This window comes from Oncorhynchus tshawytscha, unplaced genomic scaffold (assembly GCF_018296145.1).
Source record: "Oncorhynchus tshawytscha isolate Ot180627B unplaced genomic scaffold, Otsh_v2.0 Un_scaffold_1364_pilon_pilon, whole genome shotgun sequence".
Lineage (NCBI taxonomy): Eukaryota > Metazoa > Chordata > Actinopteri > Salmoniformes > Salmonidae > Oncorhynchus > Oncorhynchus tshawytscha.
In genome coordinates, this window is record NW_024609645.1 from 48,425 (window position 1) to 119,121 (window position 70,697).

Below are 70,697 nucleotides of genomic sequence, written 5' to 3' on the forward strand. Positions count from 1 at the left end.
CCCACGATAAACCACTAAAGAAATGTAATTTGTATTTTTGTGATCAGTGAAACACCCGTGATGACCATAACAACAGAAGCAGGACCTCGGTTGAAACATAGAGAAAGGTCCCAGTACAAAGCATCAATATACGATGCGGTTTCTAAATATGTATAGAACCCAAATACCGCCCGCAACTGCGCTGAAAGATCAAGTGATGAAGTCTAATGGACAACTATTATCTGTTTGATTACCCGGCCTGTAGAGTGAAACTACCGTAGCCGAAGAATATACAGACCAGACTTTAAGAGTGGACTACTGGCAGGTTTGTCGCAAGGTGGTGTGTCCCGAACTGAGAGTTATCACAAAGGGGTATAGCTTGTTCACGGGACTCCTCAGGAAGAATGTTTCACAGGGTGAAAATACAAAGAAAGAATGGACTTCCATGTGGCTGCGTGGAGTTCTATATCAGCAACGATGAAATCCGCAACCAAAACATTCGTGATGGTGGCCTGACTGGGGATTTTAGGTTGCGCATGTTTATTCCTTTTAAAAGTTGGGACCTAATGGAATTGAAAAATGTTAGTTGGTGGATGCTCTTTTTGTACAGAGCCAACAATGGCAGAGAATTGTTCGGCTAAGGAAGTGCATAATATATACGAATCCTGAGGATTATGATTCAAAGGAACCCCAAGAAGTGTCATCCTCAGAAGGGTCAGCCCCCGAAGAAAACTAAGTACGCGGCTGCTACGTTAACCACGCCCCGATACCAAAGGACTGTTTCAACAATAAAACGAGTGCCCAGAAAGCCTCCGGTACTTCATTTCATCATATACCATGGATATTCATATACCATACCAGGACTCCGATACGCCATGGGTACCAGACCCTAAGGACTGTATGCCTCACAGCCCTCCATTCTACTCCCCCCAGGCAAGACCCCCGACACCCCCACCACCTGAGGATGTGTTTGATGGGGTGGTCAGTCCTATTTCTGTGGACACCATCAAGACCTCTGTAGCCTTTTAGACATGGTGATTGGAGAGTATATACACACACGACAAAAATGCATCGGTTGTGAGATCAATCACCCCAGCCAACGACGACATCCGTGTTTATACCCCCAAGATACTACTTCTTCAACCATTTTGAGGAGCTGGTGAAAAGACTGTGGTCCTGCCGGTTGTTTGTACCTTTGATGGTCAGAGCCCTGGAGTCTATGGGTCTTGTGCCGTCTATTCCCAGAGTTTACGGGGTAACTGAGGCTTTCCTACCTGAACTGAAGGAGGAAATCTACATCCACGAGAAACTCAAAGAAATCCGGCACACCCTGGTGGACGACAACAAATACAAGGAAGCTTTGGTGGCTGATGTGGTGACTTTCTGGCTCAATAAACTGCAAGAGACCGAGTAACAATACACATTTTCTATTTAGATGTAAAGCATACGATGTTAGAGAGAATAAATGCATTTTTTCTTTTGAGAGGACTTTCTAATGTTATGCAACAAATTATTGAAAATAAAGTGAACAATGTATCCTTCTACACAACCCACAATACCGGGTTTAATGCAGAGAGTGTGCTAAAAATGGAGCAAATCATGAGTCATGTACGACATGCGGGCGAGAGTCTACAATGGACACAACTGGTATCCCGTCTTGTGGATGATTCTGAAGAACTAGAAACAACCTTGTCTAAGATTTTACTTTATTTGTTGTTTATATACATATATAACGGATGTGTGTGTGTTTTAAAAATTCAGCGACACAAGCCTGTAAATGTAAACCAAAAATACAGGGTGTTGCATGCTGGGATCACTGAGAAAACAAGGACTAGTATCCTGCTACGAATCCTGAATTGTCTGTATATGTAATAATTGATGTTTGCAAAAATAAAAATGAAATGTTGTCGTTATTTGAAAGGGGGTCATTAACGTTGTTGTACATCAGAGAGGCAAGAAGGATGGTGGAGCAGATGTTGAAAAACATGTATTATACCCCCTCTAACCCAGGGTCTTATGGGGGGAAGGAGAGGTTCCAGAGAGCTATAGCAGGTAGCAGGTTAGGCGCTGCTCAAGTGAATGATTGGCTAGCAGAGCAGGATGCTTAGACTCTGCATAAACCTGTGCAAAAACAATTTCCACAAAATAGAGTTTTTCCTACCCATCCCTTGTCCCAGTTTCAGGCAGATCTATGTGACATGCAGGCCCTTGCAGATAAAAATGATGGAAATCGCTACATGCTAACGGTTATAGATATTTTCTCTAAAATAGCATTTGTAAGGGTCTTAAAAAATAAGAGTGGGGCAGAGGTGTCCCGGGCCTTTGACTCGATCTTGAAGGAAGGAGGAGCCCCCAAGAAAGTGCAGACTGAGGGCAGAAGAAGCACAATATCGTACATTTTGCTACAGGTTCGGGTTTGAAAGCTTTAGCTGTTGAACACTTTAACAGAACTTTGAAGGAGAGTATGTGGAAATATTTTACAGGCACAACACACATGGATATATCGATATAGTTCAAGATTCAGTAAAGTGGTACAACAACAGCTACCATAAGAGTATACGGATGAAGCCCTCCAAGGTCTCTTCTGAAAACTCTTTTCAAGTCTTTAAAAATCTGTATTCTTCGTCGTAAGAAAGAAATTGATTTTAAATTCACGGTGGGGGACTTGATACGTATATCCAAGTTGAGGGGTGTTTTTGACAAAAAATATGAGCAAGGTTACAGCGATGAGTTGTTCACAGTTACTGAATTTCTACCATGTATACCCCATGTCTGTATACTTCCGGCCCTTCTTTGGACACTGTGTTAACAACCCTCCAGGCAAGCTTCAATGCCATACAACTCTCCTTCCGTGGCCTCCAATTGCTCTTAAATACAAGTAAAACTAAATGCATGCTCTTCAACCGATCGCTACCTGCACCTACCAGCCTGTCCAACATCACTACTCTGGACGGCTCTGACTTAGAATACGTGGACAACTACAAATACTTAGGTGTCTGGTTAGACTGTAAACTCTCCTTCCAGACCCATATCAAACATCTCCAATCCAAAGTTAAATCTAGAATTGGCTTCCTATTTCGCAACAAAGCATCCTTCACTCATGCTGCCAAACATACCCTTGTAAAACTGACCATCCTACCAGTCCTCGACTTTGGCGATGTCATTTACAAAATAGCCTCCAATACCCTACTCAACAAATTGGATGCAGTCTATCACAGTGCAATCCGTTTTATCACCAAAGCCCCATATACTACCCACCATTGCGACCTGTACGCTCTCGTTGGCTGGCCCTCGCTTCATACTCGTCGCCAAACCCACTGGCTCCATGTCATCTACAAGACCCTGCTAGGTAAAGTCCCCCTTATCTCAGCTCGCTGGTCACCATAGCATCTCCCACCTGTAGCACACGCTCCAGCAGGTATATCTCTCTAGTCACCCCCAAAACCAATTCTTTCTTTGGCCGCCTCTCCTTCCAGTTCTCTGCTGCCAATGACTGGAACGAACTACAAAAATCTCTGAAACTGGAAACACTTATCTCCCTCACTAGCTTTAAGCACCAACTGTCAGAGCAGCTCACAGATTACTGCACCTGTACATAGCCCACCTATAATTTAGCCCAAACAACTACCTCTTTCCCAACTGTATTTAATTTTAATTTATTTATTTATTTTGCTCCTTTGCACCCCATTATTTTTATTTCTACTTTGCACATTCTTCCATTGCAAAACTACCATTCCAGTGTTTTACTTGCTATATTGTATTTACTTTGCCACCATGGCCTTTTTTGCCTTTACCTCCCTTCTCACCTCATTTGCTCACATTGTATATAGACTTGTTTATACTGTATTATTGACTGTATGTTTGTTTTACTCCATGTGTAACTCTGTGTCGTTGTATCTGTCGAACTGCTTTGCTTCATCTTGGCCAGGTCGCAATTGTAAATGAGAACTTGTTCTCAACTTGCCTACCTGGTTAAATAAAGGTAAAATAAAAAAATAAAATAAATGTCTACAAGTTAAAAGATTATGACGGGAAGCTTATAGAGGGTTCCTTTAATGAGAAGGAACTACAGAAGGTACAGATGGGCAAAGACAAAGTCTTTCACATGGAGGAGATTCTGGATCAAAAGAGAGAAAAGGGTAAAAAATGGGTGTTGGTCCTTTTGAAAAACTGGCCCCAAAAGTTCAACAGTGGGGTATTAGAGCAGGATGTGGTGGAGGCATCGGGGGTTAATTTAAACCCTCATGCATGATAAATACACCATCATTCGCGTGTACACAGGAGTGCATCATGGAACACAGCGGCTTCTACCTGACTCTCCCCACTAAATGCGTCTGCACATATATATTGTAATAACCAAAGTTTGAATTATACAACCAATTTTCCAAAGCCTATAGAGTTATCAGAGGCCTGGGAAGTAGGTCTCAGCGAGATTACATACCTCCATAGTTGGTATAATATCAAGGTTAAGGACCATGATTTTTATTGCAAAAGGATATTGGAACCTCTAAAACTTATAAAGGGGTTCTATTGAACCATCGACAGGATCGTCTCCGAGTTGAATGAACTCCTAACACTGAACAATATGGAAATACTCTTGATCTACAACCCTATACATATATACTATACAGGTGCTGCTGCTGGGGTTATAAAGACCATCGGTAATTTAGCCTACATGTTGGGGACGAGTTCAAATAAATGGATGTATCTGAGAGATAAATTATTCCCATTCCCTGCGGATATACATGCAGGGTTTTACAACATATTTGTGTATACAGACATCATATCCTATCAAAGGGTAGGAGACAGTTATGCGCCTCTCCTGAGAACAGTTCATATAGATGGAAAGGACGGTGATGTAGTCACTGTTAACTATGACAAGCCACACTATGTACTTGTAAGCAAGAAATATATTGAAAACATTCTGGTTGAGCTTAAAACGGATCAGAACGAAAACATTGAATTTACTTATGGTAAAACGATTGTAAAGCTCCACTTTAGACCCACCAAAACCTCTCTACATATCTAATATATTATTAGTATTTTATATATATATATAATTTTTTCTAAACATAATACAAATAAATTAAAATGGTTATGGTACACAACCACCATCTCGACCCTAACCAATATGTCTCATACTATGTTGATCAAGTGGGTAATGGATTACCAGGCTATCATGGATCCCCTACCATGTACAGTTTGGGGATAGGCGGTATATTTCGTAACCTCTTTAGGATGGTTTTACCATTTATGAAGAGAGGCCTTAGCATAGCCAAACCACATTTAAAATCAGCGGCTAAAAATACTGTAAGTGAAGTTGTAGGTTGTCTATGACCAGAAGGGGGTCATCAGATGCCGAGCATCAAGAAGGCTCGGGGCTTATGCTGTTGTCTCGAAGACCAAAAAAGAGACCTCCGGGTATAAGGCACAGGCCAGCCCCAAAAAAAGCGGAGGTTAACCGTTTAAAGAAACTCAAAGACGTGGTAAAGTGAGGAGGTCTGGACCAAAAACAGCAAAAAGAAAACTCTGAAATATAAAATTTTTTAAAACAAGCAACATGGCTCTTTTACAGCGCATGTCCTCTGAAGCTATAAAGATAGAGCTCAGTCTTTTCACGGCCCCCTTAACCCAACATTCAATAGATAGGTCCTGTTATGTGGAGATAGCCCCACTCTCTGCCATTACAGACAACGGTCCTATAGAATTTTTCATACCAGGTGTCATGACGTTGCCCTCTTTGGGTACAGCAAGCCCCATCCCCCTCTCCCTGTCTACTACACCCAGGCTGCTGTGGTCAGAGAGGTCGTAAATTCCTGGAGGAGAAGATCTCCTCATCAAATCAAATCAAATGTATTTATATAGCCCTTTGTACATCAGCTGATATCTCAAAGTGCTGTACAGAAACCCGCCTAAAACCCCAAACAACAAGCTATGCAGGTGTAGAAGCACGGTGGCTAGGAAAAACTCCCTAGAAAGGCCAAAACCTAGGAAGAAACCTAGTGAGGAACCAGGCTATGTGGGGTGGCCAGTCCTCTTCTGGCTGTGCCGGGTGGAGATTATAACAGAACATGGCCAAGATGTTCAAATGTTCATAAATGACCATCATGGTCAAATAATAATAAGGCAGAACAGTTGAAACTGGAGCAGCAGCACGGCCAGGTGGACTGGGGACAGCAAGGAGTCATCATGTCAGGTAGTCCTGAGGCATGGTCCTAGGGCTCAGGTCCTCAGAGAGAGGGAAAAAAAGAGAGAAAGAGAGAATTAGAGAGAGGATACTTAAATTCACACAGGACACCGAACAGGACAGGAGAAGTACTCCAGATATAACAAACTGACCCTAGCCCCCCGACACATGAACTACTTAAGCATAAATACTGAAGGCTGAGACAGGAGGGGTCAGGAGACACTGTGGCCCTATCCGAGGACACCCCCGGACAGGGCCAAACAGGAAGGATATAATAACCCCACCCACTTTGCCAAAGCACAGCTCCCACACCACTAGAGGGATATCTTCAACCACCAACTTACCATCCTGAGACAAGGCCGAGTATAGCCCACAAAGATCTCCGCCACGGCACAACCCAAGGGGGGGCGCCAACCCAGACATGGTCACAGTATAGAGAGAAAGTAAAGTTTCATACTTGCATTCTTACTTGCCCCTACAGTCCATACCTTTTTCGCTTCACAGAGAGTTTAGTTGTAGCAGGGTGTTGCGTTCCCTCTTCATAGAGGCGTGCGTAACACATAGAGAGAAGAAAGGAATTTCTTCCACCTCAAGGAACTTGAGGTCCGAAAAACATTTATGTTCTGGTGAAGAATCCAGCTACCAACTGGTCCGTTTGGTACAATTTTGTGAAACTCATGGAAGACAATACAGCCACATTACCATAACGCTGTTTATATAATAGCCTCAGATATGAGGTTTACATCTAATTGTTGTATAAGATGAATGAGTGAGGATGATACTGTTTGTAAAATAGTGTAATGTGATTTTGGCCTGTTTAACACTTCTTGACGCTACCCATTCCTTTAGCGGGACAATTGTCATCAACAACCGCTGAATTGCATAGCGCCACATTCAAATAATATTACAAAAAATATTTATATTCATGAAATCACAAGTGCAATATAACAAAACACAGTTTAGCCTTTTGATAATCCACCTGTCATGTCAGATTTTGAAAATATGCTTTACAGCGAAAGCAATCCAAGCATTTGTGTAAGTTTATCGATCGCTCGAAAAAACATTATGAACACCTAGCATCGAGTAGCTTGGTCACGAAAATCAGAAAAGCAATCAAATTAATCATTTACCTTTGATGATCTTTGGATGTTTTCACTCAAGAGACTCCCAGTTACACAATAAATGTTCCTTTTGTTACAAAGATTATTTTATTTCCAAAAAACCTCTGTTTGTTTGGCGCGTTATGTTCAGAAGTCCACAGGAAAGAGCGGTCACGACAACGCAGAAAAATTCCAAATAGTATCCGAAATGTACACAGTGAGAGAGTGTGTGTGTGTGTGTGTGTGTGTGTAAGTGAGAGAGTGTGTGTAAGTGAGAGAGAGAGTGTGTGTGTGCGTGTAAGTGAGAGAGTGTGTGTGTGCGTGTAAGTAAGAGAGAGTGTGTGTGCGTGCGTGCAAGTGAGAGAGTGTGTGCGTGCAAGTGAGAGAGTGTGTGTGTGCGTGCGTGCAAGTGAGAGAGTGTGTGTGTGCGTGCGTGCAAGTGAGAGAGTGTGTGTGCGTGCAAGTGAGTGTGTGTGTGCGTGCAAGTGAGAGAGTGTGTGTGTGCGTGCGTGCAAGTGAGAGAGTGTGTGTGTGTGTAAGTGAGAGAGTGTGTGTGTGCGTGCGTGCAAGTGTGAGAGTGTGTGTGTGCGTGTAAGTGAGTGTGTGTGTGTGTGCGTGTAAGTGAGAGAGTGTGTGTGTGCGTGTAAGTGAGAGAGTGTGTGTGTGCGTGTAAGTAAGAGAGTGTGTGTGTGCGTGTAAGTGAGAGAGTGTGTGTGTGTGTGTAAGTGAGAGAGTGTGCGTGTGTGTGTAAGTGAGAGAGTGTGTGTGTGTGTGTGCAAGTGAGAGAGTGTGTGTGTGTGTGTGCAAGTGAGAGAGTGTGTGTGTAAGTGAGAGAGTGTGTGTGTGTGTGTGTAAGTGAGAGAGTGTGTGTGTGTGTGTGTAAGTGAGAGAGTGTGTGTGTGTGTGTGCAAGTGAGAGAGTGTGTGTGTGCGTGCGTGCAAGTGTGAGAGTGTGTGTGTGCGTGCCTGCAAGTGTGAGAGTGTGTGTGTGCGTGCGTGCAAGTGTGAGAGTGTGTGTGTGCGTGCGTGCAAGTGTGAGAGTGTGTGTGTGTGTGCGCGTGTAAGTGAGAGTGTGTGTGTGTGTGTAAGTGAGAGTGTGTGTGTGCGTGCCTGCAAGTGTGAGAGTGTGTGTGCGTGCGTGCAAGTGTGACAGTGTGTGTGTGCGTGCGTGCAAGTGTGAGAGTGGGTGTGTGCGTGCATGTAAGTGAGAGTGTGTGTGTGCGCGCGTGTAAGTGAGAGAGTGTGTGTGTGCGTGCGTGCAAGTGTGAGAGTGTGTGTGTGCGTGCATGTAAGTGAGAGTGTGTGTGTGTGCGCGCGTGTAAGTGAGAGAGTGTGTGTGTGCGTGCGTGCAAGTGTGTGAGTGTGTGTGTGCGTGCAAGTGTGAGTGTGTGTGTGCGTGCGTGCAAGTGTAGAGTGTGTGTGTGTGCGTGCGTGCAAGTGTGAAGTGGGGGTGTGCGCGCGTGTAAGTGAGAGTGTGTGTGTGTGCGCGCGTGTAAGTGAGAAGTGTGTGTGCGTGCAAGTGAGAGAGTGTGTGTGTGCGTGCGTGCAAGTGTGAGAGTGTGTGTGTGCGTGCGTGCAAGTGTGAGAATGTGTGTGTGCGCGCGTGTAAGTGAGAGAGTGTGTGTGTGCATGTGTAAGTGAGAGAGAGTGTGTGTGTGCGTGTGTAAGTGAGAGAGTGTGTGTGCGTGTGCAAGTGAGAGAGTGTGTGTGTGTGTGCGTGCGTGCAAGTGAGAGAGTGTGTGTGTATGTGTGTGTGCGTGCAAGTGAGAGAGTGTGTGTGTGTGTGTGTGTGTGTGTGCAAGTGAGAGAGTGTGTGTGTGCGTGTGTGCAAGTGAGAGTGTGTGTGTGCGTGTAAGTGACAGAGTGTGTGTGTGCGTGTAAGTGAGAAGTGTGTGTGTGTGCGTGCGTGCAAGTGAGAGTGTGTGTGTGCATGCAAGTGAGAGAGTGCGTGCGTGCGTGCAAGTGAGAAAGTGCGTGCGTGCAAGTGAGAAGTGCGTGCGTGCAAGTGAGAGAGTGCGTGCGTGCGTGCAAGTGAGAGAGTGCGTGCGTGCAAGTGAGAGAGTGCGTGTGTGTGTGTGCGTGCAAGTGAGAGAGTGCGTGTGTGTGCGTGTAAGTGAGAAGTGTGTGTGTGTGTGTGTAAGTGAGAAGAGTGTGTGTGTGTGTGTATAAGTGAGAGAGTGTGTGTGTGTGTGTGTGTAAAGTGAGAGTGTGTGTGTGTGTGTGTGTGTGTAAGTGAGAGAGTGTGTGTGTGTGTTTAAGTAAAGTGTGTGTGTGTGTTTAAGTGAGAGAGTGTGTGTGTTTAAGTGAGAGAGTGTGTGTGTGCGTGTAAGTGAGAGAGTGTGTGTGTGCGTGTAAGTGAGAGAGTGTGTGTGTGCGTGTAAGTGAGAGTGTGTGTGTGTGTGCGTGTAAGTGAGAGTGTGTGTGTGTGTGTAAGTGAAGTGTGTGTAATAATGTGTAAAGTGTGTGTGTGTGTGTGTGTGTGTGTGTGTGTGTGTGTGTGTGTGTGTGTGTGTGTGTGTGCGTGTAAGTGAGAGAGTGTGTGTGTGCGTGTAAGTGAGAGAGTGTGTGTGTGCGTGTAAGTGAGAGAGTGTGTGTGTGCGTGCAAGTGTGAGAGTGTGTGTGTGCGTGCCTGCAAGTGTGAGAGTGTGTGTGTGCGTGCGTGCAAGTGTGAGTGTGTGTGTGCGTGCATGTAAGTGAGAGTGTGTGTGTGTGCGCGCGTGTAAGTGAGAGAGTGTGTGTGTGTGTGTGTGCAAGTGAGAGAGTGTGTGTGTGTGTGTGCAAGTGAGAGAGTGTGTGTGTTTGTGTAAGTGAGAGTGTGTGTGTGTGTGTGCAAGTGAGAAGCAGTGTGTGTGTGTGCGTGCGTGCAAGTGTGAGTGTGTGTGTGCGTGCCTGCAAGTGTGAGTGTGTGTGTGCGTGCGTGCAAGTGTGAGAGTGTGTGTGTGCGTGCGTGCAAGTGTGAGAGTGGGTGTGTGCGTGCATGTAAGTGAAGTGTGTGTGTGTGCACGCGTGTAAGTGAAGAGTGTGTGTGTGTGCAAGTGAGAGAGTGTGTGTGTGCGTGCGTGCAAGTGTGAGAAGTGTGTGTGCGTGCGTGCAAGTGTGAAGTGTGTGTGTGCGTGCGTGCAAGTGTGAGAGTGTGTGTGTGTGCGTGCATGTAAGTGAGAGTGTGTGTGTGTGCGTGCATGTAAGTGAGAGTGTGTGTGTGTGCGCGCGTGTAAGTGAAGAAGTGTGTGTGTGCATGTAAGTGAGAGAGTGTGTGTGTGCGTGTACAAAAGTGAGAAGTGTGTGTGCGTGTGCAAGTGAGAGAGTGTGTGTGTGTGTGCTTTCGTGCAAGTGAGAGAGTGTGTGTGTATGTGTGTGTGCGTGCAAGTGAGAGAGTGTGTGTGTGTGTGTGCAAGTGAGAGAGTGTGTGTGCGTGTGTGCAAGTGAAGCAGTGTGTGTGTGTGTAAGTGAGAAGTGTGTGTGTGTGCGTGTAAGTGAGAGAGTGTGTGTGTGTGTGTGTGTGTGCATGCAAGTGAGAGAGTGCGTGCGTGCAAGTGAGAGAGTGCGTGCGTGCGTGCAAGTGAGAGATGTGCGTGCGTGCGTGCAAGTGAGAGAGTGCGTGTGTGTGTGTGCGTGCAAGTGAGAGAAGTGCGTGTGTGTGCGTGTAAGTGAGAGAGTGTGTGTGTGTGTGTGCGTGTAAGTGAGAGAGTGTGTGTGTGCGTGCGTGTAAGTGAGAGAGTGTGTGTGTGTGTGCGTGCGTGTAAGTGAGAGAGTGTGTGTGTGTGTGCGTGCGTGTAAGTGAGAGAGTGTGTGTGTGTGTGTGCGTGCGTGTAAGTCAGTGCGTGCGTGCGTGCAAGTGAGAGAGTGCGTGCCAGCGTGCAAGTGAGAGTGCGTGCGTGTGCAAGTGAGAAGAGTGCGTGTGTGTGCGTGCAAGTGAGAGAGTGTGTGTGTGCGTGCGTGTAAGTGAGAGAGTGTGTGTGTGCGTGTGCGTGTAAGTGAGAGAGTGTGTGTGTGTGTGCGTGTAAGTGTAAAGAAGTGTGCTGAAGAGTGGTGTGTGTGTACGTGTAAGTGAGAGAGTGTGTGTGTGTGTGTGTGCAAGTGAGAGAGTGTGTGTGTGCGTGCGTGCAAGTGAGAAGTGTGTGTGTGCGTGCGTGCAAGTGTGAGAGTGTGTGTGTGCGTGCCTGCAAGTGTGAAGTGTGTGTGTGCGTGCCTGCAAGTGAGAGTGTGTGTGTGCGTGCTGCAAGTGTGAGTGTGTGTGTGCGTGCGTGCAAGTGAGAGTGTGTGTGTGCGTGCATGCAAGTGTGAGTGTGTGTGTGCGTGCGTGTAAGTGTGAGAAGTGTGTGTGTGCGTGCATGTAAGTGAGAGTGTGTGTGTGCGCGTGTAAGTGAGAAGTGTGTGTGTGCGTGTGTAAGTGAGAGAGTGTGTGTGTGCGTGTGCAAGTGAGAGAGTGTGTGTGTGTGCGTGCGTGCAAGTGAGAGTGTGTGTGTGTGTGTGTGTGCGTGCAAGTGAGAGATCAATGTGTGTATGTGTGTGTGTGCAAGTGAGAGAGTGTGTGTGTGTGTGTGTGCAAGTGAGAGAGTGTGTGTGTGCGTGTGTGCAAGTGAGAGAGTGTGTGTGGCGTGTAAGTGAGAGAGTGTGTGTGTGCGTGTAAGTGAGAGTGTGTGTGTGTGCGTGCAAGTGAGAGAGTGTGTGTGTGTGTGCATGCAAGTGAGAGAGTGCGTGCGTGCAAGTGAGAGAGTGCGTGCGTGCAAGTGAGAGAGTGCGTGCGTGCAAGTTAGAGAGTGTGTGTGTGTGTGTGTGTAAGTGAGAGTGTGTGTGTGTGTAAGTGAGAGTGTGTGTGTGTGTGTGTAAGTGAGTGTGTGTGTGTGTGTGTGTGTGTGTGTGTGTGTGTGTGTGTGTGTGTGTGTGTGTGTAGTGAGAGAGTGTGTGTGTGTGTGTGTGTGTAAGTGAGAGTGTGTGTGTGTGTGTAAGTGTGTGTGTGTAAGTGTGTAAGTGAGAGAGTGTGTGTGTGTCTAAGTGTGTGTGTGTGTCTAAGTGTGTGTGTGTGTGTGTAAGTGAGAGTGTGTGTGTGCGTGCAAGTGAGAGAGTGCGTGCGTGCAAGTGAGAGAGTGTGTGTGTCTAAGTGTGTGTGTGTGTCTAAGTGTGTGTGTGTGTGTGTGTAAGTGAGAGAGTGTGTGTGTGTGTGCGTGCGTGTAAGTGAGAGAGTGTGTGTGTGTGTGTGCGTGCGTGTAAAGTGAAGAGAGTGCGTGCGTGCGTGCAAGTGAGAGAAGTGCGTGCGGCGTGCAAGTGAGAAGTGCGTGCGTGCAAGTGAGAAGTGCGTGTGTGTGTGCGTGCAAGTGAGAGTGTGTGTGTGCGTGCGTGTAAGTGAGAAAGTGTGTGTGTGCGTGTGCGTGTAAGTGAGAAAAGTGTGTGTGTGTGTGCGTGTAAGTGAGAGAGTGTGTGTGTGTGCGTGCGTGCAAGTGAGAGAGTGTGTGTGTGCGTGTAAGTGAGAGAGTGTGTGTGTGTGTGTGCAAGTGAGAGTGTGTGTGTGCGTGCGTGCAAGTGTGAAGTGTGTGTGTGCGTGCCTGCAAGTGTGAGAGTGTGTGTGTGCGTGCGTGCAAGTGTGAAGTGTGTGTGTGCGTGCGTGCAAGTGTGAAGTGGGTGTGTGCGTGCATGTAAGTGAGAGTGTGTGTGTGTGCGCGCGTGTAAGTGAGAGTGTGTGTGTGTGTGTGCAAGTGAGAGTGTGTGTGTGTGTGTGCAAGTAAAGAGTGTGTGTGTGTGTGTAAGTGAGAAGTGTGTGTGTGTGCGTGTGTGCAAGTGAGAGAGTGTGTGTGTGCGTGCGTACAAGTGAGAGAGTGTGTGTGTGCGTGCGTGCAAGTGTGAGAGTGTGTGTGTGCGTGCCTGCAAGTGTGAGAGTGTGTGTGTGCGTGCGTGCAAGTGTGAGTGTGTGTGTGCGTGCGTGCAAGTGTGAGAGTGTGTGTGTGTGCGTGCATGTAAGTGAGTGTGTGTGTGTGCTGTGCGTGTAAGTGAGAGTGTGTGTGTGCGTGTGTAAGTGAGAGAGTGTGTGTGCGTGTGCAAGTGAGAGTGTGTGTGCGTGTGCAAGTGAGAGAGTGTGTGTGTGTGTGCGTGCGTGCAAGTGAGAGAGTGTGTGTGTATGTGTGTGTGCGTGCAAGTGAGAGAGTGTGTGTGTGTGTGTGTGCAAGTGAGAGAGTGTGTGTGTGCGTGTGTGCAAGTGAGAGAGTGTGTGTGGGCGTGTAAGTGAGAGAGTGTGTGTGCGTGTAAGTGAGAGTGTGTGTGTGTGCGTGCAAGTGAGAGAGTGTGTGTGTGTGTGCATGCAAGTGAGAGAGTGCGTGCGTGCAAGTGAGAGAGTGCGTGCGTGCAAGTGAGAGAGTGCGTGCGTGCAAGTTAGAAGTGTGTGTGTGTGTGTGTAAGTGAGAGTGTGTGTGTGTGTGTAAGTGAGAGTGTGTGTGTGTGTGTGTGAGTGAGAGTGTGTGTGTGTGTGTGTGTGTGTGTGTGTGTGTGTGTGTGTGTAAGTGAGAGAGTGTGTGTGTGTGTGTGTGTGTAAGTGAGAGAGTGTGTGTGTGTGTGTAAGTGTGTGTGTGTAAGTGTGTAAGTGAGAGAGTGTGTGTGTGTCTAGTGTGTGTGTGTGTCTAAGTGTGTGTGTGTGTGTGTGTGTAAGTGAGAGAGTGTGTGTGTGCGTGCAAGTGAGAGAGTGCGTGCGTGCAAGTGAGAGAGTGTGTGTGTGTCTAAGTGTGTGTGTGTGTCTAAGTGTGTGTGTGTGTGTGTAAGTGAGAGAGTGTGTGTGTGCGTGCAAGTGAGAGAGTGCGTGCGTGCAAGTGAGAGAGTGCGTGCGTGCAAGTGAGGAGAGAGTGCGTGCGTGCAAGTGAGAGAGTGTGTGTGCGTGTAAGTGTGTATGTAAGTGAGAGAGTGTGTGTGTGTGTAAGTGTGTGTGTGTGTGTGTAAGTGAGAGAGTGTGTGTGCGTGCGTGCAAGTGAGAGAGTGCGTGCGTGCAAGTGAGAGAGTGTGTGTGCGTGTGTGTGTGTGCAAGTGAGAGAGTGTGTGTGTGTGTGTGCAAGTGAGAGTGTGTGTGTGCGCGAGAGTGTGTGTGTGTGTGTGCGTGTGCAAGTGAGAGAGAGTGTGTGTGTGTGTGTGTGTGCAAGTGAGAGAGAGTGTGTGTGTGTGTGTGTGTGTGTGTGCAAGTGAGAGAGAGTGTGTGTGTGTGTGTGTGTGCAAGTGAGAGAGAGTGTGTGTGTGTGTGTGTGCAAGTGAGAGAGTGTGTGTGTGTGTGTGTGCGCGTGTAAGTGAGAGAGTGCGTGCGTACAAGTGAGAGGGAGTGTGTGTGTGTGTGTGCGTGTGTAAAGTGAGAGTGTGTGTGTTTGTGTGCGTGTAAGTGAGAGAGTGTGTGTGTGTGTGTGCGTGTAACTGAGAGAGTGTGTGCGTGTAAGTGAGAGAGTGTGTGTGTGTGTGTGTGCGTGTAAGTGAGAGAGTGTGTGTGTGTGTGTGTATGTGTGTAAGTGAGAGAGTGCGTGCGTGTAAGTGAGAGAGTGCGTGCGTGTGCGTGTGTGCAAGTGAGAGTGTGTGTGTGTGTGTGCAAGTGAGAGTGTGTGTGTGTGTGCAAGTGAGAGAGTGTGTGTGTGTGTGTGCAAGTGAGAGAGTGTGTGTGTGTGTGCAAGTGAGAGTGTGTGTGTGTGTGCAAGTGAGAGAGTGTGTGTGTGTGCAAGTGAGAGTGTGTGTGTGTGCAAGTGAGAGAGTGTGTGTGTGTGTGTGTGTGTGTGCGCGTGTAAGTGAGGAGAGAGTGCGTGCGCGTGCGTGTGTGCAAGTGAGAGTGTGTGTGTGTGTGTGTGTGTGTGTGTGTGTGTGTGTGTGTGTGCAAGTGAGAGAGTGTGTGTGTGTGTGTGTGTGCAAGTGAGAGAGTGTGTGTGTGTGTGCAAGTGAGAGAGTGTGTGTGTGTGTGTGTGTGTGTGTGTGCGCGTGTAAGTGAGAGAGTGCGTGCGTACAAGTGAGAGAGTGTGTGTGTGTGTGTGTGTGCGTGTGTAAGTGTGTGTGTGTGTGTGTGCGTGTAAGTGAGAGAGTGTGTGTGTGTGTGCGTGTAACTGAGAGTGTGTGTGCGTGTGTAAGTGAGAGAGTGTGTGTGTGTAAGTGAGAGAGTGTGTGTGTGTGTGTGTGTGTGTAAGTGAGAGAGTATGTGTGTGTGTAAGTGAGAGTGTGTGTGTGTGTGTGTGTGTGTGTGTGTGCGAGAGTGTGTGTGTGTGTGTGCATGTGTGTAAGTGAGAGAGTGTGTGTAAGTGAGAGTGTGTGTGTGTGTGTGTGTGTAAGTGAGAGAGTGTATGCGTGTAAGTGAGAGAGTGTGTGTGTGTGCGTGTGTGTGTGAGAGAGTGTGTGTGTGCGTGTGTGTAAGTGAGAGAGTGTGTGTGTGTGTGTGTGTAAGTGAGAGAGTGTGTAAGTGAGAGAGTGTGTAAAGTAAAGAGAGTGTGTAAGTGCGTGTAAGTGAGTGTGTGTGTGTGTGTGTGTGTGTGTGTGTGTGTGTGTGTGTGTGTAAGTGAGAGAGTGTCTAAGTGAGAGAGTGTGTGTGTGTGTAAGTGAGAGTGTGTGTGTGCGTGTAAGTGAGAGAGTGTATGCGTGTAAGTGAGAGAGAGTGTGTGTGTGTGCGTGTGTGTGTGAGAGAGTGTGTGTGTGAGAGAGTGTGTGTGTGCGTGTGTGTAAGTGAGAGTGTGTGTAAGTGAGAGAGTGTGTAAGTGAGAGAGTGTGTAAGTGCATGTAAGTGAGAGTGTGTGTGTGTGTACCTGTTGTCTGTACAGGTTGTTGGTCCTTACAGCGGTCAGAAGACTCTTGGTGAAGGTCTCCAACTCATAATATCTCTGATTCTGATTCTCTAGTTGGCTCTCCAGATACTGCACCTCCTTAAGCTGAAACACACACACACACAACATAAAGGCCTCTAGACATCAGGGGGTGGGAGGGGTGTGTGTGTGTGAGTGTGTTCCATCACCTTAAACTCCAGGAGGTTCTGCATGTTTTCCATATCAGATCCGACCATCTCAACACCATCATCATCATCATCATCAATCACCTCTATCTTCTGTTAAGAAACACAACCCTATACAATCAGTGGCTAAATCTGTCAGGAGACACAACCCAATTGGACTAGTGTAGTAACAGTGTATCTCACTAGTGTAGTAACAGTGCATTGTACTAGTGTAGTAACAGTGTATTGTACTAGTGTAGTAACAGTGTATTGCACTAGTGTATCTGTAGTGTAGTAACAGTGTATTGTACTAGTGTAGTAACAGTGTATTGTACTAGTGTAGTAACAGTGTATTGTACTATTGTAGTAACAGTGTATTGTACTAGTGTAGTAACAGTGTATTGTACTAGTGTAGTAACAGTGTATTGTACTATTGTAGTAACAGTGTATTGTACTAGTGTAGTAACAGTGTATTGTACTATTGTAGTAACAGTGTATTGTACTAGTGTAGTAACAGTGTATTGTACTAGTGTAGAAACAGTGTATCTCTAGTGTAGTAACAGTATATCTCTAGTGTAGTAACAGTATACATCTAGTGTATTAACAGTATATCTCTAGTGTAGTAACAGTGTATTGTACTAGTGTAGTAACAGTGTATTGTACTAGTGTAGTAACAGTGCATCTCTAGTGTAGTAACAGTGTATTGTACTAGTGTAGTAACAGTGTATTGCACTAGTGTATCTCTAGTGTAGTAACAGTGTATTGTACTAGTGTAGTAACAGTGTATTGTACTAGTGTAGTAACAGTGCATCTCTAGTGTAGTAACAGAGTGTATACTGCAGTACCACGCTGTGAGCCATGGGGGCGCTGCTGCTCTCCTTCTCTACTCCGTTCTCTTCTTCTCTCTGGTACGACTGACTGGTCCCATCTAAAATATAAACACTGTCACACTGGACACTGCAACTTGGGGAGGTTGTGTGTGTGTGTGTGTGTGTGTGTGTGTGTGTATGCTCTCGTCTCACCCTCGGACAGACAGAAGGACGCTCCATCGTTTAGGTTGTCTCCCAGCTCGGGCGTTCTAAGCCCCTCCCCATCAGAACTCAGTGCAGAGGGAGACTTCTCCCCTTCCTGTGATGTCAGGAACAAGGCCGGCCCACCTTTAGGGGGCGGGATCTTTATGCCCATCAGACGGTGGTTCCCAATCCACGTCTGTCAAACAAATACACAGCACAACATAATATACTGTTAAGATCCACGTCTGTCAATTACACAACTACTGTTAATACTGTACAACAGTCAGAGGGAGTGTGTGATTGGCTGACACAGCTGAGAGGAAGCCTCTGATTGGTTGCTACCTTGACTATCTCAGTGTCTACGTTGAGCTGATTGGCTGCTGCGTTGATCTTCTCTCTGCAGACAGAACCCAGACTGGTCATCCCTCGGTCCCAGTACCGCTTCAACTGGCCCAGGTCCACATCACTGAACTGGGTCCTGTCCTGTAGCTACACACACACACACACACACACACGTTAAAGAACATGGAACAGTATAGATGGTGACAGTGCTCTAATCTCCTACATTTCCATTTTAGTCATTTAGCAGATGCTCTTATCCAGAGCGACGTACTGTAGTGAGTGTATACATTAATACTGTAAGGTAAGACAGAATGACACATGATGAAGACTTACAGTTCTCTTCCTGGAGTTACTGATGAGCCACGGAGCAGAGGGACTGACTGGAACCTACAGAGGGGAGGAGGTGGTGAGAGGGGGAAGGGGAGAAAAGAGGGGAGGAGGAAAGAGGGGGAGGAAGGAGGACAGTGGGAAAAGGTGAGAGGAGGAAAGGAGAGAGGAGGACAGGTGAGGAGGGAGGAGGAGGAGGGAGGATGAGAGGGGAGAAGGGAGGAGGAAAGAGTAGGATGGAGGAGGAAAAAGAGGAGGAGGGAGGAGGAAAGAGTAGGAGGGGAGGGGAAAGAGAGAGGGAGGGGGAGAGGTGAGGAGGAAAGAGAAGGAGGGAGGAGAAAAGGGGGGGAGGGAGGAGGGAGGAGGAGGGAGGAGGAGGGAGGAGGAAGAGGAGAGGGAGAGAGGGAGGAGGGAGGAGGAAAGAGGGAGAGGAGAGGGAGGGGAAAGAAGGAGGAGAAGGGAGGAGAGGGAGAGGTGAGGAGGGAGAGGTGGAGGGAGGAGGAAAACGGAGAAAGGGAGGAGGAATGAGTAGGAGGGAGGAGGAAGAGGAGAAGGGAGGAGGAAAGAGGAGAAGGGAGGAAAGAAAGAATAGGAGGGAGGGGAAGGAGAGGGAAGGGAGGGGAAAGAGGGGGGAGGGGAGGGAGGAGGGAGGAGGGAGGAAAGAGGAGAAGGGGAGGAGGAAAAGAGTAGGGAGGGAGGGAAAGAGGGAGAGGGAGGAGAGGTGAGGAGGAAAGAGAAGGAGGGAGGAGGAAAGAGAGGGGGAGGGGGAAAAAGAGGAGGAGGGAGGGAGGAGGGAGGAGGAGGAAAAGAAGGGAGAGAAGGGGAGGGAGGAGGCAAGAGGAGAGGGAGGGAGGAAAGAGGAGGAAGAGGAGAAAGGGATGGGAGGGAGGAGGAGGAGGTGAGAAGGAGAGGTGGAGGAGGAGGAAAGAGGAGAAGGGAGGAGGGAGGAAGAGAGAAGGGAGGAGGAAAGAGTAGGAGGGAGGAAGAGGAGAGGAGGAGGAAAGAGGGGGGGAGGAAGAGAGAAGAAGGGAGGAGGGGTAGAGTGGGAGGGAGGAGAGGTGAGGAGGAAGAGGAGCAGGGAGGAGGAAAGAGTAGGAGGAGGAGGAAGAGGAGAAGGAGGAGGAAGGAGAGGGAGGAGGAGGAGAGAGGAGAAGGGAGGAGGAAAGAATAGGAGGGAGGAAAGAGGAGGTGGAGGAGGGAAAGAGGGGAGGGAGGGAAAGAGGAGAAGGGAGGAGGAGGAGGGGGGAAGGAGGAGGAGAAGGGGAGGAGGAAGAGGAGGGAGGAGGGGAGGGAGGAGGAAGGAGGAGAGGGGAGGAAAAGGAGGGAGAGGAGGGAGGAGCAGGGAGGAGGGTAGAGTGGGAGGGAGGAGGAAGAGGAGGAGGGAGGAGGAAAGAGTAGAAGGGGGAGGAAAAAGAGGAGGGAGGAGGAAAGAGTAGAAGGGAGGAGAGGAAGAGTGGGAGGGAGGAGGAAGAGGAGCAGGGAGGAGGAAGAGTAGAAGGGAGGAGGAAAGAGGAGGAGGGAGGAGGAAAAGAGGAGAAGGGAGGAGGTGAGGGAGGAAAGAGAAGGAGGGAGGAGGAAGAGGGGAGGGAGGAAAGAGTAGGAGGGAGGGTAAAGATTAGGAGGAGGAAAGACGGGGGGAGGGAGAGAGGGTGAGGAGGAAAGAATAGGGGGAGGGAGGAGAGGTGAGGAGGAAAGAGGAGGAGGGATGATGGGAAGAGGGGGAGGAGGAGAGTACCTAGAGTGGGAGGAAGGAGGAGGAGGAGGTGAGGAGGAGGGAGGAGGAGGGATGAGGAGAGGAGAAGGAGGAGGGAGAAGAGAAGGAGGGAGGAGGAGAGGAAGGTGAGGGAGGAGGAAAAGAGAAAGAGGGGGAGGAAAAGAGGAAAGAGTAGGAGGGAGGGGAAAGCTAGGGGGAGGAAGGGGGGAAGAGGAGGGAGGAGGAAGAGTACCTAGAGTGGGAGGGAGGAGGAAAGAGGAGCAGGGAGGGAGGAATAAAGAGGGGAGGAAAGACCTCCTCATTAGGAGGGAGGAAAGGAGGAGGGGAGGAGGAGGAAGAGGGGGAGGGAGGAGGGGGAGGGAAAGAGGAGGAGGGAGGAGGAAAGGGAGGGAGGAGAAAGGACGGGAGGAGGGAAAGAGGTAGGAGGAAGAAGGAGGATGAGGAAAGAGGGAGGAGGGATCAGTGGAAAGAGAGGGAGGAGGAGGAGGAAGAGGAGGAAGGAGGAGGCAAGAGGGAGGGAGGAGGAAAGAGTAGGAGGAGGAGGAGAAGGTAGGGGAGGAAAGAGGAAGGAGGAGGGAGGTGAGGAGGAAGAGAAAGGAGGGAGGGAGGGTAAAGAGTAGGAGGGAGGAGGGAAAGAGGAATAAAGAGTAGGGGGAGGGGAGGAGAGGTGGGAGGGAGGGAGGAGGGAAGGAGGAAAGAGTAGGAGGGAGGAGGAAAGGCGGGGGAAGGGGAGGAGGAGAGGGGAGTAGGAGGGAAAGAGGGAGGAGGAAGATAGGAGGGAGGGGAGGAGGAGGGAGGAGGAAAGAGGAGGAGGGAGGAGGAAAAGAGTAGGAGGGAGGAGAAAGGAAAGAGTAGGAGGGAGGAGATGAGAGAGAGAAGAAAGGAGGATGAGGGTAGAGTGGGAGGGAGGAGGAAGAACAGGGAGGAGGAGGTGAGGAGGAGGGAGGAGGAAAGAGGAGTAGGAGGAGGAGGAAGAGAAGGAGGGATGAGGGGGAGTGGGAGGGAGTAGGAAAGAGGAGGAGGGAGGGAGGAAGAGTGGGAGGGAGGGAGGAAAGAGGGGAGGGAGGAGGAAAGAAAGGAGATAGGAGGAAAGGGAGGGAGGGAGGAGGAAAGAGTGGGGGGAGGAGGAAGGAGGAGGATGAGGAGGGAAAGAGAAGGAGGGATGAAAGAGGAGGAGAGGGAGGAGAGGGGAGAGTGGGAGGAGAGGAGGAGAGGTGAGGAGGAAGGAGGAGGGAGGAAAGAGGAGAAGGAGGAGGAAAGAGGGGAAGAGAAGTAGGAGGGAGGAGGAAGGAGGAGAGGTGAGGAGGAGGAAGAGTAGGGGGAGGGGAAAAGAGGAAAGAGTAGGAGGGAGGGGAAAAGAGAAGGAGGGAAGAGGGGAGGGAGGAGTAAAAGTAGGAGGGAGGAGGAAAAGAGGGGGAGGGAGGAATAAAGAGTAGGAGGGAGGAGTAAAGATTAGGAGGGAGGAGGAAAGAGGGGAGGGAGGAGGAAAAAGAGGGGAGGGAGGAGGAAAGAGTAGGGAGGAGAAGTAAAGATTAGGAGGAGGAAAGACGGGGAGGGAAAGAGTAGGGGGAAAGAGGAGGAGGAAAGAGTAGGAGGGAGGTGGAAAGAGAAGGAGGGAGGAGGAAAGAGGAGGAGGGAGGAGGAAAGAGAGGGGAGGGAGGAGGAAAGAGTAGGAGGAGGAGAGGTGAGGAGGAAAAGAGTAGGAGGGAGGAGAGGTGAGGAGGAAGAAGGAGGGATGAGGGTAGAGTGGGAGGGAGGAGGAAAGAGAGGGGGGGAGGGAGGAGAGGTGAGGAGGAGGGAGGAGGAAAGAGGAGGAAAGGAGTAGGAGGGAGGAGGAAAAGAGAGGAGGGATGAGGGAAGAGTGGGAGGGAGGAGGAAAGAGGAGGAGGGATGAGGGGAGGAAGAGTGGGAGGGGAGGAGGAAAGAGGGAAGGGAGGAGGAAAGAATAGGAGATAGGAGGAAAGAGGGGGAGGGAGGAGGAGAGGGAAGAGTGGGAGGGAGGAGGAAAGAGGAGGGATGGGGAGGGAAGAGTGGGAGGGGAGGAGGAAGAGGAGGAGGAGAGAGGAGGAAAGAGGGGGAGAGAGGAGGAAAGAGGGGGAGAGAGGAGGAAAGAGGAGGGGGGAGGAGGAGGAGGAAAAAGAGGAGGAGGAGGGAGGAGGAAAGAGGGGGAGAGGGAGTAAAGAGTAGGAGGGAGGAGGAAAGAGGAGAGGTGAGGAGGAGGAAGAGTAGGGGGAGGGGAAAGAGAAGGAAAGAGTAGGAGGGAGGGAAAGAGAAGGAGGGAAGAGGGGGAGGGAGGAGTAAAGAGTAGGAGGGAGGAGGAAAGAGGGGAGGGAGGAATAAAGAGTAGGAGGGAGGAGTAAAGATTAGCAGGGAGAAGGAAGAGGGGGAGGGAGGAGGAAAAAGAGTGGGAGGGAGGAGTAAAGATTAGGAGGAGGAAAGAGAGGGGAGGAGGAAAAAGTAGGGGGAAGAGGAGGAGGAAGAGTAGGAGGAGGTGGAAAAGAGAAGGAGGGAGGAGGAAGAGGAGGAGGGAGGAGGAAGAGGGGGAGGGAGGAGGAAAGAGTAGGAGGGAGGAGAGGTGAGGAGGAAGAGAAGGAGGGATGGGGGTAGAGTGGGAGGAGGAGGAAGAAAGAGGGGGAGGGAGGAGAGGTGAGGAGGGGGGGAGGAGGAAGAGGAGGAAGAGTAGGAGGGAGGAGGAAAAGAGAAGGAGGGAGGAGGAAGAGTAGGAGGGAGGAGAGGTGAGGAGGAAGAAGGAGGAGGAGGAAAGGAGGAGGAGGGATGAGGGGGAGGGAAGAGGAAAGAGGAGGGAGAGAGAGGAGGAAAGAGGAGAGAGGAGGAAAGAGGGGGAGAGAGGAGGAAAGAGAGAAGGAGGGAGGAGGGAGGGAGGAAAGAGGAGGAGGGGAGGGAGGAGGAAAGAGGGGAGGGAGGAGTAAAGAGTAGGAGGGAGGAGGAAAGAGGAGAGGTGAGGAGGAGGAAAGAGTAGGGGGAGGGGAAAGAGAAGGGAGGAGGATAGAGGAAAGAGTAGGGAGGAGGATAGAGGAAAGAGTAGGAGGGAGGAGGAAAGAGGAGGAGGGAGGAGGAAAGAGGGGGAGGGAGGAGGAAAGAGGGGAGGGAGGAGGGAGGAAAGAGGGGAGGAGGAGGAAAGGGGGAGGGAGGAGGAAAGAGTAGGAGGGAGGAGAGGTGAGGAGGAAAGAGAAGGAGGGATGAGGAGGTAGAGTGGGAGGGAGGAGGAAAGAGGGAGGGAGGAGAGGTGAGGAGGAAAGAGGAGGAAAAAGAGTAGGAGGGAGGGGGAAAGAGGAGGAGGAAAGAGTAGGAGGGAGGAGGAAAGAGAGGAGGGATGAGGAAGAGTGGGAGGGGAGGAGGAAGAGGAGGAGGGATGAGGGAGGGAAGAGTGGGAGGGAGGAGGAAAGAGTAGGAGAGAGGAGGAAGAGAAGGAGGGAGGAGGAAAGAGGAGGAGGGAGGAGGAGGAGGAAAGAGGGGATGGAGGAGTAAAGAGTAGGGGGAGGAGGAAAGAGGAGGGTGAGGAGGAGGAAGAGAAGGAGGGAGGGGAAAGAGGAGGAGTGAGGAGGATAGAGGAGGAAGAGGAGGAGGGAGAGAGGTGAGGGAGGAGGGAGGAGAGGTGAGGGGAGGGAGGAGGAAAGAGGGGGAGGGAGGGAGGAAAGAGGGTGGAGGGAGGAGGAAAGAGGGGAGGGAGGAGGGAAGAGGAGAAGGGAGGAAAAAGGGAGGAGGATGAGGGAAGAGGAGAAGGAGGAGGGGAAGAGGAGAAGGGAGGAGGAGAGGTGAGGGAAGAAAGAGGAGGAGGGAGGAGGAGGAGGGGGAGGGAGGAGAGGTGAGGAGGAAAGAGAAGGAGGGATGAGGGTAGAGTGGGAGGGAGGAGGAAGAGGGGAGGGAGGAGAGGTGAGGAGGAGGAGGAGGAGGAAAGAGGAGGAAAGAGTAGGAGGGAGGGGGAAAGAGGAGGAGGGATGAGGGAAGAGTGGGAGGGGAGGAGGAAGAGGAGGAGGAGGGATGAGGGAGGGAAGAGTGGGAGGAGGAGGAAAGAGGGAAGGGAGGAGGAAAGAGTAGGAGAGAGGAGGAAAGAGTAGGAGAGAGAGAGGAGGAAGAGAGGAGGGAGGAAGAGGGAGGAAAGAGGAGGAGGAGGGAGGAGGAGGAAAAAGGGGATGGAGGAGTAAAGTAGGAGGGAGGAGTAAAGAGGAGAGGTGAGGAGGAGGAAAGAGTAGGGAGGAAAGGAGGAGGGAGGAGGAGGAGGAAAGAGGGAGGGAGGAGTAGTGAGGAGGATGAAGGATGATAGGAGGGAGAGGGAGGGAGGAAAGGGGGAGGAGGAGGAAAGAGTAGGAGAGAGGAGGAGGAGAGGAGGGAGGAGGAGGAAAAGAGGGGGATGGAGGAGTAAAAGAGTAGGAGGGAGGAGTAAAGAGTAGGAGGGAGGAGTAAAGAGGAGAGGTGAGGAGGAAGAGTAGGGGGGAGGGAAAGAGGAGGAGGATAGAGGAGGATAGAGGAGGAAGAGTAGGAGGGAGGAGGAAAGAGGGGGAGGGAGGAGAGGTGAGGAGGAGGGAGGAGGGGTGAGGAGGAAAGAGTAGGGGGGAAGAGGAGGAGGGAAGAGTAGGAGGGAGGAGAAAGAGAAGGAGGGAGGAGGAAAGAGTAGGAGGGAGGAGGGAAGAGTAGGAGGGGAGGAGGAAAGAGTAGGAGGGAGGAGGAAAGAGTAGGAGGGAGGAGGAAAGAGGGGGAGGGAGGAGGAAGATGGGGAGGGAGGAGGGAAGAGGAGGAAAAAGGAAAGAGGGGGAGGGAGGAGGGGAAGAGGAGGAAAGAGTGGGAGGAGGAGAAGAAGGAGAAGGGAGGAGGAAAGAGGAGGAGGGATGAGGGAAGAGGAGAAGGGGAGGAGGGAAGAGTGGGAGGGAGGAGGAGAGGTGAGGAGGAAAGAGAAGGAGGGTAGAGGGTAGAGTGGGAGGGAGGAGGAAAAGAGGGAGGGAGGGAGGAGGTGAGGAGGAGGAGGAGGAAAGAGTAGGAGGAGGAGGAAGAGGGAGGGAGGAGGAAAGAGAGGGGAGGAGGAGGAGAGAGAGGGGAGGGAAAGAGTGGGAGGAAAGAGTGGGAGGGAGGGGAAAGAGTAGAAGGGAGGGGAAAGAGAAGGAGGGAGGAAGAAAGAGGGAGAGGGAGGGAGGAGGTGGAGAGGGAGGAGAGGTGAGGAGGAAAGAGGGGAGGGAGGGAAAGAGGAGAATGGAGGAGGAGAGGTGAGGAAGAAAGAGGAAAAGAGTAGGAGGGAGGAGGAAACAGGGGAGGGAGGAGAGGTGAGGAGGAACGAGAGGAGGGATGAGGAAGAGTAGGAGGAAAGAGGGGGAGGGAGGAGAGGTGAAGAGGAAAGAGAAGGAGGGATGAGGGAAGAGGAGAAGGGAGGAGGGAAGATTGGGAGGAGGAGGAGAGGTGAGGAGGAAAGAGAAGGAGGGATGAGGGTAGAGTGGGAGGGAGGAGGAAGAGGGGAGGGAGGAGAGGTGAGGAGGGAGGAGGAAAGAGTAGGAGGGAGGAGGAAAGAGAAGGAGGGAGGAGGAAAGAGGGGGAGGGAGGAGGAAAGAGAAGGGAGGAGGAAAGAGGGGGGGGGAAAGAGTGGGAGGGAGGGGAAGAGTAGAAGGGAGGGGAAAGAGAAGGAGGGAGGAAGAAAGAGGGAGAGGGAGGAGAGGTGGAGAGGGAGGAGAGGTGAGGAGGAAGAAGAGGGGGAGGGTAGGAAAGAGGAGGAGGAGGGAGGAGGAAGAGGGGGAGGGAGGAAAAGAGGAGGAGGGAGGAGGAAAGAGGGGGAGGGAGGGAGGAAAGAGTAGGAGGGAGGAGTAAAGAGGGGAGGGAGGAGTAAAGAGGAGGGAGGAGGAAAGAGGGGAGGGAGGAGAGGTGAGGAGGAAAGAGAAGAGAGGGATGAGGAAAGAGGGGGAGGGAGGAAAGAGGAGGAGGGAGGAGGGTAGTGTGGGAGGGAGGAGGAGAGGTGAGGAGGGAAGAGGAGGAGGAAATAGTAGGAGGGAGGAGGGTAGAGTGGGAGGGAGGAAGAGAGGTGAGGAGGAAAGAGGAGGAAGAAGGAGGAAAGAGTAGGAGGGAGGAGGAAAGAGGGGAAGGGATGATGGGAAGAGGAGAAGGGAAGAGGAGAGGTGAGGAGGAAAGAGTAGGAGGAAGAGAAGGAGGGAGGAGGAAAGAGAGGGAGGGAGGAAAGAGAAGGAGGGGAGGGAGGAGGATGGTGAGGAGGAAAGAGGAGGAGGAAGAGTAGGAGGGAGGAGTAGGAGGAGGAAGAGAGAAGGGAGGAGAAAGAGTAGGAGGGAGGAGGAAAGAGAAGGGAGGAGAAAGAGTAGGAGGGAGGAGGAAAGAGAAGGGAGGAGAAAAGAGTAGGAGGGAGGAGGAGAGGTGAGGAGGAAGAGGAGGGAGGAGGAGGAAAGGTGAAGAGGAAAGAGGAGGAAAGAGGAGAAGGGAGGAAAGAGGAGAAGGGAGGAGGAAAGAGGAGAAGGGAGGAAAGAGGATAAGGGAAGAGGATAGAGGGGGAGGGAGGAAAGAGGAGGAGGGAGGAAAGAGGAGAAGGGAGGAGGAAAGAGAAGGGAGGAGAAAAGAGTAGGAGGAGAGGTAAGGAGGAGAGAGGATGAGGGAGTTGGAAAGAGGAGGCAAGAGGAGAAGGGCGGAGGGAAGAGTGGGAGGAAAGAGGGGTGGGAGGAAAGAGGAAAAAGGGAGGAGGAAAGAGGGAAGGGAGGGGAAGAGAAGGAGGGAGGAGGAAGAGAAGGAGGGTGGAGGAAAGAGGAGAGGCGAGGAGGAAAGAGGAGAAGGGAGGAGGAAAGAGAAGGAGGGAGGAGGAAAAGAGGAGAAGGGGGAAAGAGGAGAAGGGAGGAGGGAAGAGTAGGAGGGAGGAGGGAGGAAAGAGGAGAAGGGAGGCGGGAAGAGTGGGAGGGAGGAGGAAAGAGGAGGAGGGAGGAAAGAGGAGAAGGGAGGCGGGAAGAGTGGGAGGGAGGAGGAAAGGTGAAGAGGAAAGAGGAGAGGGGAGGAAAGAGTGGGAGGGAGGAGGAGAGGTGATGAGGAAGAGGAGAGAGGAGGAAAGAGGAGAAGGGAGGAGGAAAGAGGACAAGGGGAGGAGGAAAAGAGGGGGAGGGAGGAAAGAGGCGAGCGCGAGAGGTGAGGAGGAAAGAGAAGGAGGGAGGAGGAAAGAGGAGGGAGGAGGAAAGAGAAGGAGAGGGGGAAAGAGGTGGGAGGGGAAAGAGGGAGGGAGGGTGAAAGAGGGAGGGTGGAGGAAGAGAAGGGAGGAAAGAGGAGAAGGGAGGAAAGAGGAGAAGGGAGGAGGGAAGAGTGGGAGGGAGGAGAAATGAGAAGGAGGAGAAAAGAGAAGAAGGGAGGAGAAAAGAGGAGAAGGGAGGGAGGGGAGGACAAAAGAGGAGGAGGGAGGAGGAAAAGAGGAGGAGGGAGGAAAGAGAAGGAGGGAGGAAAGAGGAGAAGGGAGGAAAGAGGAGAAGGGAGGAGGAAAGAGTGGGAGGGAGGAGAAAAGAGGAGAAGGGAGGAGAAAAGAGGAGAAGGGAGGAGAAAAGAGGAGAAGGGAGGAGAAAAGAGGAGAAGGGAGGAGAAAAAGAGGACAAAGAGGAGAGGGAGGAGGAAAGAGTGGGAGGGAGGAGGAAGAGTGGGAGGGAGGAGGAAAGAGGAGGAGGGAGGAGGATTGAGGAGGAGGGAGGAGGAAAAGAGAAGTAGGGAGGAGGAAAGAGAAGGAGGGAGGAAAGAGGAGGGAGGAAAGAGGAGAAGGGGAGGAGGAAAGAGTGGGAGGGAGGAGAAAGAGGAGAAGGGGAGGAGAAAAGAGGAGAAGGGAGGAGAAAAGAGGAGAAGGGAGGAGGGAGGACAAAAGAGGAGAAGGGAGGAGGAAAGAGGAGGAGGGAGGAGGAAAGAGGAGAAGGGAGGAAAGAGGAGAAGGAGGAAAGAGGAGAAGGGGAGGGGGGAAGAGTGGGAGGGAGGAGGAAAGAGGGAGGAGGGAGGAGGATTGAGGAGGAGGGAGGAGGAAAGAGAAGTAGGGAGGAGGAAAGAGAAGGAGGGAGGAAAGAGGAGAAGGGAAGGAGGAGGGAGGAGGAAAGGTGAAGAGGAAAGAGTAGAAGGGAGGAGGAAAGAGTAGGAGGGAGGAGGACAGAGTAGGAAAGAGGAGGAGGGAGGTGGAAAGAGGAAATAGGTAAGGAGGGAGGTGGTGAGAGAAGGAGGGAGGTGGTGAGAGAAGGAGGGAGGAGGAAAGAGGGAGGAGGAAAGATGGGAGGAGAAGAGGGGAGGGGAGAGGAGGAAATGGGGAGAGGAGGAAAGTGGGGAAAGGAGGAAGAGGGGAAAGGAGGAAGAGGAGGAGGCAGGAAGAGGGGAGGGAGAGGAAAGGAAGAGTGGGGAGGGGAGGAGGAAAGGAGAAGAGGAGGGTGAAGAGGAAAGAGGGAGGGTGGAGGAAAGGGAGGAGGAAAGAGGGGAGGGAGGAGGAAAGGTGAGGAGAGGAAAGAGGGAGGAGGGAAAAGAGGAGAAGAAGAAGGAGGAGAAAGAGAAGGGAGGGAAAGAGGAAAGGGAGGAGGGAGGGAGGAGGGAGGAGAGGTGAGGAGGACAAAGAGAAGGAGGGAGGAGGAAAGAGGAGGAGGGAGGAGGAAGAGTGGGGAGGGAGGAGGGAGGAGGAGGGAGGAGGATTGAGGAGGAGGGAGGAGGAAAAGAGGGGAGGAAGAAGGAGGGAAAGAGAAGGGAGGAGGGAAGAGTGGGAGGGAGGAGGAAAGAGAAGAAGGGAGGAGAAAAGAGAAGGGAGGAGAAAAGAGGAGAAGGGAGGAGGGAGTACAAAAGAGGAGGGAGGACAAAAGAGGAGGGAGGACAAAAGAGGAGAAGGGAGGAGGAAAGAGGAGAAGGGAGAAAAGAGGAGAAGGGAGGCGGGAAGAGTGGGAGGGAGGAGGAAAGAGGAGGAGGGAGGAGGATTGAGGAGGAGGGAGGAGGAAAGAGAAGTAGGGAGGAGGAAAGAGAAGGAGGGAGGAAAGAGGAGAAGGGAAGGAGGAGGGAGGAGGAAAGGTGAAGAGGAAAGAGTAGAAGGGAGGAGGAAAGAGTAGGAGGGAGGTGGAAAGAGGAAATAGGTAAGGAGGGAGGTGGTGAGAGAAGGAGGGAGGAGGAAAGAGGGAGGAGGAAATATGGGAGAGGAGGAAAGAGGGGAGTGGAGAAGAGAGGGGAGGGGAAAGGAGGAAAGAGGGGAAAGGAGGAAAGAGGGGGAGGGAGGAAAAAGAGGGGGGGAGGGAGGAAAGAGGAGAAGGGAGGCAGGAAGAGTGGGAGGGAGGAGGAAAGAGAAGGAGGGTGGAGGAAAGAGGGGAAGGAGGAAAGAGGAGAAGGGAGGAGGAAAGGTGAAGAGGAAAGAGGAGGAGGGAGAACAAAAGAGGAGAAGGGAGGAGGAAAGAAGGGGAGGGAGGAGGAAAGAGGAGGAGGGAGGAGGAGGAGGAAAGAGGAGGAGGGAGGAGGAAAGAGGAGGAAAGAGAGGTAGGGAGGAGGAAAAAGAAGGAGGGAGGAAAGAGGAGAAGGGAAGGAGGAAGGAGGAGGACAGAGAAGGAGGGAGGTGGAAAGAGGAAATAGGTGAGGAGGGAGGTGGTGAGAGAAGGAGGGAGGAGGAAAGAGGAGGGGAGGAAAGGGGAGAGGAGGAAAGGGGGAGAGGAGGAAAGGGGGAGAGGAGGAAAGAGGGGGAGAGGAGGAAAGACGTGGTAAGAGGGAGAAGAGGAAAGAGGGGAGAGGAGGAAAGAGGGAGAGGAGGAAAGAGGGGAGAGGAGGAAAGAGGGGAAAGGAGGAAAGAGGGAAAGGAGGAAAGAGGGGAAAGGAGGAAAGAGGGGAGAGGTGAGGAGAGGAGAGGAGGAAGAAAGAGGGGAGAGGTGAGGAGAGGAGGAGGTAAGAGGGGAGGATTAACCCCTACCTGTATACTAGGGGAGGCCTGTAGTTTTGTAGTAACAGGGTAGCTGTCCCGAGGATATGACCAGGCCTGGAGCTGCTGAGGACCAGGGAGGGGGATGTGAGGTCTCTACCCCCAGATCCCCGTTTGCTGCTGGGGCTGAGGCTGTCCCTCAGCCCCTGGCCTCTCTGGAGGTCCCCGTGGGTCGTGGCAGCCATGTTGGATAACACTTCCTCCCTCCGCCACTCATCCTCTTCATCACCCGTCTCCATGGCAATTGAGAGGCAGCCAATAGCATCCAAGGGGCGGGTAGACTGTCTGTGTCTCTCTTGCCTGCTGCTATCAGAAGGCTGTCCTTGTCCTAGTCACTCCCCCTCCCCCCTCTCTAATAGGCTGAAGACCTGATGAATGCGGGGGGAGTGGTCTGAAGGGGGAGGGTTGGAAGGATGGGGCCTTGGGGGGTGAGGTTGGGGAGTCTGGGGGTTGGAGTGAGGCGTGGGCTGGACCTGGGAGGGACAGGGGCCGGACTGGAGAGAACCATACTGTCTAGCCCAGCTCCGAGGTACCCCCCCCCCTGACCCAGCCCTTCCTACTGCCCACCCTGCCCCACCAGTGGTGAAACCACACCTCTTGGACAGATTGTGGATGGGGCGGCTGGGGGATGAGGAGAAGGAGGGGGAAGAGGAGAGGGAGAGGGGTTTACAGCGAGGAAGTGACATGGTACCCAATCTAGAGTGGAGCTGGAGGGGGGAGGAGACAGAACTATTCCTCCTGTGCTGTGATTGGTTGAGCAGAGTTTGATGGACATGTGCAGGGAGCTCAGGGTCAGAGTGACAGGAGAGGGGCTTAACAGTGGGCTGGGAACGAGAAGTGGAGCCTAGAGAGTAAATCCCTGTCAGGATGACATCGTTGTTGTTGTTGACAGAGCTGAGAGGAGAGGAAGCGGAAGAGGAGGCAGAGGGGAAGGAGGAGGATGGAGGGAGGTGGGAGGATCCTCTCTGGATATTCTGAGCTGCCGCCATCTCCCCTGTCAGCATTGCGCCCACCACTAGAGCCCCGCCCGTTAGCATGTGGTTAGACAGAGCTCCACCAGCCAGGCTGTGATTGGAGAAGGAAAAGGAGTGGGACATGCCTGTGTTCTGGTCGGCCCTGGAGGCCAGCTTCCGCCTCTTGTTGCCCACCCAGGTCTGGAGAGAGAGAGACACATAGTTAACACCACTACTACCACCCAGGTCTGGAGAGAGAGAGAGAGAGAGACACAGTTAACACCACCACCCAGGTCTGGAGAGAGAGAGACACATAGTTAGCACCACTACTACCACCACCACCACCACCCAGGTCTGGAGAGACAGTTGAAGTTTACATACACTTGGAGTCATTGGAGTCATTAAAACTCATTTTTCAACCACTACACACATTTCTTGTTAACAAACTATAGTTTTGGCAAGTCGGTTAAGACATCTACTTTGTCCATGACAAGTCATTTTTCCAACAATTGTTTACAGACAGATTATTTCACTTCTAATTCATTGTATCACAATTCCAGTGGGTCAGAAGTTTACATACACTAAGTTGACTGGGCCTTTAAACAGCTTGGAAAATTCCAGAAAATGATGTCAAGGCCTTAGAAGCTTCTGATAGGCTAATTGACATAATTTGAGTCAATTGGAGGTGTACCTGTGGCTATATTTCAAGGCCTACCTTCAAACTCAGTGCCTCTTTGCTTGACATCATGGGAAAATCAAAAGAAATCAGCCAAGACCTCCAAAAGTCTGGTTCATCCTGGAGAGCAATTTCCAAACACTTGAAGGTACCATGTTCATCTGTATAAACACCATGGGACCACGCAGGCGTCATACCGCTCAGGAAGGAGACGCATTCTGTCTCCTAGAGATGAATGTACTGTGGTGTTAAAAGTGAAAATCAATCCCAGAACAGCAGCAAAGGATCTTGTGAAGATGCTGGAGGAAACAGGTACAAAAGTATCTATTTCCACAACAAAACGAGTCCTATATCGACATATCCTGAAAGATCCTGAAAGATCGTACTTTTTGGAGAAATGTCCTCTGGTCTGATGAAACAAAAACAGAACTGTTTGGCCATAATGACCATCGTTATGTTTGGAGGAAAAAGGGGAGGCTTGTAAGCCGAAGAACACCATCCCAACAGTGAAGCACGGGGATGGCAGCATCATGTTGTGGGGTGCTTTGCTGCAGGAGGGTCTGGTGCACTTCACAAAATAGATGGCATCATGAGGTAGGAAAATTATGTGGATATATTGAAGCAACATCTCAAGACATCAGTCAGGAAGTTAAAGCTTGGTTGCAAATGGGTCTTCCAAACAGACAATGACCCCAAGCATACTTCCAAAGTTGTGGCAAAATGGCTTAAGGACAAGACAAGGTATTGGAGTGGCCATCACAAAGTCCTGACCTCAATCCTATAGAAAGTTTGTGGGCAGAACTGAAAAAGCATGTGTGAGCAAGGAGGCCTAGAAACCTGACTCAGTTACACCAGCTCTGTCAGGAGGAATGGGCCAAAATTCACCCAACTTATTGTGGGAAGCTCGTGGAAGGCTACCTGAAACGCTTGACCGAAGTTGAACAATATAAAGGCAATGCTACCAAATACTAATTGAGTGTCTGTAAACTTTCGACCCACTGGGAATGTGATGAAAGAAATAATAAGCTGAAATAAATCACTCACGCTACAGTCTTGGCCAAATGTTTAGAGAATTAATTCATTTTCACAGTCTGCTGCCTCAGTTTGTATGATGGCAATTTGCATATACTCCAGAATGTTATGAAGAGTGATCAGATGAATTGCAATTAATTGCAAAGTCCCTCTTTGCCATGCAAATGAACTGAATCCCCAAAAAACATTTCCACTGCATTTCAGCCATGTCACAAAAGGACCAGCTGACATCATGACAGTGATTCTCTCGTTAAACACAGGTGTGAGTGTTGACGAGGACAAGGCTGGAGATCACTCTGGCATGCTGATTGAGTTAAAATAAGACTGGAAGCTTCAAAAGGAGGGTGGTGCTTGGAATCATTGTTTTTCCTCTGTCAACCATGGTTGCCTGCAAGGAAACAAGCCTTCATTAGTGCTTTGCACAAAAAGGGCTTCACAGGCAAGGATATTGCTGCCAGTAAGATTGCACCTAAATCAACAATTTATCGAATTATCAAGAACTTCAAGGACAGCGGTTCAATTGTTGTGAAGAAGGCTTTAGGGTGCCCAAGAAAGTCCAGCAAGCGCCAGGACCGTCTCCTAAAGTTGATTCAGCTGCGGGATCGGGGCATCACCAGTACAGAGCTTGCTCAGGAATGGCAGCAGGCAGGTGTGAGTGCATCTGCACGCACAGTGAGGCGAAGACGTTTGGAGGGTGGCCTGGTGTCAAGAAGGGCAGCAAAGAAGAAGCCTCTTCTCACAGTGAGGCGAAGACGTTTGGAGGATGGCCTGGTGTCAAGAAGGGCAGCAAAGGAGCCACTCCAGGAAAAACATCAGGGACAGACTGATATTCTGCAGAAGGTACAGGGATTGGACTGCTGGGGTAAAGTCTGTCCCTGATGTTCCAGGAAAAACATCAGGGACAGACTGATATTCTGCAAAAGGTACAGGGATTGAACTGCTGAGGACTGGGGTAAATTAATTTTCTCTGATAAACCCCTTTCCGATCGTTTGGGGCATCCGGAAAAAAGCGTGTCCAGAGAAGACAAGGTGAACGCTACCATCAGTCCTGTGTCATGCCAACAGTAAAGCATCCTGAGACCATTCATGTGTGGGGTTGCCTCTCAGCCAAGGGAGTGGGCTCACTCACAATTTTGCCATGAATAAAGAATGGTACCAACACATCCTCCAAGAGCAACTTCTCCCCAACCATCCAGGAACAGTCTGGTGACAAACAACGCCTTTTCCAGGATGATGGAGCACCTTGCCATAAGGCAAAAGTGATAACTAAGTTTTCGGGGAACAAAACATCGATATTATAGGTCCATGGCCAGGAAACTCCCCAGACCTTAATCCCATTGAGAACTTGTGGTCAATCCTCAAGAGGCGGGTGGACAAACATAAACCCACAAATTCTGACAAACTCCAAGCATTGATTATGCAAGAATGGTCTGCCTTCAGTCAGGATGTGGTCCAGAAGTTAATTGACAGCATGCCAGGGCAGATTGCAGAGGTCTTGAAAAAGAAGGGTCAACACTGCAAATATTGACTCTTTGCATCAATTTCATGTAATTGTCAATAAAAGCCTTTGACACTTATGAAATGCTTGTAATTATACTTCAGTATTCCATAGTAACATCTGACAAAAATATCTAAAGATACTGAAGCAGCAAACTTTGTGGAAATTAATATTTGTGTCATTCTCGAAACCTTTGGCCACGACTGAAGTCTTTTTTATTGAATCCATTTTAGAGTAAGTCTGTGATGTAACAAAACGTGGAAAAAGGAAAGAGGTCAGAATACTTTCCGAACACACTGTACTTCCATTCATTTTTGGTTCCCGGGGTTTTCCTTCTGAACAGTCTTGTGAGTCTTGGGGGAGCAACCGAAAGCAAAACAACCCACTCGGGAATGTGATGACAGAAAGAAATACAATCTGAAATGAATCACTCTACTATTATTCTGACATTCTTAAAATAAAGTGGTGATGCTAACTGACCTAAGAAAGACATTTTAACTAGGATGAAATGTCAGGAATTGTGAAAAACTGAGTTTAAATGTATTTGGCTAAGGTGTATGTAAACCTCAGACTTCAGACTGTATACTCTACTGTTCTAAAGTGTAGGGTCACTAAGAAATGTCCTTGTTTTTAAAATCAGAGCAAATCTTGTTGTCCATTAAAATAACATCAAATTGATCAGAAATACAGTGTAGACATTGTTAAGGTTGTAAATGACCATTATAGCTGGAAACGATTGATTTTTAAATGGAATATCTACATAGTTGTACAGAGGCCCATTATCAGCAACCATCACTCCTGTGTTCTAATGGCACGTTGTGAAAACCCTTTTGCAATTATGTTAGCACAGCTGAAAACTGTTGTTCTGATTAAAGAAGGAATAAAACTGACCTTCTTATGACTAGTTGAGTATCTGGAGCATCAGCATTTGTGGGTTCGATTACAGGCTTAAAATGGCCAGAAACAAAGAACTTTCTTCTGAAACTCAGTCTATTCTTGTTCTGAGAAATTAAGGCTATTCCATGCGAGAAATTGCCAAGAAACTGAAGAGTTCATACAACGCTGTGTACTACTCCCTTCACAGAACAGCGCAAACTGTCTATAACCAGAATAGAAAGAGTGGGAGGCCCCGGTGCACAACTGAGCAAGAGGACAAGTACATTAGAGTGTTTAGTTTGAAAACAGACACCTCACAAGTCCTCAACTGGCAGCTTCATTAAATAGTACCCACAAAACCCCGTCTCAACGTCAACAGTGAAGAGGCGACTCCTGGATGCTGGCTTTTTTTTTTTATCAACGAGTTTACACAGCGAAGCCATTGGTTGCTGATAATGGGCCTCTGTACGCCTATGTAGATATTCCATAAAAACTCAGCTGTTTCCAGCTACAATAGTAATTTACAACATTAACAATGTCTACACTGTATTTCTGATCAATTTGATGTTATTTTAGTGGACAAAAAATGTGCTTTTCTTTCAAAAACAAGGAAATTTCAAAGTGACCCCAAACATTTGAACGGTAATATATGTATGCATGTATGTATATAGTACCAGTCAAAAGCTTACACACCTACTTATTCCAAGGTTTTTCTTTATTTTGACATTGTAGAATAATAGTGAAGACATCAAAACTATGAAATAACACATGAATCATGTTGTAACCAAAGTGTTAAACAAATCAAAATATATTTGAGATTTGAGATTCTTCAAAGTAGCCACCCTTTGCCTTGACAGCTTTGCACACTCTTGGTATTCTCTCAACCAGCTTCATGAGGTAGTCACCTGGAATGCCTTTCAATTAACAGGTGTGCCTTGTTAAAAGTTAATTTGTGGAATTAAGTTTCTTCTTAATGCGTTTTAGCCAATCAGTTGTGTGTTTGAGCCAATCAGTTGTGTGTTGTGACAAGGTAGGGTTGGTATACAGAAGATATCCCTATTTGGTTAAAAAAAATACATTTTACGGCAAGAACAGCTCAAATAAGCAAAGAGAAACGAGAGTCCATCAAATCAAATCAAATTTTATTTGTCACATACACATGGTTAGCAGATGTTAATGCGAGTGTAGCGAAATGCTTGTGCTTCTAGTTCCGACAATGCAGTAATAACGAACAAGTAATCTAACTAACAATTCCAAAAAACTACTGTCTTATACGCAGTGTAAGGGGATAAAGAATATGTACATAAGGATATATGAATGAGTGATGGTACAGAGCAGCATAGGCAAGATACAGTAGATGATATCGAGTACAGTATATACATATGAGATGAGTATGTAAACCAAGTGGCATAGTTAAAGTGGCTAGTGATACATGTATTACATAAGGATGCAGTCGATGATATAGAGTACAGTATCTATGTATGCATATGAGATGAATAATGTAGGGTAAGTAACATTATATAAGGTAGCATTGTTTAAAGTGGCTAGTGATATATTTACATCATTTCCCATCAATTCCCATTATTAAAGTGGCTGGAGTAGAGTCAGTGTCATTGACAGTGTGTTGGCAGTAGCCACTCAATGTTAGTGGTGGCTGTTTAACAGTCTGATGGCCTTGAGATAGAAGCTGTTTTTCAGTCTCTCGGTCCCAGCTTTGATGCACCTGTACTGACCTCGCCTTCTGGATGACAGCGGGGTGAACAGGCAGTGGCTCGGGTGGTTGATGTCCTTGATGATCTTTATGGCCTTCCTGTAGCATCGGGTGGTGTAGGTGTCCTGGAGGGCAGGTAGTTTGCCCCCGGTGATGCGTTGTGCAGACCTCACTACCCTCTGGAGAGCCTTACGGTTGAGGGCGGTGCAGTTGCCATACCAGGCGGTGATACAGCCCGCCAGGATGCTCTCGATTGTGCATCTGTAGAAGTTTGTGAGTGCTTTTGGCGACAAGCCAAATTTCTTCAGCCTCCTGAGGTTGAAGAGGCGCTGCTGCGCCTTCCTCACGATGCTGTCTGTGTGAGTGGACCAATTCAGTTTGTCTGTGATGTGTATGCCGAGGAACTTAAAACTTGCTACCCTCTCCACTACTGTTCCATCGATGTGGATGGGGGGTGTTCCCTCTGCTGTTTCCTGAAGTCCACAATCATCTCCTTAGTTTTGTTGACGTTGAGTGTGAGGTTATTTTCCTGACACCACACTCCGAGGGCCCTCACCTCCTCCCTGTAGGCCGTCTCGTCGTTGTTGGTAATCAAGCCTACCACTGTTGTGTCGTCCGCAAACTTGATGATTGAGTTGGAGGCGTGCGTGGCCACGCAGTCGTGGGTGAACAGGGAGTACAGGAGAGGGCTCAGAACGCACCCTTGTGGGGCCCCAGTGTTGAGGATCAGCGGGGAGGAGATGTTGTTGCCTACCCTCACCACCTGGGGGCGGCCCGTCAGGAAGTCCAGTACCCAGTTGCACAGGGCGGGGTCGAGACCCAGGGTCTCGAGCTTGATGACGAGCTTGGAGGGTACTATGGTGTTAAATGCCGAGCTGTAGTCGATGAACAGCATTCTCACATAGGTATTCCTCTTGTCCAGATGGGTTAGGGCAGTGTGCAGTGTGGTTGAGATTGCATCGTCTGTGGACCTATTTGGGCGGTAAGCAAATTGGAGTGGGTCTAGGGTGTCAGGTAGGGTGGAGGTGATATGGTCCTTGACTAGTCTCTCAAAGCACTTCATGATGACGGATGTGAGTGCTACGGGCGGTAGTCGTTTAGCTCAGTTACCTTAGCTTTCTTGGGAACAGGAACAATGGTGGCCCTCTTGAAGCATGTGGGAACAGCAGACTGGTGTAGGGATTGATTGAATATGTCCGTAAACACACCGGCCAGCTGGTCTGCGCATGCTCTGAGGGCGTGGCTGGGGATGCCGTCTGGGCCTGCAGCCTTGCGAGGGTTAACACGTTTAAATGTCTTACTCACTTCGGCTGCAGTGAAGGAGAGACCGCATGTTTTCGTTGCAGGCCGTGTCAGTGGCACTGTATTGTCCTCAAAGCGGGCAAAAAAGTTATTTAGTCTGCCTGGGAGCAAGACATCCTGGTCCGTGACTGGGCTGGGTTTCTTCCTGTAGTCCGTGATTGACTGTAGACCCTGCCACATGCCTCTTGTGTCTGAGCCGTTGAATTGAGATTCTACTTTGTCTCTGTACTGGCGCTTAGCTTGTTTGATAGCCTTGCGGAGGGAATAGCTGCACTGTTTGTATTCAGTCATGTTACCAGACACCTTGCCCTGATTAAAAGCAGTGGTTCGCGCCTTCAGTTTCACACGAATGCTGCCATCAATCCACGGTTTCTGGTTAGGGAATGTTTTAATCGTTGCTATTACTTTAAGACATGATAGTAAGTCAATCCGGAAAAGAACCTTGAAAGTGCAGTCGCAAAAACCATCAAGTGCTATGATGAAACTGGCTCTCATGAGGACCACCACAGGAAAGGAAGATGCAGAGTTACCTCTGCTGCAGAGGATAAGTTTATTAGAGTTAGCAGCCTCAGAAATTGCAGCCCAAATAAATGCTTCACAGAGTTGAAGTAGTAACAGACACATCTCAACATCAACTGTTCAGAAGAGACTGTGTGAATCAGGGCTTCATGGTCGAATTTCTGTAAAGCAGCCACTACTAAAGGACACCAATAATTAGAAGAGACTTGTTTGGTCCAAGAAACATGAGCAACGGAACATTAGACTGGTGGAAATCTGTCCTTTGGTCTGATGAGTCCAAATTTGCTATTGTTTTCCAACCGCTGTGTCTTTGTGAGATGCAGAGTAGGTGAATGGATGATCTCAGCATGTGCGGTTCCCACCGTGAAGCATGGAGGAGGAGGTGTGATGGTGCTTTGCTGGTGACACTGTCGGTGATCTATTTAAAGTTCAAGGCACAGTTAACCAGCATGGCTACCACAGCATTCTGCAGCAATAGCCATCCCATCTGGTTTGCGCTTAGTGGGACGATCATTTGTTTTTCAACAGGACAATGACCCAAAACACACCTCCAGGCTGTGTAAGGGCTATCTGACCAAGAAGGAGAGTGATGGAGTGCTGCATCAGATGACCTGGCCTCCACATTCACCCAACCTCAACACAATTGAGATGGTTTGGGATGAGTTGGAACACAGAGGGAAGGAAAAGCAGCAAACAAGTGCTCAGCATATGTGGGAACTCCATCAATACGGTTGGAAAAGCATTCCTCATGAAGTTGGTTATCAAGGCAAAGAGTGGCTAATTTGAAGAATCTAAAATATACTTTTTTTGGTTACTACATTATTCCATATGTGTTATTTCATAGTTTGATGTCTTCACCATTATTCTACAATGTAGAAAAATAAAGAAAAACCCTTGGATGAGTAGGAGCGTCCAAACTTTTGACTGGTACTGTACACACAGCGCACTCGGAAAGTATTCAGACCCTTTTTCCACATTTTGTTACGTTACAGCCTTACTCCAACATTCATACAAAAAATAATCATCTGTAATCAAATCTACACACAATGCCCTATAAAGACAAAACAAAAACTGGTTCGAATTATTATTATTATTATTATTATTATTATTATTATTATTATTATTATTATTCATTTTTTAAGTGAAATATCACATTTACATAGGTATTCAAACTCTTTACTCAGTACTTTGATGAAGCACCTTTGGCAGCAATTAAAGACTTGAGTCTTCTTGGGTATGACGCTACAAGCATGGCACACCTGTATTTGGGGAGTTTCTCCCATTCTTCTCTGCAGATCCTCTCAAGCTCTGTCAGGTTGGATTGGGAGCGTCGCTGCACAGCTATTTTCAGATCTCTCCAGAGATGTTCGATCAGTTTCAAGTCCAGGCTATGGCTGGGCACCTCAAGGACATTCAGAGACTTGTCTGGAGGCCACTCCTGCGTTGTCTTGGCTGTGTGCTTAGGGTTGTTGTCCTGTTGGAAGGTGAACATTTGCCTCAGTCTGAGGTCCTGAGCAGATTTTCATCAAGGATCTCTCTGTACTTTGCGCCATTCACCTTTCCCTCGATCCTGACTAGTCTCCCAGTCCCTGCTGCTGTAAAAACATCCCCACAGCATGCTGCTGCCACCACCATGCTTCACCTTAGGGATGGTGCCAGGTTTCCTCCAGATGTGATACTTGGCATTCAGGCCAAAGAGTTCAATCTTGGTTACATCAGACCAGAGAATCTTCTTTCTCATGGTCTGAGAGTCCTTTAGGTGCCTTTCGGCAAATTCCAAGAGGGCTGTCATTTGCCTTTTACTAAAGAGTGGCTTCTGTCTGGCCACTCTACTATAAAGTCCTGATTGGTGGAGTGCTGAGATGGCTGTGTTTCTGGAAGGTTCTCCCATCTCCACTGAGGAACTCTGGAGCTCTGTGAGAGTGACCATCGGGTTCTTGGTCACCTCCCTGACCAAGGGCCTTCTTCCTCGATTGCTTAGTTTGGCTGAGCGACCAGCTCTACGAAGAGCCTTGGTGTTTCCAAACTTCTTTCATTTAAGAATGATGGAGGCCACTGTGTTCTTGGGGATCTTCAATGCTGCAGAATTTTTTGTACACTTTCCCAGATCTATGCCACGACATAATCCTGTCTCTGAGCTTTACGGACAATTCCGTTGACCTCAGGGCTTTGTTTTTGCTCTGACATGCACTGTCAACAGTGGGACCTTAGACAGGTGTATGCCTTTCCAAATCATGTCCAATCAATTGAATTTACCACAGGTGGACTCCAATCAAGTTGTACAAACATCAATGATAATTAATCAATGGAAACAGGATGCACCTGAGCTGAATTGAGTCTCATAGCAAACGGTCTGAATACTTATGTAAATAAGGAAAATGTTTTTGTATGTATGCATGTATGTGTGTATATAGACACCCCTTCAAATTGTCTATTTCAGCCACACCCATTGCTGACAGGTATATAAAATGGAGCACCCCGCCATGCAATCTCCAAAGATATGTGGACGCCTAATCGGTTGAGGGCTGGGTTCTGTGCAGGCCAAGCAAGTTCTTCCACGACAAACCATGTCTGTACGGACCTCGCTTTGTGCACGGGGCATTGTCATGCTGAAACAGGAAAGGGCCTTCCCCAAACTGTTGTCACAAAGTTGGAATCACAGAATCTTCTGGAATGTAATTGTATGCTGTAGCATTAATATTTCCCCTCACTTCAACTAAGGGGCCCGAAACTTTACTGTTGGCACTATACATTGGGACAGGTAGTGTTCTCCTGGCATCCGCCAAACCCAGATTAATCTGTCAGACGGTGACGCGTGATTCATCACTCTAGAACACATTTCCACTGCTCCAGAGTCCAATGGTGTTGAGCTTTACACCACTCCAGCCAACGCTTGGCATTGCGCATGGTGATCTGAGGCTTGTGTGTGGCTGCTATGCCATGGAAACCCATTTCACAAAGCACCCGACTAACAATGATTGTGCTGACGTTGCTTCCAGAGGCAGTTCGGAACTCGGTAGTGAGTGTTGCAACTGAGGACAGACAATGTTTATGTGCTACGTGCTTCAGCACTCTGCGGTCCAGTTCTGTAAGCTTGTGTGGTCTACCACTTCATGGCTGAGCCGTTGTTGCTCCTAGATGTTTCCACTTCACAATAACAGCACTTACAGTTGCCCGGGGCAGCTCTAACAGGGCAGAAATGTTATGAACTGACTTGTTGAAAAGGTGGCATCCTATGACTGTGCCACGTTGAAAGTCACTGAGCTCCTCAGTACCGGCCAATCTACTGCCAATGTTTGTCTATGGAGATTGCATCACCGTGTGCTTGATTTTATACACCTGTCAGCAATGGGTGTGGCTGAAATATATATATATATATATATATATATATATTTTTTTTTTAAGTATATATATATATATTTTAAAAAAGTATAAGTATTATAATGTCGTCTTTCTATCACAAAACCATTGTAATGTGGTTAACCTTAAATCTAAATTAACATTGCAAAAGGCTATACCTAATTTTTTTAAATGTATTTAACATTTATTTAAATAGACAAGTCAGTTAAGAATAAATTGTTATTTACAATGACGGCATACGAAAAGGCAAAAGGCCTCCTGCGGGGACGGGGGCCTGGGATTAAAAATCAATACAATATAAATATAGGACAAAACACACATCACAACAAGAGAGACAACACAACACTACATGAAGAGAGACCTAAGACAACAACACAGCATGGTAGCAACACATGACAACACAGCATGGTAGCAACACATGACAACACAGCATGGTAGCAACACATGGCAGCAGCACAACATGGTAGCAGCACAAAACATGGTACAAACATTACTGGGCACAGACACCAGCACAAAGGGCAAGAAGGTAGACACAACAATATATCACGCAAAGCAGCCACAACTGTCAGTAAGAGTATCCATGATTAAGTCTTTGAATGAAGAGATTGAGATAAAACTGTCCAGTTTGAGTGTTGGTTGCAGCTCGTTCCAGTCGCTAGCTGCAGCGAACTGAAAAGATGAGCGACCCAGGGATGTGTGTGTTTTAGGGACTTTTAACAGAATGTGACTGGCAGAACAGGTGTTGTATGTGGAGGATGAGGGCTGCAGTAGATATCTCAGATAGGGGGGAGTGAGGCCTAAGAGGGTTTTATAAATAAGCATCAACCAGTGGGTCTTGCGACGGGTATACAGAGATGACCAGTTTACAGAAGAGTACAGAGTGCAGTGATGTGTCCTATGAGAAGCACTGGTGCCAAATCTGATGGCTGAATGGTAAAGAACATCTAGCCGCTCGAGAGCACCCTTACCTGCCCATCTATAAATTACGTCTCCGTAATCTAGCATGGGTAGGATGGTCATCTGAATCAGGGTTATTTTGGCAGCTGGGGTGAAAGAGGAGTGATGACGATACAGGAAACTGACAAAATGAGAAGGCTTTCCCGTTAAACCCTAACCCATTGTTCTAGTAGATGAGAAGGCTTTCCCGTTAACCCTAACCCGTTGTTCTAGTAGATGAGAAGGCTTTCCCGTTAACCCTAACCCGTTGTTCTAGTAGATGAGAAGGCTTTCCCGTTAACCCTAACCCGTTGTTCTAGTAGATGAGAAGGCTTTCCCGTTAACCCTAACCCGTTGTTCTAGTAGATGAGAAGGCTTTCCCAAAAACCTTCTCAATTAAATGTTAACTTAAAAGTAGCCTATGCTTACCTGGCTTAATGAGATCATGATTATTTTAAAATCAACTCTACCATCACGTGCGCTACAAAAAAAAAAACTTAAACAGCGTCTTGCTAGGTGCACACAAAACAAATCTACATTTCTCAATTTTCCCAGACCCCAAAAGTTGTCTCCTGGTGTGGTTTAAGCACAGTTGTGGACTTACCCAATTGAGTTGTTTTTCAATTAAAGTGTGACTGAGAGCAAAAACAGAGGAAAACAGAAACCTGGAAAAACAGAAAAACAAAAGCATTTGAGTTTAATAGAGCCCTACATACCCGCACCACACTGAAGTCCAGTTTGGTCTCCTGAGAACACTGAAGGATCAGCTGGAAGCAGCTCTTGCTCTGATTGGTCATCCCATTGTCATAGTAGCTATCCAGGACTCACTGCTGCTCCAGTGTGAACACAGACCGCAGGTTCATCTGACAGAAACATGTAATTGGTCAATAAACTAGCCAATGAAAACAACATTGAGTTCACTAATCATATCACATTTTATTGGTCACATACACATGGTTAGCAGATGTTAATGCGAGCGTAGCGAAATGCTTGTGCTTCTAGTTCTGACCATGCAGTAATACCTAACAAGTAATTTAACAATTTCACAACAACTACCTTATACACACAAACGTAAGGGATGAATAAGAATATGTACATATAAATATATGAATGAGTGATGGCCGTATGGCATAGGCAAGATGCAGTAGATGGTATAGAGTACAGTATATACATATGAGATGAGTAATGTAGGATCTGTAAACATTATTAAAGAGGTGTTATTTAAAGTGACTAATGACAGACATAGGCAAGATGCAGTAGATGGTATAGAACAGTACATACAGTTGAAGTCTGAAGTTTACATACACTTAGGTTGGAGTCATTAAAACTTGTTTTTCAACCACTCCACACATTTCTTGTTAACAAACTATAGATGTGGCAAGTCTGTTAGGACATCAACTTTGTCCATGACAAGTCATTTTTCCAACAATTGTTTACAGACAGATTATTTCACTTATAAATCACTGTATCACAATTCCAGTGGGTCAGAAGTTTACATACACAAAATTGACTGTGCCTTTAAACAGCTTGGAAAATTCCAGAAAATGATGTCATGGCCTTAGAAGCTTCTGATAGGCTAATTGACATCATTTGAGTAAATTGGAGGTGTACCTGTGGATTTATTTCAAGGCCCACCTTCAAACTAGGTGCCTTTTTGTTTTACATCATAGGAAAATCAAAATAAATCAGCAAAGACCTCTGAAAAATAATTGTAGACCTCCACAAGTCTGGTTCATCCTTGGCAGCATTTTCTAAACACCTGAAGGTACCACGTTCATCTGTACACACAATAGTACACAAGTATAAACACCATGGGACCACGCAGCCGTCATACCGCTCAGGAAGGAGACGTGTTTTGTCTCCTAGAGATGAATGTACTTTGGTGCAAAAAGTTCAAATCAATCCCAGAACAACAGCGCAGGACCTTGTGAAGATGCTGGAGGAAACCGGTACAAAAGTATCTATATCCACAGTAAAGTCCAATATCAACATAACCTGAAAGGCCGTTCAGCAAGGAAGAAGCCACTGCTCCAAAACCGCCATAAAAAAGCAGTTTGTTTGGAGGAAGAAGGGGAGGTTTGCAAGCCGAAGAACACCATCCCAACCATGAATCACAGGGGTGGCAGCATCATGTTGTCGGGGTGCTCAGCTGCAGGAGGGACTGGTGCACTTCACAAAATAGATGGCATCATGAGGTAGGAAAATTATGTTGAAATATTGGAGCAACATCTCAAGACATCAGTCAGGAAGTTAAAGCTTGGTCGCAAATGGGTTTTCCAAATGGACAATGACCCCAAGCATACTTCCAAAGTTGTGGCAAATGGCTTAAGGACAACAAAGTCAAGGTATTGGAGTAGCCATCACAAAGCCCTGACCTAAAACCTATAGAAAATTTGTTGGCAGAACTGAAAAAGTGTGTATGAGCAAGGAGGCCTACACACCTGACTCAGTTACACCAGCTCTGTCAGGAGGAATGGGCCAAAATTCACCCAACTTATTGTGGGAAGCTTGTGGAAGGCTACCCGAAACGTTTGACCCAAGTTAAACAATTTAAAGGCAATGCTACCAAATGCTAATTGAGGGTATGTAAATTTCTGACCCACTGGGAATGTGATGAAAGAAATAAAAGCTGAAATAAATCATTCTCTACTATTATTCTCACATTCTTAAAATAAAGTGGTGATATTAACGGACCTAAAACAGAGAATTTTTACTATGATGAAATGTCAGAAATTGTGAAAAACTGAGTTTAAATGTATTTGGCTAAGATGTATGTAAACCTCTGACTTCAACTGTACTTATGAGATGAGTAATGTCAGATATGTAAACATTATTAAAGAGGCATTATATAACATGACTAATGGCAGGCAAGATGCTGTAGATGGTATAGAACAGTATATACATATGAGATGATAATGTTGGTTATGTAAACTAGCTCTTCCCTTCAACCACAAATGTGCTTCTAGTCTGTACCCAGTCTGTATGTACACCTACAGTGGGGCAAAAAAGTATTTAGTCAGCCACCAATTGTGCAAGTTCTCCCACCTAAAAAGATGAGGCCTATAATTTTTCATCATAGGTACACTTCAACTATGACAGACAAAATTAGAAAAAAAAAATACAGAAAATCACATTGTAGGATTTGTTATGAATTTATTTGCAAATTATGGTGGAAAATAAGTATTAGGTCAATAACAAAAGTTTACCTCAATACTTCAATACCGGGGTGAGGTCTAGGCAGCAGGGCCAGACCGGGGTGAGGTCTAGGCAGCAGGGCCAGACCGGGGTGAGGTCTAGGCAGCAGGGCCAGACCGGGGTGAGGTCTAGGCAGCAGGGCCAGATAGTATCTACTGCCTGGCCGTAGGCCTATCTGTCCATCTGTCCGGGGGTTGTGGTGGTCTGGCTGGTCATGCTAGCTCAGTCTTCTGGGCTGCAGGGTGCGGTGTCTGTCTCCCTGAGGTTCTGCAAGACACGAGAGTGTCATCAGTTAGAGTGGAATCAATGGAAACTTTATGAACCAGAACGAACATCTCACTTCAGCTTTTCCATAATAGACTGCTTTATATGTTTATATTTAGAGTTGTCATATAATTTTTATAACATCACACTTATTCTATGGTGGTGTGTTTTAATCATAGAGAATGATAGACTGCCAGCAGCATACCACTGCTGGCTTGCTTCTGAAGCTAAGCAGAGTTGGTCCTGGTCAGTCCCTGGATGGGAGACCAGATACTGCTGGAAGTGGTGTTGGAGGGCCAGTAGGAGGCACTCCTTCCCAATGCCCCAGGGCAGTGATTGGGGACACTGCCCTGTGTAGGGTGCTGTCTTTCAGATGGGATGTTAAACGGGTGTCCTGACTCTCTGAGGTCATTAAAGATCCCATGGCACTTATTGTAAGAGTAAGACTAACTTAGCTAGCTGAGTGGGACCTGGATCACAGCTAACTTAGCTAGTTGAGTGGGACCTGGGTCAGAGCTAACTTAGCTAGTTGAGTGGGACCTGGATCAGAGCTAACTTAGCTAGCTGAGTGGGACCTGGATCACAGCTAACTTAGCTAGCTGAGTGGGACCTGGATCAGAGGTAGCAAGTTGAGTGGGCCCTGGATCAGAGCTAGCTAGCTGAGTGGGACCTGGATCAGAGCTAACTTAGCTAGTTGAGTGGGCCCTGGATCAGAGCTAACTTAGCTAGTTGAGTGGGCCCTGGATCAGAGCTAGCTAGATGAGTGGGCCCTGGATCAGAGCTAGCTAGATGAGTGGGCCCTGGATCAGAGCTAGCTAGATGAGTGGGCCCTGGATCAGAGCTAGCTAGATGAGTGGGCCCTGGATCAGAGCTAGCTAGATGAGTGGGCCCTGGATCAGAGCTAGCTAGATGAGTGGGCCCTGGATCAGAGCTAGCTAGATGAGTGGGACCTGGATCAAAGCTAACTTAGCTAGTTGAGTGGGTCCTGGATCAGAGCTAACTTAGCTAGCTGAGTGGGCCTTGGATCAGAGCTAACTTAGCTAGTTGAGTGGGACCTGGATCACAGCTAACTTAGCTGAGTGGGACCTGGATCAGAGGTAGCAAGTTGAGTGGGACCTGGATCAGAGCTAACTTAGCTAGCTGAGTGGGCCTTGGATCAGAGCTAACTTAGCTAGTTGAGTGGGACCTGGATCACAGCTAGCTGAGTGGGACCTGGATCAAAGCTAACTTAGCTAGCTGAGTGGGAACTGGATCAGAGCTAGCTAGTTGAGAGGGACCTGGATCACAGCTAACTTAGCTAGTTGAGTGGGACCTGGATCACAGCTAATTTAGCTAGTTGAGTGGGAACTGGATCAGAGCTAACTTAGCGAGTTGAGTGGGCCCTGGATCAGAGCTAGCTAGTTGAGTGGGCCCTGGATCAGAGCTAGCTAGATGAGTGGGCCCTGGATCAGAGCTAGCTAGATGAGTGGGCCCTGGATCAGAGCTAGCTAGATGAGTGGGCCCTGGATCAGAGCTAGCTAGATGAGTGGGCCCTGGATCAGAGCTAGCTAGATGAGTGGGCCCTGGATCAGAGCTAGCTAGATGAGTGGGCCCTGGATCAGAGCTAGCTAGATGAGTGGGCCCTGGATCAGAGCTAGCTAGATGAGTGGGACCTGGATCAAAGCTAACTTAGCTAGTTGAGTGGGTCCTGGATCAGAGCTAACTTAGCTAGCTGAGTGGGCCTTGGATCAGAGCTAACTTAGCTAGTTGAGTGGGACCTGGATCACAGCTAACTTAGCTAGCTGAGTGGGCCCTGGATCAGAGCTAGCTAGATGAGTGGGCCCTGGATCAGAGCTAGCTAGATGAGTGGGACCTGGATCAGAGCTAGCTAGATGAGTGGGCCCTGGATCAGAGCTAACTTAGCTAGATGAGTGGGCCCTGGATCAGAGCTAACTTAGCTAGAGTTGAGTGGGACCTGGATCAGAGCTAACTTAGCTAGCTAGTTGAGTGGGACCTGGATCAGAGCTAACTTAGCTAGCTAGTTGAGTGGGCCCTGGATCAGAGAGCTAGATGAGTGGGCCCTGGATAAGAGCTAGCTAGATGAGTGGGCCCTGGATCAGAGCTAGCTAGATGAGTGGGCCCTGGATCAGAGCTAGCTAGATGAGTGGGCCCTGGATCAGACCCTGCTAGATGAGTGGGCCCTGGATCAGAGCTAGCTAGATGAGTGGGCCCTGGATCAGAGCTAGCTAGATGAGTGGGCCCTGGATCAGAGCTAGCTAGATGAGTGGGCCCTGGATCAGAGCTAGCTAGATGAGTGGGCCCTGGATCAGAGCTAGCTAGATGAGTGGGCCCTGGATCAGAGCTAGCTAGATGAGTGGGCCCTGGATCAGAGCTAGCTAGATGAGTGGGCCCTGGATCAGAGCTAGCTAGATGAGTGGGCCCTGGATCAGAGCTAGCTAGATGAGTAGGCCCTGGATCAGAGCTAGCTAGATGAGTGGGCCCTGGATCAGAGCTAGCTAGATGAGTGGGCCCTGGATCAGAGCTAGCTAGATGAGTGGGCCCTGGATCAGAGCTAGCTAGATGAGTGGGACCTGGATCAGAGCTAACTTAGCTAGCTAGCTGAGTGGGACCTGGATCAGAGCTAACTTAGCTAGCTGAGTGGGACCTGGATCAGAGCTAACTTGGCTAGCTGAGTGGGCCCTGGATCAGAGCTAGCTAGCTGAGTGGGACCTGGATCAGAGCTAACTTAGCTAGCTAGTTGAGAGGGACCTGGATCAGAGCTAATTTTGCTAGTTGAGAGGGCCCTGGATCAGAGCTAGCTAGATGAGTGGGCCCTGGATCAGAGCTAGCTAGATGAGTGGGCCCTGGATCAGAGCTAGCTAGATGAGTGGGCCCTGGATCAGAGCTAGCTAGATGAGTGGGCCCTGGATCAGAGCTAGCTAGATGAGTGGGCCCTGGATCAGAGCTAGCTAGATGAGTGGGCCCTGGATCAGAGCTAGCTAGATGAGTGGGCCCTGGATCAGAGCTAGCTAGATGAGTGGGCCCTGGATCAGAGCTAGCTAGATGAGTGGGCCCTGGATCAGAGCTAGCTAGATGAGTGGGACCTGGATCAGAGCTAGCTAGATGAGTGGGACCTGGATCAGAGCTAGCTAGATGAGTGGGACCTGGATCAGAGCTAACTTGGCTAGCTGAGTGGGACCTGGATCAGAGCTAGCTAGGTGAGTGGGACCTGGATCAAAGCTAACTTAGCTAGCTGAGTGGTCCTTGGATCAGTGCTAACTTAGCTAGTTGAGTGGGACCTGGATCACAGCTAACTTAGCTGAGTGGGACCTGGATCAGAGGTAGCAAGTTGAGTGGGACCTGGATCAGAGCTAACTTAGCTAGTTGAGTGGGACCTGGATCAGAGCTAACTTAGCTAGCTAGTTGAGAGGGACCTGGATCAGAGCTAATTTTGCTAGTTGAGAGGGACCTGGATCAGAGCTAACTTAGCTAGGGCACGTCATACTAGAAATACAGGCCATGTCTGCCATAACCAGACCACTGGAGCCGAATAAACTTTTCCTTTAAATCTCTGATTTCTCCTGTCCTAACATGGTCACTCTGACCCCTTCCTACAACGAACTGAAGGCAGAACTCGTCGAAATCTGTCACAGTGAAAGTGTGAAAATCAGTTTGGCATGTACCTGTTTTTGTCGTCAAATCAAACGACCACTCTAATTCAGCAGATTTCTTCAGCAGTTCCAGAGCCCGACAATGAAATCTAAACATCCGATCATCAATTCTAATCATGATCGTGACGTATTCGCAGACAGAAGCCAATTAGTTCATGAAATCAGCGATGTTACATTCAACCCAGTGATGTCCCGCCCAGCGGTGACTTTGTGAGGAGAGAGAGAGAAACCCTTTATACTGAACAAAAATATAAAGGCAACATGTAAATGCACAAAAAACGTAATCCTCAAAAAATAAATGTCACAAACTTGTTTACATCCCTGTTAGTGAACAAATCCCCATTTGCCAAAATAATCCAGCCAGATTAAGAACTAATTCTTATTTTCAATGACGGCCTAGGAACGAACAGTGGGTTAACTGCCTGTTCAGGGGCAGAACGACAGATTTGTACCTTGTCAGCTCGGGGATTTGAACTTGCAACCTTTCGGTTACTAGTTCAACGCTCTAACCACTAGGCTACCCTGCCGCCCCATGCTCAAGACACCGGTGCACCCTTTTCCCTCAAGACACCAGCATGCATTTAGTTTTACTTGTGTTTAAGGGCAGTTGGAGGCCACGGAAGGAGAGTTGTATGGCATTGAAGCTCGTCTGGAGGTTAGTTAACACAGTGTTCAAGGAAGGGCCAGAAGTATACAGAATTGTGTCGTCTGCGGAGAGGTGGATCAGAGAATCACCAGCAGCAAGAGCAACATCATTGATGTATACAGAAAAGAGAGTCGGCCCGAGAATTGAACCCTGTGGTACACCCATAGAGACTGTCAGAGGTCCGGACAACAGGCCCTCCGATTTGACACACTGAACTCTATCAGAGAAGTAGTTGATAAACCAGACGAGGCAATCATTTGAGAAACCAAGGCTGTCGAGTCTGCCAATAAGAATGTTGTGAGTGACAGAGTCGAAAGCCTTGGCCAGGTCGATGAATACGGCTGCACAGTAATGTCTCTTATCGATGGCGGTTATGATGTCGTTTAGAACCTTGAGCGTGGCTGATGTGCACCCATGACCAGCTCTGAAACCAGATTGCATAGGGGAGAAGGTATGGTGGGTATTAGGTATTATATAAGGTAAGGTATATGATAAGGTATTATCATCAATGGGGCTGTAGTAAAGCAGGTTGAGAGCTTCAAGTTCCTTGGTGTCCACATCACCAACAAACTAGAATGGTCCAAACACACGAAGACAGTCATGAAGAGGGCACGACAAAGCCTATTCCCCCTCAGGAAACTAAAAAGATTTGGCATGGGTCCTCAGATCCTAAAAAGGTTCTACAACATTGAGAGCATCCTGACTGGTTGCATTACTGCCTGGTACGGCAATTGCTTGGCCTCTGACCGCAAGGCACAACAGAGGATAATGCGTACGGCCCAGTACATCACTGGGGCAAAGCTGCCTTCCATCCAGGACCTCTACACCAGGCGGTGTCAGAGGAAGGCCCTAAAAATTGTCAAAGACCCCTGCCACCCCAGTCATAGATGGTTCTCTCTACTACCGCATGGCAAGCGGTACCGGAGTGCCAAGTCTAGGACTTTGGGCAGCAGGTAGAGGTTCTGTGTCCTGGCACATGCGGTTCCCATCAGGTGACCACCTGCTTGGGCTCAGGTGTCCATGGGCCACCAGCCAGCCGAGCTCAATTCTGATGAGTAGGGCCATCCATTGGAAGATGGGCTGGGCCAGCCTCTGGTAGTTCTCCTCCTTACCGAGTTGGCGCCCGGCCTCCAGCACGCACTGGCTCCTGTCAAGGATAACCACAGCTGACCCTTTGTCCGCCAGTTTGATGACAATCATCGCATCCCTCTGCAGTTGTCTGAGTGCGGTCAACTTCTCCTTGGAAAGGTTATCATGCGCCCCTGGTGGCAGGGGGTCAAGTCAAAGTCTTCCAGTCGGTTTATAGGAGTTGGAGGATGGAAGGTGGTAGCTCTGTTGCTGGTGGCTCCCACCCTGAGAAGTCCGTGAATAGTTGTATGCTGTTTGATGGGTCGCAGCGGTTGTTGTTGTTGTCGTCAAAGTAGGCGACCACTTTGAGCCGACGGTGGTAGTCGGCGATCTTGGAGCGGAGCCGGAAGAAAGACCTCCTTGCCCATGTCAAGCATGGCGACGAATGTGAGGCCCCGCCAGAGCAGGGAGTGTCGGAGCTGTGTGAGTTTGAAGAGGTGCGACAGGACCACTACCTCCACCCCTATCTTCCCTGTGCTTGGTGGCGGGGTCCAGGCCCTTGTCGGCCCCCTCGTGTAGGTCCGGTGGTGTGATGGTAGGTGGCGTACATTCCCTTTTCCCTGTTGTTGAGGCCGATGGAGAGGATGACCTTGGCCACCTTGGGACAGCCCTCGGGTCGATGGTAGTCGAGGATGTGGATGGTTCCACTTGGACCCACTCAGAGGGGATCCGTGGGAGCCTGGCGATGTTGGAGTCGACCAGGATGATGATGGGTTGGTGGGGTTGTACCCTCCACTGGGGCTTGTAGTGAGCCCCAGGGTGACAACTGAAGCTGCTTGTGTCAGGTCACGACGGTTTTGTTGCTACTGCTGTTGGTGGTGTTGAAGTGGTGGCTGCGGCAGATGAGGAGGAGGCGGAGGAGTGGTGGAAGGGGGAGGTAACGGCGGCAGTGGTGTTGTCGACTGGCTGATGAGGCAGGTGGACCTGTCCCTGAGTGACGGAGGTGGCCCCGAGATTGCTGGGGGGAGGATGGCACCTGTGTCGGCGTATGACGGGTTTGTCTGGTCTGCATTTTGGCCGGGGTGTGGGCCTCCGTCTCCTCCCGTCCCTCGCTAATGTCCATGTAGTATTCCACCGCCTCATCCTGGATCACACTGGTCGGGGTATGGTCGAGGGCGAGGTCCGTCCCATTTTCTCCTTCGGACTCTCTGCCCGTGCTACACTGGTTTAGGTTTGGCTGGGTCCGGGGTGCTCGGGAGACATCGTCACTTCCGTGGGCCTCTCGTGTTCAGTTACCTTGGTCGGGGCATGATCGGAGCCGAGGTTGGACCGGTTCGTGTTCCGCATCGGAAGCACTCCATGTGCAACCCGGGTTTAGATTTGGCCGGGTGTCTGGTATTCCAGGAATGGTGGTGTCTGCCTGTTGGTCTTCCCGGTTCCCTTTCCTCCTCCTCGTCGTGTTGTCTGAGGGGCTCTGCCATTCGTGCCACATCTCTGGGCCTATTCCAGTTGTGTTGTAGTCTCTCCCGCCTCCTCCTTGTGAACCCGGTCTTTCTCCACTCTGTCCAGCCGAGTGTCGTTCCGATCGAAGACGTCGGTTATGTCTAGAGCATGGTGACGCGTCCTTGTCTTCATCCTTCAATGAGGACTCTGGTGATGCCGTAGCCCTGTGTATATCCTCCACTCTGTCCGGTTCTCCTCCCTCCACCTCGTTGCCTCTCATCGCCCGAGTGAGGAGCGGGATGAAGCTGCTTGCGTCCCTCATGGGCCATCCTCCACAGAGGCTTGGGAACGTGCTGCGGATGCTGTCGAGGAGGGGCTCTCGTAGTGGTCCGTTGAGCAGCTTCTGTGTCCATTGGCTACACAGGTACCAAGCCTCCCTCCAGTCGGTGCACTCTGTGTAACTGTGAGGAGCCATGTCCAGCCGTTGCTCCTCCGCCCTGTAGTACCTCTCGACTGCCTCATGGCTATGCCACAGCCAATCTGACAAAGCAACCGACAGCTTGTCGATTGTCTCCTCTGTTGGCCCCGATTGGGTGAAGAGGGCGATCAGCTCCCTTGCCTTTCGTTGATAGGGCCTGCCAGAGAGGTGTTTATTGATCTCCTCCAGGTGGTGTCGGGCTTTGATGAGCTTGGCCAGCATCTTTGACATGAACTTGGCCAAGACGCTGCCCTAGAGTACTTAGGGTCATTGGTCAGAAGTCTGCCCTCCGTCGTCTCCTGCTGGTACCATGTTGCGTCTGATGTTGCATGCGGTGCCCTTTGCCATCCGCTCCGTACCTATCAACCGTAGGGTGCCTGTTGGGAGAGGAGGGAGGAGGAAGAGGGTGGGTAACCCCGTAGAGTTGGTAGAGCGCTTTCAAGGGCATCGGGTATGTGTAGGAGGCTGTTGCCTCTCCACTGTCCCTGGTCGCCCCAGCGCGGCAATGGGGGAAAGGTAGGGGGTAGGGGAAGGCGCTGGCAGCTGCACCTTGTAGGGCAACAGGTGTGCTCCTGGGTTTGTAGCAGTGGTGCTGTCCCTCTTTGGCCCGGCGCTAGGAAAGGGAGGGGTGGGGTAGGAGGAAGAGAAGGGGAAGAGAGAGGAGTAGTCAGAGGAGGCCGTGGTCATAGCCTCTCTGTTGTAGCGGTGGCTTGCGTACGCTGCAGGATTTTAATCCATGACGGTGTAGTGTATTACCTATGGTTTTCTTTGAGACTGTGGTCCCAGCTCTCTTCAGGTCATTGACCAGGTCCTGCCGTGTAGTTCCGGGCTGATCACCTTCCTCATGATCATTGATTCCCCACGAGGTGAGATCTTGCATGGAGCCCCAGACCGAGGTTGATTGACCGTCATCTTTAACTTCTTCCATTTTCTAATATAATTGCGCCAACAGTTGTTGCCTTCTCACCAAGCTGCTTGCCTATTGTCCTGTAGCCCATTCCAGCCTTGTGCAGGTCTACAATTTTAACCCTGAAGTCCTTACACAGCTCTCTGGTCTTGGCCATTGTGGAGAGGTTGGAGTCTGTTTGATTGAGTGTGTGGACAGGTGTCCTTTATACAGGTAACGAGTTCAAACAGGTGCAGCTAATACAGGTAATGAGTGGAGAACAGGAGGGATTCTTAAAGAAAACCTAACTGGTCTGTGAGAGCCGGAATTCTTACTGGTTGGTAGATGATCAAATACTTATGTCTGGCAATAAAATGCAAATTAATTACTTGTCCCCTTGTCACCAAGAAGTTAACACCCTGGTCATCAGACAATCTAAGATAGATGCCCTCAATCTCACACAAATTATCAAGGAACCTACCAGGTACAACCCTAAATCAGTAAACATGGGCACCATCATAGATATCATCCTGACAAACATGCCCTCTAAATACACCTCTGCTGTCTTCAACCAGGATCTCAGCAAATACTGCCTCATTGCCTGCATCCGTAATGCGTCCGTGGTCAAACGACCACCCTTCATCACTGTCAAACACTCCATAAAACATTTCAGCGAGCATGCCTTTCTAATCGACCTGGACCTAATCGATCTGGTTGTTCTTTAAAAGTGCTTTCCTCACCATCTTAAATAAGATTGCCCCATTCAAAAAATGTAGAACTAAGAACAGATATAGCCCTTGGTTCACTCCAGACTTGACTACCCTTGACCAGCACAAAAATATCCTGTGGCGTATTGCATTAGCATCGAATAGCCCCCGCAATATGCAACTTTTCAGGGAAGTCAGGAACCAATATACACAGTCTGTTTGAAAAGGCTAGCCTTTGCTTTCCTAACAGAAATTTGCATCCTGTAGCATTAATTCCAAATAAGTTTTGGGACACTGTAAAGTCCATGGAGAATAAGAGGACCTCTTCCCAGCTGCCCACTGCACTGAGGCTAGGAAACACTGTCACCAGCGATAAATCTACGATAATCCTTGAATTTCAACAAGCATTTTTCTACAGCTGGCCATGCTTTCCACCTGGCTACCCATACCCCGGCCAACAGCTCTGCACCCCCCGCAGCAACTTGCCCAAGCCCCCCCCCTGCTTCTTTTTCACCCAAATCAAGATAGCTGATGTTCTGAAAGAGCTGCAGAATCTGGACCCCACAAATGTTTTTTTTCACCTTTATTTAACCAGGTAGGCTTGTTCTCAAATCAGCTGGGCCCTCTCTTTCTAAAATTATCAGCTGAAATTGTTGCAACACCTATAACTAGCCTCCTTAAACTTTCTTTCGTATCGTCTGAGAATCCTAAAGATTGTAAAGCTGCCACAGTCATCCCCCTCTTCAAAGGGGGAGACACTCAAGACCCAAACTGTTACAGACCTATATCCATCCTACCCTGCCTTTCTAAAGTCTTCGAAAGCCAAGTTAACAAATAGATCACCAACCATTTGAATCCCACCGTACCTTCTCCACTCAGCCATGCTCAAGGTCCTAAACGATATCATAACCACCATCGATAAGTGTCACGGCTTTGGCATCATTAAAAGTGAAGACTTATTTTATCAAATCAATTCTCTGTAATTATTATTGTACGTGATTAATCTAATCATGTAAATGTAATTAACTAGGAAGTCGGGGCACCAAGGAAAATCTTTAGATTACAAAGTTATAATTTTCATAATATAACACTTCAGATATTTTAATATCTGACAGTTAGTCTTCTAATTAATAAATTATTCTTTACCTCATGTTAGTCTCATTCCAAACGTTGTAAATTGTTAGTTATCTGCACGAACCCAGCCTTTAATAATATGAATAATCCATACACCAATCGACTTAAACCTGTTATGGCTGCAATCCCGATATCGGGATCGATATGACAACTACCAGTGAAAATAGAGGGCGCCAAATTCAAACCACAGAAATCTCATAATTACAATTCCTAAAACATACATGTGTCTTATATCATTTTAAAGCTATTCTCGTTGTTAATCCCACCAAAGTGTCCGATTTCAAATAGTGCTTTCGCTAAAAAAGTCTACAAACGATTGTTAGGTCTCCACCAAACCACAATAAGCACAGCCATTTTCCAGCAAAATATAGCATTCACAAAAAACAGAAATAAAAATTAATCACTAACCTTGAATTATCTTCATTAGATGACACTCATAGGACTTCATGTTACACAATACATGCATGTTTTGTTTGATAAAGTTCATATTTATATAAAAAAAATCTGAGTTTACAATGGCGCGTTAGATTCACTAGTTCCAAAAACATCAAGTGATTTTGCATAGCCACATAATTCAACAGAAATACTCATCATAAATGTAGATGATAATACAAGTTATACACATGGAATTATAGATATACCTCCCGCTGTGTCAGATTTTTTAAAAACTTTACGGAAAAAGAAACATGCAATAATCTGAGACGGCGCTCAAAAGTAAAAACCCCACAGCCACAAGGATGGCGTCAACATAAACAAGAAATTACATGATAAATATTCCCTTACCTTTGATGATCTACATCAGAAAGCACTCCAGGAATCCCAGGTCCACAATAAATGTTTGTTTTGTTCGAAAATGTCCGTTATTTATGTCCAAATACCTTCTTTTGTTAGCGCGTTTGGTATACATATCCAAACGCTAATTCTGGTCAGCATTATATCGGACAAAATCTTCAAAAAAGTGATAATAGCGGTCAAAGGAACATTTCAAACTAAGTACAGAATCTATCATTAGGATGCTTTTAACATATAGCTTCAATAAAGTTCCAACCGGAGTACTCCTTCTTGTCTTCGTGAGCAATGGAACGCAAGTGACTACCATGAGGAAAAAGGATCACAAAATGGCTGCATGATGGACATCTGATGTATTCTGCTCTCATTCACTCCCACAACAACATAGAAGCCTCATTATAATTTCTATTGATGGTTGACATCTAGTGGAACCCCTAGGCAGTGCAACATCATTCATATCTCAATGGGATTTCATTGGGGACTCTGGTGAATACATACAAGCTCAGATTTCTGACTTCCTGTTTTGATTTCAACTCAGGATTTTGCCTACCAATATGAGTTCTGTTATACTCACAGACATCATTCAAACAGTTTTAGAAACGTCAGTGTTTTCTATTCAATACTAATAATAAAATGCATATATTTGAAACTGAGACTGAGGAGCAGGCCATTTACTTTAGGCACCTTATCCATCCAAGCTACTCAATACTGCCCCCCAGCCATAAAATGTTAATAATTTATTTACTAACTAACTAAATAATCACAGAAATGCATAAACAACACAGTAGATATGGTTACAAGGAAATGATAGGGGAGGTTCCCTAGTGGACTAAGCCAATATGACAGCTTGGTGGACAAAGGGAAGTGGGTTTGGACTGAGAACATGCGGGAAAGACAAAAGGAATCACTACACAGTTGATAATTATATTAATTGAAATACTAATCCTTTGAACATGAAGGCTCACTCATTCGAGAATATTTGCAATCAATATATATTTACGCCCAGTGTGTCAGCATGATCTCTGTTGGAATCCGGTCCATCTGCGGAGAGTCAGTTCATCAGCGTCTCTCTCTCGTCTACCCTGAAGATCAAAGTCCTTTGTGGTTAGAATGGATACTTTAGAGTACCATTCAACAATCTTCTCATAGAGTAGATGTTTATTTTTTACTTGCTACATTGTATTTACTTTGCCACCATGGCCTTTTTTTGCCTTTACCTCCCTTATCTCACCTCATTTGTTCACATTGTATATAGACTAATTTTTCTACTGTATTATTGACTGTATGTTTGTTTTACTCCATGTGTAACTCTGTGTTGTTGTACGTGTCGAACTGCTTTGCTTTATCTTGGCCAGGTCGCAATTGTAAATGAGAACTTGTTCTCAACTTGCCTACCAGGTTAAATAAAGGTGAAATAAAAAAATACAAAATAAAAATGTTTCGGCGGTTGTCGGTATTTACAATCCCAGGTTTACATAATTTCTAGCTGACTAGTAACTAGTATCTAAGATTTGCTCTTATTCTGTCGGGATTGATAGTCTCAGAGTTGAACTATTTCCACCCGTGTAGTAAATGCTCCACGTGGTATGGTTAGGAATTCAACAACCATTGCAACCTTAGCTGACACTGAGGTTTTTGTGGTCTGAATGGGAATACCTCAGGAGGGTTTTTTATTCGTAAACAAAAGAAAAGGCGATTCTATGATGCCGGATCATGTCTGTGCTCACAGGGGCGGGCCAATGACTTAGTTAAACTTTAAAGGGAATACAATTCTCTCACATTAACGGTTTAACATCACATTACATCATTTCACAAATAGTTTAATCTTTATTTATTTATTTTTTCCAAGAATTAGATGCAAACCCCATAATTGAGAAATGTACACATTCAGAGATATAGTTATTTGTGTTTCCTTTCCTCTCTGAGGACACCAAATGAAGCACACTCGTCATACCTGTCCCTTAAGTGTTCATGGACCATTCCCACCTTCTCACAAGTGGACATTTTGTTTCATATTCTCATTTTGGGGATTTAGGAGTTTGCCATGTGAAATCCTTTGTTCTCTCTGTGTCTCTCTTCTGCATGGCCAGGGGGAGAGTCGCCGCCAGGAATTTACGACCTGAGATAACAGAAACTGGGTGTAGGAGAAAGAGAGAGAGAGAGGGGGAAGCCACTATCTATGCCCAGAAAAGGCCACGTCATGACAAAAGACAGTACTATGCAGCCATCTTCATCAACCTGGCCAAGGCTTTCGACTCTGTCAATCACTGCATTCTTATCGGCAGACTCAATAGCCTTGGTTTCTCAAATGGCTGCTTTGCCTGGTTCACCAACTACTTCTCAGATAAATTTCAGTGTGTCAAATCGAAGGGCCTGTTGTCCGGACCTCTGGCAGTCTCTATGGGGGTGGCACAGGGTTCAATTCTCGGGCCGACTCTTTTCTCTGTATATATCAATGATGTCGCTCTTGCTTCTGGAGGTTCTCTGATCCACCTCTATGCAGACGACACCATTCTGTATACATCTTGCCCTTCTTTGGACACTGTGTTAACAAACCTCCAAATGAGTTTCAATGCCATACAACACTCCTTCCGTGGCATCCAACTGCTCTTAAACGCTAGTAAAACTAAATGCATGCTCTTCAACCAATTGCTGCCCGCACCCTCCTGGCCGACTAGCATCACAACTCTGGACGGTTCTGACTTAGAATATATGGACAACTACAAATACCTAGGTGTCTGGTTAGACTGTAAACTCTCCTTCCAGACTCACACTAACCATCTCCAATCCAAAATTAAATCTAGAATCATCTTCCTATTTCGCAACAATTCCTCCTTCACTCATGCTGCCAAACATACCCTCGTAAAACTGACTATCCTACCGATCCTCGACTTCGCCAATGTAATTTACAAAATAGCCTCCAACACTCTCGTCAGCAAATTGGATGCTGTCTATCACAGTGCCACCCGTTTTGTCACCAAAGCCCCATATACTACCCACCAATGTGACCTGTATGCTCTCATTGGCTGGCCCTCGCTACATATTCGTCGCCAAACCCACTGGCTCCAGGTTATCAATAAGTCTCTGCTAGTACCCCACCTTATCTCAGCTCACTGGTCACCATAGCAGTACCCACCCGTAGCACGCGCTCCAGCAGGTATATCTCACTGGTCACCCCCAAAGCCAACACCTACTTTGGCTGCCTTTCCTTCCAGTTCTCTGCTGCCCATGACTGGAACGAATTGCAAAAATCACTGAAGCTGGAAACATATATCTCCCTCACTAACTTTAAGCGTTAGCTGTCAGAGCAGCTTACCGATCACTGCACCTGTACACAGCCCATCTGTAAATAGCCCACCAAACTACCTCAGTATCTCTACTTGCACATCATAATTTGCACGTCAATCACTCCAGTGTTAATGTTACATTGTAATTATTTCACCACTATGGCCTATTTATTGCCTTACCTCCCTAATCGTACTTCATTTACAAACTCTGTACATAGATTTTTCTATTGTGTTATTGACTGTACATTTGTTTATTCCATGTGTAACTCTGTGTTGTTTGTTGCACTGCTTTAACTTGGCCAGGTATCAGTTGTAAATAAGAACTTGTTCTCAACTGGCCTACCTGGTTAAATAAAGGTGAAATAAAATAAACAAATAAAATAGAGTTAGTATGTAGAGTGCTGCTTGATAGGGTTAGGGTTAGTATGTAGAGTGCTGCTTGATAGGGTTAGGGTTAGTATGTAGAGTGCTGCTTGATAGGGTTAGGGTTAGTATATAGAGTGCTGCTTGTTGGGGTTAGGGTTATTATGTAGAGTGCTGTTTGATAGGGTTAGGGTTAGTATGTAGAGTGCTGCTTGTTGGGGTTAGGGTTAGTATGTAGAGTGCTGCTTGATAGGGTTAGGGTTAGTATGTAGAGTGCTGCTTGTTGGGGTTAGGGTTAGTATGTAGAGTGCTGTTTGATAGGGTTAGGGTTAGTATATAGAGTGCTGCTTGTTGGGGTTAGGGTTATTATGTAGAGTGCTGCTTGATAGGGTTAGGGTTAGTATGTAGAGTGCTGCTTGTTGGGGTTAGGGTTAGTATGTAGAGTGCTGCTTGATAGGGTTAGGGTTAGTATGTAGAGTGCTGCTTGTTGGGGTTAGGGTTAGTATGTAGAGTGCTGCTTGATAGGGTTAGGGTTAGTATGTAGAGTGCTGCTTGATAGGGTTAGGGTTAGTATGTAGAGTGCTGCTTGTTGGGGTTAGGGTTATTATGTAGAGTGCTGCTTGATAGGGTTAATATGTAGAGTGCTGTAGTTGCAGTAGACAGGCTGTGATGTTGTTGCTGGTCGATGGGCTGAAAGATTCCACAGCTAACAAGCAGAACAACGCGGTCTTTCTGTGTCAATTAGATAATTTCCTCTTCTATCCCTCCCTCCCAACAACCTTATGTCCCCCTTCACCCTTCCTGTTGCCCCACCCCCTGCCCTCCATAATTATTTAATAAGCTGCTATGCTCTGTCATATCAACGAACATCCACATTAACAATGGCTGCTGTTGTTGTCCTGTCCTGCAGCATGTCTTCCGCATGCTCTGGGTATTGTATCTGTATCTCTCTCTCCCCCCCTGCCCCAGTTATGTCTAGTATGCTCATGTGAGTTGAGTCTAGACTGTTGTGGTACAGTGATGGTTCCTCTGCACAGGAGGATTCCAGGTTCCTCTGCTCTGAGCCTGCACACAGGAGGAGGTACCTGTTGATGACCAGCATGGGCCTTCACTATTTTCAGATACCTGTTGATGACCAGCAGGGGTCTTCACTATTATCCGGTACCTGTTGATGACCAGCAGGTGTCTTCACAATAAAAAGAGAGAGAGAACAGAGAAACTCTAACATCATTCTTAGCTCTGGCATCTTCCCCAATATTTGGAACCAAGGACTGATCACGACAATCCAAAAAAGTGGAGACAAATTTGACCCCAATAACTGCAGTGGGATATGCGTCAACAGCAACCAACAAAATCCTCTGCATTATCATTAACAGCAGACTCATACAGTTGAAGTCGGAAGTTTACATACACCTTAGCCAAATACATTTAAACTCAGTTTTTCACAATTCCTGACATTTAATCCTAGTAAAAATTCCCGGTCTTAGGTCAGTTAGGATCACCACTTTATTTTAAGAATGTGAAATGTGAGAATAATAGTAGAGAGAATGATTTATTTCAGCTTTTATTTCTTTCATCACATACCCAGTGGGTCAGACGTTTACATACACTCAATTAGTATTTAGTAGCATTGCCTTTAAATTGCTTAACTTGGGTCAAACGTTTCGGGTAGCCTTCTACAAGCTTCACACAATAAGTTGGGTGAATTTTGGCCAGCTCCTGACAGAGCTGGTGTAACTGAGTCAGGTTTGTAGGCCTCCTTGCTCGCACACGCTTTTCAGTTCTGCCCACAAATTTTCTATAAGGTGAGGTCAGGGCTTTGTGATGGCCACTCCAATACCTTGACTTTGTTGTCCTTAAGCCATTTTGCCACAACTTTGGAAGTATGCTTGGGGTCATTGTCCATTTGGAAGACCCATTTGAGACCAAGCTTTAACTTCCTGACTGATGTCTTGAGATGTTGCTTCAATATATCCACATAATTTTCCTACCTCATGATGCCATCTATTTTGTGAAGTGCACCAGTCCCTCCTGCAGCAAAGCACACAACAACATGATGCTGCCACCCCCGTGATTCATGGTTGGGATGGTGTTATTCCGTTTGCAAGCCTTCCCCTTTTTCCTACAAACATAACGACGGTCATTATGGCCAAACCGTTCCATTTTTGTTTCATCAAACCAGAGGACATTTCTCCAAAAAGTACGATCTTTGTCCCCATGTGCAGTTGCAAACCATAGTCTGCCTTTTTAATGGTGGTTTTGGAGCAGTGGCTTCTTCCTTGCTGAGCGGCCTTTCAGGTTATGTCTATATCCACATTTTACTGTGGATATAGATACTTTGTACCTGTTTCTTCCAGCATCTTCACAAGGTCCTTTGTTGTTGTTCTGGGATTGATTTGCACTTTTCGCACCAAAGTACGTTCATTTCTAGGCTACCGGCAGCAGGTAGGCTAGTGGTTAGAGCGTTGGACTAGTAACCGAAAGGTTGCAAGATTGAATCCCTGAGATGACAAGCTAAACATCTGTTGTTCTGCCCCTGAACAAGGCACTTAACCCACTGCTCCTAGGCTGTCATTGAAAATATGAATTTGTTCTTAACTGACTTGCCTTGTTAAATAAAGATATTTTAAAAAAGGAGACATAACGGATCTCCTTCCTGAGTGGAATGATGGCTGCATGGTCCTATGGTGTTTATACATGCATACTATTGTTTGCACAGATGAACGCGTTTCCTTCAGGATTTTGGAAATTGCTTCGAAGGATGAACGACTTGTGGATGTCTAGAATGTTTTTTCTGAGGTCTTGGCTGATTTCTTTGGATTTTCCCATGATGTCAAGCAAAGAGGCACTGAGTTTGAAGGTAGGCCTTGCAATACATCCACAGGTACACCTCCAATTGACTGATGAGGTCAATTAGCCTAACAGAAGCTTCTAAAGCCTTGACATATTTTTCTGGAATTTTCCAAGCTGTTTAAAGGCACAGTCAACTTTGTGTATGTAAACTTCTGACCCACTGGAATTGCGACACAGTGAATTATAAGTGAAATAATCTGTCTGTAAGCAATTGTTAGAAAAATGACTTCTGTCATGCACAAAGTAGATGTCCTAACCGACTTGCCAAAACTATAGTTTGTTAACAAGAAATTTGTTGAGTGGTTTAAAAATGAGTTTGAATGACTCCAACCTAAGTGTATGTAAACTTCAGACTTCAAATGTACATTTCCTCAGTGAAAACAATCTTCTGAGCAAATGTCAAATGGGCTTTTTAACAAATTACCATATGACAGACCACATATTCACCCTGCACTCCCTAATTGATAAACAAACAAACCAAAACAATAGCAAAGGCATGAGGCTCTGCTATGCAAATTGATAGAAAGTGGTGTTGGGGAGAGCACATAAAACATTATAAAATCCATGTACACAAACAGCAAGTGTGCGGTTAAAATTGGCAAAAAACACATTTCTCTCCACAGGGCCGTGGGGTGAGACAGGGATGCATGCAGCTTAAGCCCCACAGTCTTCAACATATATATTAACAAATTGGGGAGGGCACTAGAACAGTCTGCAGCACCCAGCCTCACCCTACGAGAATCTGAAGTCAAATGTCTACTGTTGGCTGATAATCTGGTGCTTCTCTCCCCAACCAAGGAGGGCCTACAGCAGCACCTAGATCTTCTGCACATATTCTGTCAGACCTGGGCCCTGACAGTAAATCTCAGTACGACAAAATAATGATGTTCCAAAAAAGGTTCAGTTGCCAGTAATACAAATTCCATCTAGACACTGCTGCCCTGGAGCACACAAAAAACTGTACATACTTTGGCCTAAACATAAGCAAGAAGTACCTTTATGCCATCAAAAGGAACAGAAAATTTGACATACCAATTAGGATTTGGCTAAAAATACTTGAATCCGTTATAGAACCCATTGACCTTTATGGTTGTGTGGTCTGGGTTCCGCTCACCATCCAATAATTCACCAAATGGGACAAACACCAAATTATGCATGCAGAGCAGAATTAGGCTGATACCTGCTAATTATCAAAATCCAGAAAAGAGACGTTAAATTCTACAACAATCTAAAAGAAAGCGATTTCCAAACCTTCCATAACAAAGACATCACCTACAGAGAGATGAACCTGGAGAAGAGTCCCCTAAGCAAGCTGGTCCTGGGGCTCTGTTCACAAACACAAACACACCCCACAGAGCCCCAAAACAGCAGCACAATTAGACCCAACCAAATCATGAGAAAACAAAAAGATAATTACTTAACACATTGGAAAGAATTAACAAAAAAACAGAGCAAACTGGAATGCTATTTGGCCCTAAACAGAGAGTACACAGTGGCAGAATACCTGACCACTGTGACTGACCCAAACTGAAGGAAAGCTTTGACTATGTACAGACTCAGTGAGCATTGCTATTGAGAAAGGCTGCCGTAGACAGACCTGGCTCTCAAGAGAAGACAGACTATGTGCTCACTGCCCACAAAATTAGGTGGAACTGAGCTGCACTTCCTAACCTCCTGCCAAATGTATGACCATATTAAAGCCACGTACTGTATTACTTGGATATGTCGCAGACCCACAACTAATTCAAAAACAAATGACATTTTGATAAACTCCCATATCTATTTGGTGAAATTCCACAGTGTGACATCACAGCAGCAAGATGTGTGACCTGTTACCACAAGAAAAGGGCAACCAGTGAAGAACAAACACCATTGTAAATACAACCCATATTTAGGTTTATTTATTTTCCCTTTTGTACTTTAACTATTTGTACATAATATGACATTTGAAATGCCTTTATTCTTTTGGAACTTTTGTGAGTGTAATGTTTACTGTTATAAATATTTTTTCCTTCTTTTTTGTTTATGATCTATTTCACTTGCTTTGTTAACGTGCCAATAAACCCCTTACATTTACATTTAAAGGGGAGAAAGGCAGAGAGGCAGAGAGAGAGAGAGGTATGCCAACAGTGCCCAAATACTGCAACACAAAATATTTGAGCCAATTTAATAGTGTGTTTACAAAGAATGGGTTTCATGCCAAACCAAAGAGAAAATCTTATGTTTGTGACATACTTTTTTTAGAAGAACTAGAAGAATATAGACAGATTAGTGCTTTGATGGTGACTTCTGGTTAGTGAGGACAGCTATAAAGCATATATTGCAGTGTGTGTGTGTGTGTGTGTGTGTGTGTGTGTGTGTGTGTGTGTGTGTGTGTGTGTGTGTGTGTGTGTGTGATGGGGTTGCAGCCTGAGGTTAACTTATTTTGGATTTGTGTTTCTCATCACATGATGAGGAACATGGTGGTCACGGTCCTCTCATCACGGCTACCCTCATCACATGATACCTGTTCAGTCTTCTCATCAGGGCTACCCTCATCACATGATACCTGTTCAGTCCTCTTATCACGGCTACCCTCATCACATGATACCTGTTCAGTCTTCTCATCAGGGCTACTCTCAACAGGCAAGCAGGCACGCACACAACAATGAGCCTCTCATCTCATACTATAAGAAGAAACTTTCCAACTGATGACAGGTTTTCAGGGAAATATTCTAAAATATGCATAAAAACAATATGTACTTTTTCCCAAAAGAGGAGTGTTTCTATTAAATCATATCAACATTGTTTTGTTACATGTGCCGGTGTAGACCATACAGTGAAATGCTTACTAACAAGCCAAGCCCTTTACTAAATAAACCAAGTCAAAAATAAAATAAAAAGTAACATAATAAAATAACAATAAGGAGTCAGGGGGTACCGAGTCAATGTGCAGGGGTACAGGTTAGTACAGGTCATCTGTAGGTAGGGGAATGCATAGACTAGGCATAGATAATAAACTACAAGTAGCAGCAGTGTAAAAACAAAGGGGGGTCAATGTAAATAGTCCGGTAGCCATTTGATTAATTGTTCAGCAGTCTTATGGCTTGGGGGTAGAAGCTGTTAAGTAGCCTTTTGGACTTAGCTTAGACTTGGTGCTCTGGTACTGATTGCCATGCGGTCGCAGAGAAAACAGTCCATGACAAGCGTGGCTGGAGTCTTTGACAATTTTTAGGGCCTTCCTTCTAGTGGGGTGGGGGCTGTGCTTTGGCAAAGTGGGTGGGGTTATATCCTTCCTGTTTGGCCCTGTCCGGGGGTATCATCGGATGGGGCCTCAGTGTCTCCTGACCCCTCCTGTCTCAGCCTCCAGTATTTATGCTGCAGTAGTTTATGTGTCGGGGGGCTAGGGTCAGTTTGTTATATCTGGAGTACTTCTCCTGTCTTATTCGGTGTTCTGTGTGAATTTAAGTGTGCTCTCTCTAATTCTCTCTTTCTCTCTTTCTTTCTCTCTCTCGGAGGACCTGAGCCCTAGGACCATGCCTCAGGACTACCTGGCATTATGACTCCTTGCTGTCCCCAGTCCACCTGGCCGTGGTGCTGTTCCAGTTTCAACTGTTCTGCCTGCGGCTATGGAACCCTGACCTGTTCACCGGACGTGCTTCCTGTCCCAGACATACTGTTTTCAACTCTCTAGAGACAGCAGGAGTGGTAGAGATACTATTAATGATCGGCTATGAAAAGCCAACTGACATTTACTCCTGAGGTGCTGACTTGCTGCACCCTCGACAACTACTGTGATTATTATTATTTGACCATGCTGGTCATGTTCTGTTATAATCTCCACCCGGCACAGCCAGAAGAGGACTGGCCACCCCTCATAGCCTGGTTCCTCTCTAGGTTTCTTCCTAGGTTTTGGCCTTTCTAGGGAGTTTTTCCTAGCCACCGTGCTTCTACACCTGCATTGCTTGCTGTTTGGGGTTTTAGGCTGGGTTTCTGTACAGCACTTTGAGATATCAGCTGATGTATAAAGGGCTATATAAATACATTTGATTTGATTTGATCATTTGATAAAGAGGTCTTGAATGGCAGGAAGCTTGGCCCCAGGCTGTACGCACTATCCTCTGTAGTGCCTTGCAGTCGGAGGCCGAGCAGTTGCAATACCATATCACAATGGATATTTGAGTATTTTGAGAATCTGAGGACCCATGCCAAATCTTTTCAGTCTCCTGAGGGCGAATAGGCTTTGTCGTTCCCTCTTCATGACTGTCTTTGTTTGTTTGGACCATGATAGTTTGTTGGTGATGTGGACACCAAGGAACTTGAAGCTCTCACTGCAGCCCCATCGATGATAATGGGGGCGTGCTCGGTCCTTTTCCTATAGTCCACAATCATCTCATTTGTCTTGGTCACATTGAGGGAGAGGTTGTTGTCCTGGCATCACATGGCCAGGTTCTGACCTCCTCCCTATAGGCTGTCTCATCGTTGTTGGTGATCAGGTAGTACAGGAGGGGACTGAGCACGCACCCCAGGGGAGCTCCAGTGTTGAGGATCAGCGTGGTGGATGTGTTGTTACCTACCCTTACCACCTGGGGGCGGCCCGTCAGGATGTCCAGGATCCAGTTGCAGAGGGAGGTGTTTAATCCCAGGGTCTTTAGTTTAGTGATGAGCTTTGAGGGCACTCTGGTGATGAACACTGAGCTGTTGTCAAAGAATAACATTCTCACATAGGTGTTCCTTTTGTCCAGGTAGGAAAGTGCAGTGTGGAGTGCAATAGAGATTGTATCATCTGTGGATTTGTTGGGGGGGTATGCAAATTGGAGTGGGTCTAGGTTTTCTGGGATAATGGTGTTGATGTGAGCCATTACCAACCTTTCAAAGCATTTCATGGCTCTAGTCTGTAATTCATTTAGGCAGGTTACCTTAGTGTTCCTGGGCACAGGGACTATGGTGGTCTGCTTGAAACGTGTTGGTATTATAGACTCTGTCAGGGACAGGTTGAAAATATCAGTGAAGACATTTGTCAGTCGTTCAGTGCATGCTAGGTGTACACGTCCTGGTAATTTGTCTGGCCCTGCGGCCTTGTGAATGTTGACCTGTTTAAAGGTCTTACTCACATGAGCTACAGAGTGCGTGATCACACATTCTTCCCGGAACAACTGATGCTCTCATGCATGCCTCAGTGTTGCTTGCCTTGAAGCGAGCATAGAAGTAATTTAGCTTGTCTGGTAGGCTCGTGTGACTGGGCAGCTCGTGGCTGTGCTTCCCTTTGTAGTCTGTAATAGTTTGCAAGCCCTGCCACATCCGACTAGTGTAGGAGCCGGTGTAGTAGGATTCGATCTTAGTCCTGTATTGACACTTTGCCTGTTTGATGGTTCATCGGAGGGTGTAGCGGGATTTCTTATAAGCCCCCGCTTCTTGAAAGTGGCAGCTCTACCCTTTAGCTCAGAGCGGATGTTGCCTGTAGTCCATTGGCTTCTCCTTGAGGTATGTACGCACAGTCACTGTGGGGACAACGTCATCAATGCACTTATTGCTGAAGCCAGTGACTGATGTGGTGTACTCCTCAGTACAATCTGAAGTATCCCGGAACATGTTCCAGTCTGTGCTAGCAAAACAGTCCTGTAGTTTAGCATCTGCTTCATCTGACCACTTTCTTATTGTTCTAGTCACGGGTGCTCTTCTTGCTTTAGTTTTTGCTTGTAAGCAGGAATCAGGAGGATAGAATTATGGTCAGATTTGCCAAATGGAGGGCGAGGGAGAGCTTTGTACACGTCTCCGTGTGTGGAGTAAAGGTGGTCTAGAGTTGTTTTCCCTCTGGTTGCATATGTGACATGCTGGTAGAAATGAGGTCAAACGGATGAGTTTCCCTGCATTAAAGTCCCCGTTCACTAGGAGAGCCACCTCTGGATGAGCATTTTCCTGTTTTACAGTATACAGCCAAATGAGTGCGGTTTTAGTGCCAGCATTGGTTGTGGTGGTATAAGATATGAATAACAGTGGACAGGATGATATGATGAGATATGGATAACAGTGGACAGGGTTATGTGATGAGAAATGGATAAAAGCCAGATCATTTGTATTTGATAATTGGCAACCAAGCTTCAGTCATCACATCACCAGCATCATTCAAATGATAGCCTACCTTCCTGGATATTTAGTGAACATTTGCATGAAGCTCATCACCATGCTTTTAGCCACCTCTGCATGCTTTCCCACATCGTGTTGGTAGTACAAAGGAAAAAAATCATGTGACTCCAAGTTTACTGCCATGTGATGCTTTTCATAGCAGTTTTCGTTCTTAAATCACCGCAATTGTTGCATTGTCTATTTCGCAGACAACAAAAAAAATAATCCACATTGTATTTTGTTTTGTCAACATTGGGACATTTTACAGTCAAATTGTGTTGTTTCCATAAGTGTTATTACCATAAGGCCTGTTGAGAGTTTTCAATGTGTCAGATGATATGGTTGGCTGGAAGTAGACGTTATAGAGCATACAATCATAGAAGTAGATGTTATAGAGCATACTATCATAGAAGGATACGGTTTGGAACATACTATCATAGAAGGAGACGTTATAGAACATACTATCATAGAAGGAGACGTTATAGAACATACTATCATAGAAGGAGACGTTATAGAACATACTATCATAGAAGGAGACGTTATAGAACATATTATCATAGAAGGAGACGTTATAGAACATACTATCATAGAAGGAGACGTTATAGAACATACTATCATAGAAGGGGACATTATAGAACATACTATCATAGAAGGAGACATTATAGAAAATACTATCATAGAAGGATACATTATAGAACATACTATCATAGAAGTAGACATTATAGAGCATACTATCATAGAAGGAGACGTTATGGAACATACTATCATAGAAGGAGACGTTATGGAACATACTATCATAGAAGGATACGGTTTGGAACATACTATCATAGAAGGAGACGTTATAGAACATATTATCATAGAAGGAGACGTTATAGAACATACTATCATAGAAGGAGGCGTTATAGAATATACTATCATAGAAGTAGACGTTATAGAACATACTATCATAGAAGTAGATGTTATAGAACATACTATCATAGAAATAGACTTTATAGAACATACTATCATAGAAGTATATTTTATAGAACATACTATCATAGAAGGAGACGTCATAGAACGTACTATCATAGAAGGAGACGTTATAGAACATACTATCATAGAAGGAGACATTATAGAGCATATTATCATAATAGTAGATGTTATAGAACATACTATCATAGAAGGAGACGTTATAGAACATACTATCATAGAAGGAGACGTTAGAGAACATACTATCATAGAAGTAGACATTATAGAACATACTGTCATAGAAGTAGACGTTATAGAACATACTATCATAGAAGGAGACATTATAGAACATACTATCATAGAAGTAGACATTATAGAGCATACTATCATAGAAGGAGACGTTATAGAACATATTATCATAGAAGGAGACATTATAGAACATACTATCAGAGAAGGAGGCGTTATAGAATATACTATCATAGAAGTAGATGTTATAGAGCATACTCTCTTAGAAGGAGACGCTATGGAACATACTATCAAAAAGG

The 70,697-nt window shown here is 47.4% G+C and overlaps 1 protein-coding gene across 1 annotated transcript; it reads right to left on the reverse strand.

Annotated features, from left to right (window-relative positions):
- Positions 1-16,006: 16,006 nt before the first annotated feature.
- On the reverse strand, positions 16,007-43,199 carry LOC112240083 (highly divergent homeobox-like; the record flags this gene model as incomplete). The annotated part of the gene is given in 10 exon segments (XM_042316607.1): positions 16,007-16,129; positions 16,213-16,302; positions 17,034-17,116; positions 17,211-17,397; positions 17,544-17,690; positions 17,877-17,930; positions 29,465-29,539; positions 29,581-29,776; positions 30,041-30,627; positions 43,053-43,199. Coding segments are annotated over 10 exon segments (1,689 nt in total), but the record flags the coding sequence as incomplete, so codon positions are not given.
- Between the last annotated feature and the right edge of the window lie 27,498 nt (positions 43,200-70,697).